At 35.6% G+C, this 72,089-nt stretch overlaps 4 protein-coding genes across 4 annotated transcripts; 2 read left to right on the forward strand and 2 right to left on the reverse strand.

Annotated features, from left to right (window-relative positions):
• Positions 1-35,834: 35,834 nt before the first annotated feature.
• LOC128244343 (uncharacterized) lies at positions 35,835-37,148 on the reverse strand. The gene has a single exon (XM_052962358.1). It carries the CDS (start codon positions 37,146-37,148, stop codon positions 35,835-35,837), a length of 1,314 nt encoding a protein of 437 aa, XP_052818318.1.
• Positions 37,149-37,462: 314 nt separating this feature from the next.
• Positions 37,463-42,124, reverse strand: LOC128244701 (uncharacterized). Its single transcript, XM_052962743.1, has 2 exons — positions 41,964-42,124; positions 37,463-41,710 (listed from the first exon to the last, which is right to left on the reverse strand). Exon 2 carries the CDS (start codon positions 40,895-40,897, stop codon positions 37,484-37,486), a length of 3,414 nt encoding a protein of 1,137 aa, XP_052818703.1. The 5' UTR covers positions 40,898-41,710; positions 41,964-42,124; the 3' UTR covers positions 37,463-37,483.
• A 423-nt stretch (positions 42,125-42,547) lies between these two features.
• On the forward strand, positions 42,548-46,712 carry LOC128242621 (uncharacterized). The gene is made up of 3 exons (XM_052959839.1): positions 42,548-42,922; positions 45,386-45,681; positions 46,044-46,712. The coding sequence occupies exons 1-3, from the start codon at positions 42,716-42,718 to the stop codon at positions 46,522-46,524; spliced, it is 984 nt and encodes a 327-aa protein (XP_052815799.1). The 5' UTR covers positions 42,548-42,715; the 3' UTR covers positions 46,525-46,712.
• Positions 46,713-50,978: 4,266 nt separating this feature from the next.
• Positions 50,979-54,443, forward strand: LOC128244344 (chymotrypsin-1-like). Its single transcript, XM_052962359.1, has 6 exons — positions 50,979-51,018; positions 52,002-52,209; positions 52,443-52,536; positions 53,083-53,248; positions 53,548-53,696; positions 54,279-54,443. The coding sequence occupies exons 1-6, from the start codon at positions 50,979-50,981 to the stop codon at positions 54,441-54,443; spliced, it is 822 nt and encodes a 273-aa protein (XP_052818319.1).
• The last annotated feature ends 17,646 nt before the right edge of the window (positions 54,444-72,089 follow it).

A 72,089-nucleotide genomic window follows, 5' to 3' on the forward strand; every position in this document is an offset into this window, starting at 1 on the left:
GAATGCGACCCGTTTCTGTGAATAATTACATATTCGCCTATTTGCATATTGAATACAGTCTTTTTAAATACAAAAATAACATTTAACTCTTTATGAGACTTATGTTAGAAGAACTATATCAACATTAGTTTAGCTCAAGATCTTAGGTTCTTTTATAAGTCTAACATGTGTACCATTCATTTATTCAGCAAATAAAACCATGATGCAAAAAATTAAAGGGCACCGTGAAATATCCTAATTTGAAAAAAATGTATAAATAGGCCACGGATGCCTCAATATGCTGTTTTTGTCACAACGGCTTGGGCTATTAGTTGATTCAATCTCCATAAGTATGCTTTCAAACAACTTTGGATCATCAAATACCTTGAAGTTCTTGACATTTGATACAAGCGTATACACCTAAACACTTTTTTGTATAGGAATACACCTTCGCATCAGTCCACTATTGTGCACCATAAAACTATTATTTAACCGTACACCTGAACACAAGTCCACTAATGAAGAACCATACACATCAACACTAATTCACTGTCATTTAAACATGCACCTCAACTTTACATGACGATTGTATTAAAACACACCTCAGCAGAAGTCCACTATTGTATAACAAAACACCTCAACACCAGTCCACTATTGTATAACTATACACCTCAACACCACCAGTTCATTATTGTATTACTATACACCTCAACACCAGTTCACTTTTGTATAACAAAACACCTTAACACCAGTCGACTATTTTAAAACTATTCACCTCAACACTAGTCAACTCGTGTATACACATATACCTCAACACTATTTTGTTATAAAATTCACATCAGCACAAGTGAGCTATTGTTTATTAATACATCAACACAATATGTATATATGATAAACTAAAACAGGTCCAGTAGTCGAACGTTTAATCAAAATACCCGTTGAATGGCTCAGGGTCAACGCTTATTACATGTATCACAAAACAATCAATCACAAACAAGAAACACAAAACTTCACAAACAACACTGTAAATATATAATATATAAAACTAGGGATGTTTATCAAAGATTATTAGGTACCGCCTTTGAGCGGTTAGTAAACCGTAACTTCCATGGGGGTTTAAACTAGTATGTGTGCGCAACCAAACCCTTATCGCAACAATCCCGAATAAAGTAAAAACATGAATGTTAAATCTCATCAAAGTATGCATTAACTTGAAGAAACTTAAGAACACACCAAATCATTTTACTAGTGTATGTGCACAAACCTCACTCTTATCCCAACAATCCTTGATAAAGATAAAACGCAAAAGGTAAATCTTATCAAAGTATGCATTAACTTGAGGAAACTTATCAATAAAACAAATGATAATAATCTAATAGGTAAACCTCAAGTACGTCTATGCTTAGAGATCCCAAATCTATCTGCAAACGGAGGGATACAATTCAGAGCACCTAATGCAAAACCTTTCAAAGATACGATGCAGTCATTGTTTGAAACTATAAACATCCCACACAGTCTGCCTTATAAAATAAGATTTAAAATTGTGTGATCATATAGTTTTATAGTAAAAAGCATTATTGTACTAAAACTGGGAACAAATAAGGAAGACATTAATAAAAATAAAAGCGACATGTACTCGCTAATCTTTCTTTCCAAATGATTTGAAAATGAAAAATATTTGAAGAAAATGAAGTGACATGCCAAAACACTCCGAGTCAGCCAAAAACGTGTTCGCCAAATAAGGTTTTAAATATACATGTATCATAAATTAGCAAAATCTTCATAAAAAATCAAAGGACTGATAGGTTAGTTATGAAAGGATGCTATATTCAACCCTATATTTTGTTTCAGCTATTTATCTTTAAAAACTAGAAGGCAAGTGATTTTCAAAATATTGCCTTTATATCCACGGTTTAAATAAATTCCAATTAATTCATTAAGTCTATCTGCCCAACTTCCTGCTGGAAACATTTTAATTTTACGAATTTTCTTTAAAACATCACCATATAAATCGGGATGAGCAATACTCCTAGCAATCAGCGATTTAAGATTACTATTGTACTTTGATATGAGATTATAATGACCATTAACAAATTTTGAGAAAGTCTTCCTTAATTTATAATATCTGAAACCCTGAAGTTTTTGCGTCATAAGTTTACTGCGAAAGCTGATTGTTTTACTGTACATATTCTAGCAAATCATATCATCTGTGCAATAAAAACACCATATGATGGTGAACTAGGAACATCACCATCTAAAGAAGGGTAATGGAAATTTATTTTAAAATTAAAATCATCACGTTTATCATAAAGAATGATTTTTCAATATATCTTCCTTTACTTCGAGTTGCAGATCTAAATAGGATGCTTTTAAAACGGATGCATTAGATTTATTAAGTTGCAATTGTGAAGGGTATATCGATTGAATGTTATCTGTAAACACAGGATTATCTAAACTTAGAATATCATCAATAAATCTAAAAGTGCCATTGAATTTATCAACAAGAGCTCTCATCTCTATTATCAAGGTTACACTTGGAGGTCAATGTTGCACAATTTCTATGCGCATAAGCATTTGGTATAAATCTTTTTTTCGTGATATACAGTTATTTTAACTTTGACTCGATTTTTCCAGGTTTTGTTAACACTCTCGGCCATGAACGATACTTATACTCTAAAATGTGATGTATTTGGCGTGTTTAATGCCTTGTGCTGGCATAATCTACTTTTCTGCCGATAACAGTTCCCGCATTCAGCGCACTGATATGATTTCTCGCCAGTGCGGCCGTCCCTATCAGGTCTATTTTCTCCTTCATTGAAATTCCACAGATGTCACACGTGTAACGTGTCGTGCCTTCTCCTCGCTAATACCTGATAAGGTCCGTCTGTGTGGTGAACTCCTGCATGCATTTCGGGCACGGAAACTGCTTATCGGATCCATGTGTGGTACACTTGTATAAATACATATATTCCATTAAAAAGTATATTTATTTGTATTTAAATTAAAAATACTTGTATTTGCAATCTTTTGTTAACCTTAAACGAAAACACCTAAGCTTGTGACTGGTAGATAGTTGCTTAATTATAGACAAATACTATAATTATATAAAACAAATTTAACAATGTTATTATAGAGTACACTTTCATTTGTCGCGTCATGCTCTTCGTAGTGTAAATCTGTTTTTGACAGCATGTAAATGTTCCTACACCGTCATGTCCTCGCTCATGCAATTTCATCCCCGATGCCGTTTTCCTTTAAATGCAGGTCATAGATACACATTTGACTTCTCAGTTATATATGCAGAGAGAAATAACTCCTTAAAGGGCTTTAATTTCTCAAGAAACAATAAGACCCTTATATCAGGATTGTGTTTTAATTTCCTTTTCGAAAGTCGATCTTAGTCTAAAGGAAGTTATTTTTAAGATAATCACAATAACCAATATTTCGCCTTGTTTAATCAAGCTTATGTCAAGAGTTGACCTTATTGAAATATAATGATACTAAAGGGTTATCATTATAAATCCAGACGATTGGGTAAACTTTTCACTTGCCGGTTATAATGTAAAGAGAAATAACTCCATGATTACAATGCCTTAATTTCAGAACTAATCTTAAGTCCCTTTTAAAAGGATTATGTAATATTCAGATATTAATGATACTTTTAAAACGAGTATTTCTTTTATTCATCACAATATTTTTTGTTTGGTTTTGTTTAATCCCTTTAAAATTATTGATGCCTCTAACTGAAGTTTTTTCTTTAAATGATCACAACAATCTTTATCTTTTTTTTGAAAATTCAAGTTTGTGTAAAAACTTTGGCTGTTTGAAATATAATGATATTTATACCTCGGTCACATTTGTCATGGTGGTCTGAAATATCTACGGCCTTAAGCAACAAAACGGCCGCCCTAGCATTCCTATCTTCACATACTGTAACAGCCACAAATGCAAGGCGTAATTTTTGGGGACAGAAAACATGCGGCTGCCGTACGGCAATTGAAGTGCTGCAGAACAGTCGCTTTCGGGCGTCCTTGCAGCGGCCGTTGAATTTTGACAAATACCAAGGCCTACGCAAGGTAGCCACAAGGCGCCCGCAAGGCGGCCGTAGGGAGGACAATACGGCGGCGACCGTGCGACCTTGCAACTGCTCTACGGTATGGCTTATTTGATCCATGCAATAATTATACGACGACTGTGACTGATATATTAAGCGTTATTGTTTCAAATCAAGACAATTCGGAATTTTTTTGACTTGCCATTTATATTTATAAAGAGAAATAACTCCATGATAGCCATGCCCTTATTTTTCAAATAAGCTTAATTCCCTTATAAAATATTATATAAAGAGCTTGTTGGTACTTTAAAGAAAGTACTTTTTAAGATCATCACAATTACTTTGGTTTTGATTCGTTAAATCAAGGTTAATGTCAAACATTTGGTTGATTGAATTATTAAGACATTTTAGCATGTTTTTTTTTTAAATCTAGCGATCTAAATAAATTGAACAGCCTTTTATGCACATATATTATATAAAGATAACTGCATGGTACCCAGGCCCTAAGTTTTTCCCTGTTTCTGATTGTGTAATATTGTCCGTTTTGATATCTTAAAGGAATGCATTTTTTAAACAATCCCTATAACGTCGTTTTCGATTTGTTAAATCAAGGTAATGTAAAAACTTTGGCTGGGAATTGAAGATTCTTAGGCTTGATTTTATAATACAGAGGAGCGGATAGCCATGCGCCAATTCAAGCGATCGTCACTGTTGATTTTGAAATAATATAGTGATTAAAATCATATGCCTAGACGAGCTTAAAGACAATATCGTACCCCTTATTTGAAGACCTCTTTTCTCCTTCCCTACACTTGTATGATCATGATGGCCTCGGCTCATGATGTACGGCATGAACTCGGAGTTCGTGAATGGCTGAAAACAGTTTGGTTTATACTAAAAACGATTGCAGCAAATTGTCGATCGTCTTATTTAATAAGTCCTTCCTTGAGGTATGGACGCTCGACCCAATTCGCTCCTACAACGACGAGGATATTTCTCTGGAAATGAGGATTACGAGTCAGCTCTTCGTACAAGGCAAAATCCGCCTACTCCCAGTCTAGTATATATAAATAATAGAACTGCCATAAATAAGTGAGACATTGTTTCAGTCAGAAATATACGATATTATCGATTCACCGATACATTGCGATACGGAACTGAAGTAAAACATTTTATACGAAGGAGCAAAATCAATACATTTTCATGTCATATTTTGCCATTTTTACTTGGTTGTTTCCCTCTCCAATGTATTTCAATTATTCTTGTTAGCTAAATCCATTGACGTTTACATTATAATGAACAGATCTTCATCTTGTATAAAATAGGTGATTTCAGTACATTGTTTTTTAGTAAATATACTCGTTGTTAAGTCATTATTACAAACACTAAAAAGCTGCAAAGCAAGAGCTATCACTGGATGTGATAAGGATCCCCACCACACCTTCTTCATGTAATGAGAGGTATTAATGGAATTGACGTGTGCTGCTTTAATGCCCTATGTCAGAGATAAATTATCAATTAAGTTAATGGTATTAAATATATGTAAAGACTTTATTAACGTATTTGAAATAAGGCATGACCTTTTCTTTTTAGTTTCAAACGCATAGAACAGATTGTTATTGAGTTGACTGTTAGGTTAACCGTTACTGTATTAATCAATACCTCAAAAACATATATAGATAAGAAGAGAAGTAAATCAAAATATTGTAAAAATAAGGAAAAGGGAAAAAGTTTAAACATAAACCCGGTTTAATGTCACTCGGTAAACGCCAAACACATAGAACATAAAATCACAAACAAGAAACATACCTCAAAAGCATATTGAGTTACAGAGAGAAGTAAAACAATAAGAGCAACACATAATACTATTTGACTTTTCTTCACCACAATCAATACGTATATGAAGTTTGAAGTTAATACCACAAACACATATAAAGTTATGTAGAGATGTAAGAAAATAAAATTGAAAAAATAAAAGGGCTATTAAACAAACAATACCTTACAAAGACGGGCATGAGGAATGGTAGGAACATTCCAAAAAACTACCAACTATGTTGCACGATTTTAACCCAAGCTTAACTGATATATCCTGGTCGGAGCGTACGAAAGCTTTTCAGTTCAGTTCCAGGTTCTTGGACGGTATCAGACTAACTCTGTTAACTCGTCTCCCGTTTTATGAGCCTCAAAGTTGAATATACAACATGTGATTAGATTTAACAAATACAATCCGAACAAATACCCGTCACAATACCCGTTACAATCAATGCGCTCTCTTTCCTGTTCATCCGTTTATTTTCTGGTAAAGCTCGTCTGAAAATCCGTATTACAGATGCAACTTAATAGTGATTTTAATATCTTCATCGTAAGTTGTTTTTGTTCAAATATTAACAAACACACTAAATATCTAAATATCATTTGATTTTTTATGAAACTTTTTTACTTCAAAGTATCGTTACTATTTTAACAAAAAGAAAAATAATAATTAAGGAAATAAGTGCTTCTGTAGTATGGCCCCTGATTTGATTAAATCAAAATTGCTGATAAAGTTTGTGCTTCCAAAGGAATTCACTTACGGAATGCGTTTGTTGACGGCGGACATGATGCACATGGTAAACATGCGGGTGCCGTAACCGTAACGCTATAGATTTTAATTGACCATGCTTATTATCACAGTATTTTACTTCTTCTTACAGACAACTGAATTTTATAAGATTGCAAATCGCGGCTTGTATCTGTTAATTTGAAACTACAAATTGTACTCAAAGTATAGTTTGAATTATTTTGTTCAATACACGTCCTTTGTGCACGGGATAAATACTGTTAAATACAGTTTAGACAGACATGACGGTACACTACGCACTACGTCTTTTTCAAACAGACACAAAACAGTATAAATTTAAATCTGTAACTGACCTATGACCATCACTTAGGGTAACGGTTTACATTTACAACTGTTACTGAACTGTAACACCTAACGATTACGTTATACATTTATATCTGTTACTGAACTGTGACATCTAACGATTACATTATACATTTACAACTGATACTGGCCTGTGACCAGATTTAAAGAATACAGTTTACATTTACAACTGTTACTGACTTGTGGCTAGACTTAATGAGTACAGTTTACATTTTACAACTGTTACTGGCCAGTGACTAGACTCAAGGAGTACAGTTTACATTTACCACTGTTACTGACTTTTGACTAGACTTAAGGACAACAACAGTGCACAAAAACAACTGTTACTGACCTGTGACTAGACTTAAGGAGTACAGTTCAAATCAACAACTTTTACTGACAAATAACAACTGTTACTGACTTATGACTAGACTTAAGGGTTACAGTGCACAATATTGTATATATTGTATATGTATTTTAGAATAGATTTAAAACAATTGTTCAACAATCCACAACCTTGTATCGCGGCCCAAATAAGGGACGAGCTCATTCTTTTCTGCCTTTGATTTCGTCCTCCTCGGATCTATGCCGGTACATCATTAGAAGTAGTTCGCATAGTTTAAAGCAAAAGTATTTAAGTTTTTAAGTGTTTTAATGTGTAGTTTGTATAACTAAGCTAAAATTGATTTCCTTGAAGTGTGTAATTGCATAACTAAAAATGTTTCCTAAGAATAAAGACATTAAATTTTACTGCTCAATTGAAATTACTACGCGATTTACTTGCAGCGAAATTGCAGATTTCTGACATTGTAAACCGTCCGTATACATCCGAGGTTGTTTTTGTTGGAGACTGAACGAGGAGTTCCGCATGTTATTTCGTTCACTCGAATGCTACAATATTTAAATTAGCACATACATTCGTCCTATACATCGGAAATCTACCTTTGACTTACTTGGTTTAACAAATGTTCCGCCACGTCATCATGAGACTTTGCAAGTATATTATATAAGTATATAATTAATATGTTTTAAAGGCAAGTTCATCGTTCATATGTTGAATGGTCAAATTCGTTTAAAATGAATCGTTAAAATCTAATAGTAAATTGTTAAATAGTATGATACCTTAGCCATTGAACTGCAGCCGAGATATCAAATTAATGAAAGAATGCAACCGTAAACACATGGACAAGAAATATTCGACTGATAAAGCAAATACATGTAGTATGTCTCAATAATTGAAATTCAATCATTGGCAGTTGTAATTGTTTGCAACTGTTTACTGAAAGATTGGTATCATTTGTATTGTTACTGAATTACTTGTATCCAAGACCGACTGCATTTTATCCATTAAATCTGCATGAAAATGCGCTTTCAATTTGCATAATAACCATATTAATGACGATGTGCTCGAGAGATAACGACGGAAATCAAGTTATAATTTTCCGTTTAGTTGTTCCGTCTAAATTCAATATCACAGAACAATATAACATTCATGAAATATATATCTGTATTTGCCGACAAAGTCTATTGTGTCTGACGGCATACATTATTTATGATGTTATTTTGTCGCTAAAGGAGACTTCTATAGTTTGAAAATATACATTATAACCGATGAATTGTTTTATTGGTTGTGTTCTTTCAAAATGGATTCTAAAGTCCTACAATGAAAGGATCCAATTTGTTTTTGAGCACAGCATATGCATTATTTAGGATGAAACAATATTTCAAGCAAAGTTATGAAGTGAAATTAACAAATGTGAGTGTTTAGTTCAATGAAATTTCGGTTAAATGATAGCAGAATCCTGTTAAAAACATTGTTTTCAACGAAATGTACCTTGGAAAAAGGTGTGTATTTGTTATCTGTAATAGGTCCCTTTTTTAATGTTATAAAATAATGTGTTGCGAATAGTTTGCTTCCAATGAACTCGGTCACTTTCTACCTGAAAGACCTCAGTCACTTGCTAAATGACTAACCTCGATCACTATTAACATGATGGACATCAGTCACTTTTTATCTAAAGGACTTCGGTTCAAGCTTTCAGACCGCCAACATTCAGTAAAATTACCATAAACTTTAACTTTTTCAGACAGACGCCCACTTAGCATTTAATCATTCCGGAATTGAAGCACTTGCCTTTTAGGGTATAACCAAAATCGGTTTGTACTCCGCGGCGAACTGGAGAATGCCTATAGATATACCACTGATGGTATATGTTTTTGATGTGCATAGTAGTATTTTTGTACTTTTAGTGCCATAGTCAGCAGAATTGGATACTAAAGGTCAATTCAAATGAAGTGTGAAGTTGGTGAGACAGCCGAACAGCCGGACATGTATTACTAAAGTATGAAGTTAGCCAAAACGCCCGGACAAGTTTGAAGTGAAGCATATATTATGTTGCTTGATGATTTGCGGACAACCGTGCAGCCGAACTAGCCGTAGCATAGGCATAGTGTGAATTTGGCTGAATAGCCGAGTAGCTGGACAAGCATTTGATAAAGTATAAAGTTAGCCGGACAGTAGAATACCCGGACAGGTAGTCCGAACGGACCATATATTATATTGCGTGATGTTGGGTAACAACCAAGCAGCCAGACAAGTATTCCGATCGGAGCATAAGTAAAATTTGACAGTAGCCGGAAAGGAAGCGCCCGGACAAGTATTCCAGTCGGAGCATATATTATATTATGTGATGTTGGCGGAAAACACCGAGCAACCGGAGAAGTATTCCGGTCGGAATATTTCTATGAGTGTGTAAATGGTATGAAGATGTCCGGTCAGTTGAGGAGCATATTGGTGACCAAGCTGGATATTACATACCAGGTGTGGTAGGTGACACTTCCACCTCCCGGTACATTTAAGTCACCACGTGGGATATGACAAACCAGCTGTGGAAGAGGACGAATCTTCCTCCTGTCAAATATAAGTCATCAAGGTTGCAAATCTCGTTTCATTATTTAATGATTCCGATTTACAAAAAAAAATGGTATTCAGATACCTCAAAATTAAGGAGTCTGAGTCACAAAAAGCATTTTTTTATATCCTCAGTAAATTATCTATAACAAATAAGCTATTTCACTGACACCCTTATTAAGGAATCGTTCCAAGAAATAAGCTTGATTACGGATTTTTACCCACAGAAATACCTCCATTGAGGAATTTGACCCAAAGTATATCTCCACTACGGAATCTGAATCACAAATATTCCATTGTATAAGTAATGTGACCATAAAATGTACCCCTATCACGGAAAAGACCAAGAAATATTCCTCAATTGTGAGATATGACCAACAAATTTACCTCCATTTAGAAATCCCTCCAACAAATATACCTCCTTTAAGGTATCTTACCCAGCAAATATACATTCATAAAAGGATCTAACCAACAGATATTCCTCCATTCCAGAATCTGACCCACAAATATTCCTCCATTAAAGTATATGAATCACAAGTAAAACTAATACACGTCCATTAAGGAACGTGATTCACAAACATACCTCAATCAAGGAATCTAACCCACAATAATATCTCCATTACGGAACCAGAACCACAAATACACTTTCATTCCAGAATCAGATCCACAAACATTCCTCCATTATGGGATATTACTCACAAATAAACGTCTGTTAAGGATCGTGATTCACAAATATACCTCAATCAAGGAATCTAACCCACAATAATATCTCCATTACGGAACCAGAACCATAAATATACCTTCATTCCAGAATCAGATCCACAAATATTCCTCCATAATGGGATATTTCTAACAAAAAAAAACGTCAATTAAGGATCGTGATTCACAATTATACCTCTATCAAGGAATCTTAACCACAATGATATCTCCATTACGAACCTTGAACCACAAATATACATCCATTACGGAATTAGACCTACAAATAAACATCCATTTAGGTATCTAACCAGAAAATGTACCTTCATTAAGGAATTTAACCATCAAATAAGCCTCCATTACGGAACCAGCACCACAAATATACCTTTATTCCAGAATCAGATCCACAAACATTCCTCCATTATGGGATATGACTCACAAATGAACGTCCATTAAGGAACGCGATTCACAAATATACCTCAATCAAGGAATCTAACCCACAATAATATCTCCATTACGGAACCAGAACCACAAATATACCTTCATTCCAGAATCAGATCCACAAACATTCCTCCATTATGGGATATTACTCACAAATAAACGTCTATTAAGGAACGTGATTCACAAATATACCTTAATCAAGGAATCTAACTCACAATAATATCTCCATTACGGAACCAGAACCATAAATATACCTTCATTCCAGAATCAGATCCACAAATATTCCTCCATAATGCGATATTTCTAACAAAAAAAACGTCAATTAAGGATCGTGATTCACAATTATACCTCTATCAAGGAATCTTAATCACAATGATATCTCCATTACGGACCTTGAACCACAAATATACCTCCATTACGGAATTATACCTACAAATAAACATCCATTTAGGTATCTAACCAGAAAATGTACCTTCATTAAGGAATTTAACCATCAAATAAGCCTCCATTACGGAACCAGAACCACAAATATACATTTATTCCAGAATCAGATCCACAAACATTCCTCCATTATGTGATATTACTCACAAATAAACGTCCATTAAGGAACGTGATTCACAAATATACCTCAATCAAGGAATCTAACCCACAATAATATCTGCATTACGGAACCAGAACCCTAAATATACCTTCATTCCAGAATCAGATCCACAAATTTTCCTCCATTATGGGATATTACTCACAAAAAAACGTCCATTTAGGATCGTGATTCACAATTATACCTCTATCAAGGAATCTTAACCACAAATATACCTCCATTACGGAATTAGACTTACAAATAAACATCCATTTAGGAATCTAACCCGAAAATATACCTTCATTAAGGAATTTAACCATTAAATAAGCCTCCATTACGGAATCTGACCAACAAATATACATTCATGAAGGAATCTGACCCTCAAGTATATACCTATTTAGGAATAACACCAAAAAATATTTGTCTCTTAAGTTATCCGACCCACATATATACATCCATTGAATTGTTCGACACTCAAATATTCCTTCTCTTTATAATTTGACACTGAAATAAATTTCAATTTAAGAAATCACCAACAAAAATACCTCCATTTAAAAATTCGACACTTAAATATATTTCCATTTAGGAATTCGAGACTGAAATATACCTCCTTTTAGTATTGGACCCACAAATATACCTCTATTGATGAATTCGACACTCAAATAATTTGCATTTTAGAATTCGAATTTGAAATATATACCTCCATTTAAGAATTCGAACCTTAAATGTACCTCCATTTAAAAATTCGACCCACAAGTATATATCTACATTAAGAATTCCACACTCAAATCTATATCCATTTCAAAATTTGACACTCACGTATTCCTTATTTAAGAATTTGACACTCAGATATATTTCCATTTAATAATATAAATAAAAAATCTACCACCTTTAGGAATTTGACCCACAAAGTTATAATACGACCCAAAAAATGATTATACCACCATTTCAGAATTCGACACTCAAATATATATCCATTTCAGAATTCGTCACCCAAATATATTTCCATTACATCTGAACTCAACATATGCTAGTTATCGGATATCTCTATCAAAGAATCTGACCTACACATATGCAATTTGTCGATAACCTCTATCAAAAATCTGACCTACACAAATGCTAGTTGTCGGAAACCTCTATCAAAGCATCTGACCTACACATATGCTAGTTTTCGGAAACCTCTATTAAAGAATCTGACCTACACACATGCTAGTTGTCGGAAACCTCTATCAAAGAATCTGACCTACACATATGCTAGCTGTCGGAAACCTCTATCAAAGAATCTGACCTACACATATGCTAGCTGTCGGAAACCTCTATCAAAGAATCAGACCTACCCATAATCTAGTTGTCGGAAACCTCTATCAAAGAATCTGACCTACAGATAAGCTAGTTGTCGGAAACCTCTATCAAAGAATCTGACCTACACATATGATATTTGTCGGAAACCTCTATCAAAGAATCTGAACTACACATATGCTAGTTGTTGGAAACCTTTATCAAAGAATCTGACCTATTCATAAGCTAGTTATCGGATACCTCTTTCAAAGAATCTGACCTACACATAAGCTAGTTGTCAGATACTTTCATTAAGGAATCCGACCCACAAATATATATGTCCATGGAGAAATATGAATAACAATATACCTTCATTTAGGTTACTGACAAACAATTATGCATCCGTTCAGGATTTTTTCCACAAATACACATCCATTAAAGAATCTGACCGCCGAATATACGCCCATCAAATATCTTACCCTCGAATATACCCCCATTAAGTAATCTGACCCTCAAATATATGCCTCCAGTTTGAAATCCGGCCCTCTAATATTCCTCCATTAAGGAATCTGATAAACGTATATACCCCTGTTAAAGAACCTGATCCACTTATATACCTTAAATTACGAATCTGACCCTGAAATATACCTCCATCAAGATATTTTACAAAAAAGAATACTTCCATTAAGGAATTTTAACCTCCAAAATACCTCAATTTCGGAATCTTACCCTCCAATTTACCTCCGTCTAGGAATCCGACCCTTAAATGTACCTCCATTAAGCAATATGATTCTCTAATATACCTCCACTAAGGAGTCTGACACTCGAATATACCTCCATTAAAATATTCGCATTTTTTCTTGGGTGAGAGCCACATAACACCGGTTCCATATTATATATATTTTTGTGTGGCTCCTCCTGGTAAGAATATTTACCTTTTGACACCCAACATCATACCTACGAACAATTACTACTTACATTAATTGTTTAGTAAACAAGTAATGAACAAGAACAACTACTTGTTAATGGGCAAGTTTTGAACAACACATTCGTTGCATTAAAAGTATAAACATCCGTGCTCGAAATATTAGATTAACTATTCGTTACTCTAGTGCAAACATTTAATAACTGCATATAGAAAAGATTATCCGTTATTGAGTTATTTTAATTATTGAGTGCTCTGTCTTCGTGGTCAGTAATTATACATAATGGAATGAATTTAATAAAAAAATGAAAAAATGAACACATTTAATTTATTTCAGTAACATTATGGCTATACAGCTTTTGATGTTACGAGACCTGATTATACGGTCCATACTAGAACATGCACTGGGACGGGACCTGGTTATCTCGCCCAAACTAGGACATGCACCGTGACGAGACCTGGTTATACCGCCCTAACTAGAACATGCACCCTGAAGAGACTTGGTTATACTGCTCAAACTAGAACTTGCACCGTGACGTGACCATGTTATACCGCCCAAACAAGCACATGCACCGCGACGAGACCTGGTTATACTGCCCTAACTAAAACATGTACCTTGACGAGACTTGGTAATACTGCCAAAACTAGAACATGCACCGCGACGAGATGGCATTCGCAGTTTTGAATGCTTATTGCCGTCAATCATGTTAATGACACGATCACTGTAGTTTCAGCGCATTCCGGCAGTTTGAAATTATTGGTTTTTTGCAGAAACATTGTTTAGAAGGCAATCGTGGATTTAGGGCGGAGTTAAAAGTCGACACTGTGCAATACTTATATACCTCTTTGTGTCTGATGATTTCTGTGGGCCAATGACAATTGAGGATTTGTTTTAATATTTCTGTTCATTATTTAAAGAGTGCATCGGCCGAGGTACGCCGTACTATTTTCTGTAGACCGGCAAATGAGAACTTTAACATCCACGTAATGTAAATTTCATTTTCAAACTGTAATTAAAACATGATGAATTAGGAATTTTAATCGAGATTTCCAGAAATAATCCATATCACTCTGACGTGCTTAAAAGTAAAGTATCGACATGTCTTTTAAACTAACTGTATCATTTCTATGCCTTCTAATAGCAACAAAAGTTGAGGCAAATGAGAAATTCCGAGCAAAAGTGTATGCAGGGAAAGAAGTTACAACAGTGACTTCAAGTAGTTTGGGTGTTTCGCTTATACAATGCCAAACCATGTGCGTCTTGGCTAGAAGAAAGTGCACAAGCATGATTTGTGGATATGACAAAGTGTCCAAAACATGTTCTTATAGTTTGGACAGCGAGGATGACCTCATTACTACTAATGGAATCACAAAGGTCGTGCTTATACCAGTTGATGGTAAGTAAATACATGTTGTAGGTTGTGACGTACACTACTAATGGAATCACAAAGGTCATGCTTATACCAGTTGATGGTAAGTAAATACATGTTGAAGGTTGTGACGTAGATTGATATCTTTTCGTAAAAAAAAAAACATAAACGCGCGTACACGCACATGCATCGAACACACGCACGCGCACACGCACGCACGCACGCACGCACGCACGCACAAACACACACACACACACACTTATATATCGTTTACAGTACAGATATAAAAGCGATTGATACATAAATCTTCGTGTTTTACTTGTAACCCGAATAGATGGCCCAAGACATAGACATAACATATGAAATGAATGTTTAAAAAATAAAATGAGAGGTTGAATATAAACATTAAATTGTGCAACAGAGCCAACTTTCATCAACGTTTTGAAGTCAAACCATAGGGCATAAATCGCCCTTGCCTATGCAAGAGCATACATGGACCCATGGCAACATGAATACCAAGTTTTATTGGATACTGGATTGTTGACCATTGGTTTATAATACAAACGACGAAAACAATTACATCAACAATATCGCAATATCTTTAAATCCCTTAAAACAACAGACACGCACCAAAGCTACCGCAAAACCATGTCTTCATTCTTTGAACAACAGACAGCGGACTACATCAAAGCTATTGAAATACCCGGAGGTTACGTTAGGGCATAAGTGCTAGACTGGCGTAGGTGCTAACGCAAAAAATGTGTTAGTTGAACCGTGCTGGTGGGGCGTAGGTGTAAATAGGACGCAGGTGCTAGTGGGGCGGAAAAAAGAACGACGTAGCTAGTGGGGCGGAGGTGCTAGTGAAGCATAGGCGCATGTTGTCTATAGGTGCTGATGGGGCTGAGCTGGTAGATCGAAGCAATTGGGCACTATTAGGGCTTAGGTGATAGTAGTACTTGATCTTAAGTAGGATGCAGGAACTAGTGCGTAGGTGCTCAAAGTGCTGAGATGCTAGTGTTGCGTTGATATTTGGGCGAAGGTGCCAATTGTAATGCGCTTGCTAAGTAAAAGTAGTTTAGCGAAGTAGATACGGGGAATACGTGCTTTGTGATGGCGGAGCAAACATGCTAGTGGGTTGTAGGTGCTAGTAAGGGGTAGGTACTAGTAAAGTTAAGGTGCTAGCAGGACTTAAGTAATACAAGTGCCAATGATGCTCAATGAGCGAATGTGCTTCTTTGGGACCTAAAACCTTATACTTGGTTCGCGAGTTTGTCCTTTCTAGGGGATGAATCCTATTGATTTTTGTGATTAGTAGATCAAAGGTCATGATCGCGGTTACCTTGGCATGACATATCGATATTACTAAAATATGACTTCTTTTAATTTTCAAATCAGATGGTTTAAAGTCAAGATGACCTTAAGATGAAAAACGGTTTCCGCGTTATCACTTAAGAACGCATACACCCAGGAACTTCATTTTAGATATTGGTCATGACTGATAAACGACCGATATGTATTTTGAGGCAGAAGGTCAAAGGTCATGTTCGCGACCTTGAAATAAAAAAGGATTTCGCTTCATTACTAATGAGCACTTTATAGTTGGTATGCTAATTCGTCATAAGTCCATACGTCACTCTATTTTAGGCACAGTAGCTATTGCACCCTTGGACCTAGGAAATGCATTCTTGATATACAGGATGGTCATGACCAGAAGGTGAGTCTTTGTCGGTTAGTCCCCAGTCCAAAAGTACGAATGACATGTCCGTCATTGGTTATTATTTCTCAGCTACGACCAAACAATAGGGGAGATAATCGCTTTTAAAAAAATGTTAAGTTTCCGATTATTTTCGGCAATAAACTTTCACTTTTGTAAGTGATATTCCTTATAGATTAAATAAATTTGTTGGCCAATTGAGAAGAAATTGATTCTGCAATAATTATTTTAAGTTTTCCTGTGTTTACGTCATGTATTTTGTTTGAACAGATGCCTGTCAGACTTCAGAGTACCTTGTGAACGGAGCAGAGCCTGTGTCAGACGCCCAGATAACCGCCTCGACTTCTTACAGTTTGATTTGTGATACAAGAGGTGCCAGACTCAATACCATAGCGACTGATACGCATGAGGGCGCATGGTGTGCAAAGATCCTTGACAAAAATCAGTACATACAGGTATACATGTGCATACGTTATAATAGTTATTTTTTTCGTAAATGATCGAATTTCATTGAGGTAGACAATAAACTTATATGTGCTTAAAATATACTTCCCGGTGAATTATTTAGATTTATCAGTAAAATTACACTTAATATTTTGAACTATAATGCAATCTTAGCTCGTTGTACTATCAAAATCAAACATCTGTGTGCACAGGTCTCGGACACAATATCAACGACGTCATTTACGTTTCGTGCGCATAGAGTTTGGCGCATGTTGATTTTTAAGTCAATTAAATGTCTTTTAATAACACTTTGATGCATATAATAAAAAGAAAAATAGTTCGTTTCAGTGTAAACATGCAATACAGTCCATATCGTGAGTACCAAAAGTTGATATATATGTTGGTGCTCAGTCGGTGAAATATTTTGCGAAATCACTATGAAACGAACAGATATATTTTATAAACAACCAGTCAGCAGTTCAATTACTAATGGATAATCCATGGTTCATTGTCAGAATCTTTCAAATTGTGCACTTGGTCAAGGTCAGTAATTTATGGTGCGGTTCCAAAAACCTACGATGACTTATGCAATATGGAAACAATAACTGCCCAACGTCGGTCATTTATCGTCAGAAATACGGATCAATAAATAAATCTACACTAGCAAATACATTATCTCGCTCTAAATTTCTTCAAAACTATACTTCAATCGGGTCTATGAGACTATGATTGCATATATTATATAAATATGGTTTATGGCTATGCCTGATTTATGAGATGGTATTCAATATTAGTGTGAAACTGGGTCGAAGAACGATGCAGCCAATCGGATTGCGTGAAAATATCGGACCTATAAAGTGAATGAAGTCCAATGTATGACGATTATATTGACTATATTAGCATAATGAAAACCACTCATGGTTTATGGCATAGTAGATTTAAGGTTATCAGCATCCTTCTAAACCATTTAATGTTAGACCTACCCATTGGCTAAGGTATGAGCCTGTGTATGTTTTTATGACGTTATATTTTATTTATTTTTTATTACAATATTATGAATAAGGTATTATATAAGACTCAATGTTCGATTCCAAAAGCGTTAACTTTTTATATTACTTCATGCGCAAAACATACTCGATAGCGCCACCACTACTCGACAGCGCCACCACTCGGGCAACAGCGCCACCACTTTTAAAAATATGTGCATTTTTCCTTTTTAAGAAGTGCTTATCAGTTTTGTTGTTTTTCGGCATAGGTACTATACATAACAGTTATGTTTGCATACGTGAGAATGAGAATGTACGGGGTGTGTAAGCACTGAAATGTACTTGCTATGCAATCAGATCTCAAAATATGCACAAGTCTGATTCGGGAGAAAAGCTCCTAGCACCACAGTTTGCACAATATTGAAACGAAATAGTAACCAGCCTACAGTAGAAGTGTTCTTACACGGTACCGCATTCTTCGATTTTCGAAATATAACCGTTAAATGAAATTATCAAATAAAATATAAATCATACTCACGTTTGTCCATGTATACATAGGGCACAGCTCCATCACGGAAGTGTCGACAGCTCTTTTTCTTTGCACCACCGTAAAGTGGTGGAGCTGGCGTTTACAGGCCGTGATTCAGGACTATATGATGTTTACGATATATAGTCTGTTTTCTCCCTCTTGTTTTATATCTGAGATCAGCAACATTAAAATATCAATAATGCCCTTAATTTGTGGCGAAATTGATATGTTTAATATATATGGCCGATTTTCCGACATAATATTGTTCAGATGTGCTTTAAATGCGCAAATCCGTATAAGAGATATATTTTTTATTTAACAAGTGTCATGGTGACTGCTTCCAAAGCTCGATTAATACGTCTTACGCAAATAAATTATCACGCTATCCTTTAACGCTTATATAAGCGTGCACTGATCTCACATCAAACATATCCCCGGTTTTAAAGGAAATAGTTAAATAACGTTCATAACGTTGGAAATAAAATGAGTTGTGAAATTGAAGCTCAGAGCAATGGTCGCAACAATATCTCAATAGTCCTACACACGCTCGATAAGTGTTTAAAGTCGTTTACAAACTTACCACAATTTGCGCCTAAACTCGGCCTATAGTTTGAAAGCATCGGATTGAGCAACCCTTTCCGAGTTATGGTTATACCGGTTGCAAAGAAATATTCCTAACACATTAGTTACAATGAATAACATATATGTTTTTGTTTTATTTATTTAAAAAAAGTGTTATTTACAACGAAAGACATATGTCTTTTTTTCTTATAAAAGATATTACATCGGTTCCAACTCAAAAATAATTTATATCACCGATGTAACCAAATTAGATAACACTGTTTTAACTAATTTGCACTGTTGTAAACTTTAGATTGCTTTCACATCCAATTCAAACATCAGCGTGCACAGGGCTAGGACATACTGACGTCTGTTTAAGGTTTTCGTAGGTGTTCAACATTTAAATTGATCACTTGTCGTGATATTGTACGCAACTTTATTCAACTCATCCAGTAATGTGTCAGTAAGCTCGCCAGACAATTGGGTTTCTTCCTAGTACTCCATTTTCGACAAAAACACAGGGCAATTTTATAAAATTTTGATCTAAAGACGATGTTTTCTCAGCACAAGGCCTTTATATTTCGTAGTCCAAATCAAATACGATTATTTGTGTAAACACGACACCTGACAGTTCAGTAAATATTGTTTTTCTGCCTTAAATGACTGTTGATATTTATAAATATTGCAATTTACAAGAGCTCAATAATATAATTCGCCATTTTGACAAGTACGGTTTAGTGTTTAAAACCTGGCTATATCATTCCACATATTAAAGCTGCACTCTCACAGATATACCTTTTTTACAACTTTTTTATTTTTTGTCTTGGAAAGAGCAAATATTTACGTAAACATCTGCAAACCAATGATATAAGATTGCTGACAAAAATCAGATCATAGATTTTCATATTTCCGTTCGAAAATTAATGTTTTATGGCTTAAATCGTTACTAACGGTTTAAGAGAAATGCATAAAACATCATTTTTTGAACTTAAATATAAATGTCTGCGATCTAACTTTTTGTCAGCAGTCTTATATAACTGGTTTCTATATTTTTTCGCAAAAATTGGCTCGTTCCAAGACAAAATATAAAAAAGTTGTCAAAATGTTCAATCTGTGAGAGTGCAGCTTTAAGATGACTATTAAAATGATAGGATTTGATACGCCCTAAATCGAAAAAATGTGAACGATATAATTCACGGGTAATGATTGGAGAATAACGGAATTTGTCAGTCGTGGAATAGCGACGATGACATTAGAAATCGAGTATCCGAGGGTTGAAAGGTATATGTCCGATATCAATAAGCTGTATGATAAATGTTAGTTCCTGCTTGGGCAAGTACTAATGAATAATTATATATTGCATCATGTTTAGTATATCTTAATTCATTTACATAATGTTTAATATATCTTATCTCAATATTTTACCAGGTGCAGTTCAATTGTCTGAACCACGTTTTAGGGGTGGCCTTGCAAGGAAAACATCCTTTAAATCAATATGTGACCGCGTACAAAGTACTCTACAGCTGTGACTGTGTCAGCTTTCGTACGATCATGGACACGAATGGGTCTGATAAGGTAAGTGTAATTAAAAAACACACACTTAAATTCAGTGTGTTTTCGGGTAAGAATGTAAACCTTTTGTGATAGCTTTTGATTCGTCGTCTGTGGTTATATGACTAGCAGCTTATAAGAATGCATTTACATTCAAACAGAAAATACCTGATTTAAGCATATCAATGTGTCTTTCAATAGAAATAAGCAAGACGATCTAAATAATACTTGATATATAAAGTATAAATGTTGATAATTAAGTTTTGTGCAAAAAATTATGTTATTTAACTTACATACATGCGCATATCTACTGTATAGCTCAATGTGTTATACAAACATACATACGCACATGCATACGCACATGCATACGTACACGCACACACGCACACGCACACGCACACACGCACACGCACACACAAACACACACACACGCACGAACGCACGCACACGCGCACACGCGCACACACACACAAGCACACGCAGACACATAAACGCACATATGCACATACTCATACACATGCACATATCTGCTGTATAGCTGAAAGCTCAATATTTCATACATATATACACATATCTTCTGTATAGCACAATATTTTATGCATACATACACATATCTGCTGTATAGCTCAAGATGTTATACTTTTATATGCACAAATCTGCTGTAGCTCAATATGTCATACATACATACATATATACACATATCTGCTGTATAGCTCAACTCTCATTCATTCATACGGTCATACGTTCATACATACGTACATATGCTGAAGAGCTCAATATTTCACAGCTCATCGCATATCATGGTTAATCATAGTAAAATGGTGTTATTGTATACGCTTGTCTTTATTTGCAGTTTCAAACATACAAAATCTTTAGATAGTTGAGGAAAACACTTAAACATGGAAACACGATACGTTTGTTACATCTATGTTGCGAAGCGAGTCACATTGATAAACTTGTTTTCCTTTAACGTGTATTTTAAACTTTACAACTCTTATCGACCTTAGTTGCAGTAACAAAGTAATTCAATTCATGGAAAGCTGTGTTAAAGCCTTTTTCTTTAAATGTAGGAGACTGTGTAAATCTGCCAATTTGTGAACATCTGTCGATTAACTCGACCCTGCCTATTTGTGAGCTCAACATACATGTTAGCATGTAACGCTAATCCACAGATTATACAAACCAACGCACATCGTAATGTGGTGTTCGACAGTAGTTATTAATATTAGATTTTGTGCCAGCATATATTGTAACCGCTTCCTAAAGCTGCACTTTCTTTTGTATGAAAAATAAACAAACGCAAATATAACACATTGTAATACATTATTCAATTGTATCCATAGATATTTGATGGAAACACAGACCCGGATACGGTTGTTACATCGATGTTGCCAAGTCAGGTGACCGCTCTCTGTGTCAGAATCAACCCAGTCACGTGGATTACGCATATAAGTTTGAGGTTCGATATTCTCGGATGTCCTGTGAATGTGCAGCACTGAATTAACACATAAGTTATGCTATTTGCTGGCAAACCATTTGATTGAACTTTTATTAAATATGTCCGTGTCTCTCGAAACCATTTCATCGATAGAAACCAGTACTAGTAGTCATTGTGAGGGTTCATTAGTAGTGAGGCGAGACCTACATCAATAGATTCCCTCCCTCGTAATAACATTTTGCCATTTTAGATAAGCTATATAAAATATATTTCGCATAAATGAGGAATTGATTTGTAATGTAACTTCTCGCAAGAAACCAGACAGTGGATGCTTTTGACGTTCAATTCAACGTGTGTGTTCGGGTGATATCTACGGTTGTATGTGTATGCAACTCATCTATGAGGTTGTGGTTTCGTTTTCCACAAGGGTGAGAGTAGTCAAGTGGTTTAATTGGCCGCATCGCACCCAAAGAGAGTGTGGGTTGTATCCCCACCACGTATACATTCTAGTGGCCTCTCAAAAAAGAAACTAGTACTTGTTCCTACCCACAAAATGGACACAAGAGTGAATAATATTTTAATATGACTTTACGATCGAGCTAACTAAATTAGTATGACCTATTAAGACTGCAGCTTGTTTCGATCCAGAGTATTTGTTTCAAAATCGATGCTTGCTATTATTTTGCTGAGATAATGTACAAATTTTAACACAATAAGTAAGTAAAACAGTCAACTGTTTAGAATCATCTTTGTGACTTTCACTTACACCGCATGCGTCCTTATTCTTTTATTATATTATAAAGGAAATATGATCTGACCCTTCTGACATTTTTGCATTATAAAAGAGCTTTGCGAGCTGATCTTTTGTCAGCAATCTTTTGGTCACAAAACACAAGGTGTACGTGCACTTGTCTACAGGTACACATTATGGTTGCAGTTAAGTTAAAATGTTGTTCGAGAAAATTCCCTTTTAACTTGTAGACTTATTGATACCGCATTAATGATATTCTGTAATTCTTTGATTATGCCATTTTCAACTTGCTACGAAGCGCACAAAACGTAACACACATGTACACGTATTCGTACCGTCAAAGTATCACTATACACTCAACAACAAATATATAACGCGGGAATTTGGTTTTCGGTTCTTGCTTTCCAATGGGTATCCATATTAGATATAAATGATACATATTTTCTCTAATTTAAATTAAGTTGATGTTTTGACAGCAATTTGAAGTTTTTGTGACACTAATAAGTATGGTAGAAAATAGTTTAGAAACTAAACATCGAAATATCATTATTCCTAAAGGTGTTCCTGTAAAGCATATCATAAAGTACCAGTAAAGTTATAAGCTTTCATATAGATATCAGTATCCGATGGACGCAACATCTCCGGATAGGTTCGGATCGTGAGTCATCGCATAAAAGTATACATTCATAATTTATCTTGTTATTGTTTATATAGTGACAGCAAACCCCGAAAAACTTAAATCAACATGTTAAAAAGTGTAAATGTATGATAGTTTCAATGTAATGTTGTCATTAGTGATTCAATTTTACCATTAAAAGTGATTTGAAGTGATGGATATTTTACCACGTTATTCTGACGTCATTTGCGAACACAGGTTCCGGTTACGGTCGGGCCGTTCTATTTACATAACGAGTGAGACAGAATTACTGTATTTTTTAATGAGAAGTACTTTTAAACAATTTTTGAGTGAAATGAAATATTGGTGTAAATATAAGTAATGAATTGCGGGATTGACGTCAATATCGTGGATATGAACGCAATAGGGCTAGTTAAAGAACCAATGGTTCTTCGGACTCTACCCACTTTTACCAGCTCAATTGCGTTAATGTCCCGATAATGACTTCAATCCCACAATTCATTCCTTAACTAGGCTGTGTGCCACATTAAACTACATTGCGTGTTTTCGTGTTATTATTAACATATGTTTTTGTTTCTCTATTTGCTGTTTGGCATTGTGAACCTTCTTAAATAATGAATAATGAGGTCTTGTCGTTTTTTCCTTCCAGACAATTATACTGAGATTTGTTTTCATGTTGATATACCTTAGTGTAATGATTTTAGTTTGCCTGATATGCGTGATATGACCAAATTGACAAAATACAGTGAATACGCTGTAACACTTGTATGACCGATGTGGTCAAACATTATGATCTTTTTTATAGCTATATATGTACGTTCAAATATATCGCATTTGTTATTAAACACGTTTATTTTAATTTAGATTTTAATTTAAGTTTTTGAGATATCTGAGTTGAAAATTGTTGCCTAAGGGATTTTTGCTGAGTGTGAACAATAACATTTTGGAATTGTAATGTTTTGTACTATGCATAGGAATTTAATGTTTTTATACTTAATATAGGCTCTGTCTCATTGTGCTGTTTTGCGGGTTTTCATTTGATTATACATCCTCTTTTTGATGTTTGGCTTTTAAACCTCTAAAAGGATTTATAATTAGGTCTTGTCATATTTCCTAACAGGCAATCATACCGAAATTCGTTTGAATTGAGTACAATGGAGCCACAATACGGTCGATTGTTTAAAAAGTCGGGCGGGCGGTTTGGTGGCAAATGTTTTTTTTAGCAAACTATTCCCACATTTGGAGAGGTATATCAATCTGATACTTTGTACAAATAGCCACCATGATGAATAGACGATCCTTTTCCATCGTAGTTTTTTGATGTTTCCTATTCGAGTAATGAGTTCTTGGATATATCTTTCGTAATCTGACCTCTGTCGAACTCGTCTTCAATTAATTAGCCCTGAAACATCATTTTACACGTTGATGAATGTCCAGTGTGACGTACTTCTGTGATAGCCCTTTATTGTTGTTGTTGTAAACGTTGTTGTTGTTATTTTATTTTTGTAGTCGTTGGTGTTATTGATGATTGACCATAATTGTTGTTATCCAAACATTTGACGTCATAAACCTGATCAGAAGGTGCAGAAGAAGAAAGTAGTTCAGGATACGAATGAAGCTTAAAGTAGCAATGCACATTTTGAAAGAAAAGCAATAACAACGACAATTATAGTTTTATTTAATGTGATTTTTTTTTATGAAAACTTGCGAAAAGAAGACTTTCTGATCGGAATTGTATCATCATTTGCTTTCAAAGTAATTAACCCCCTCTCAAATACTTCTAAACATTTACGAAATGGTTAAAGAAATTATATGCATATATGTTTAAACAGATTTTTAGTCATGCTTGTTTGCTGAATAAAATTTATGTTGTTGCATTTGTTGTTTTTGATGATCATGATACTGAACATGTGACGTCTAAAAATGCACGTCAAGTTTAAAACTAACAATATGGACTAATACGATTAAAACTGTTCATTGGTAGTAATAGTAAGCGTAACACTGTACACATTCCCACTCCAGCACATAATTAGGACATAATTATCTAATTATTCTGTCAAACAAGAAATAACATAACGCATCCGCACATGAAAAAGACAAAAAAACGAAAAAGACGCGAGAATATTTGGTATGAGCAATGATAGGCTTATGAGATAATAGTCAACAATTTATTTCGTATTTTGGCATCATAATAATGAAGTAATACGCGGCCGTAGACTTAAAAAAAAGAGTATTTGTAAACCAATATTCATCCTGATCGGACTATACATCCCTTGGATAAATAAGCCGGTACTATAACTTCAAGAAATATTTAGTCGTTGGTAAAGATCCCAATAAAACAAAAAATAAACGACTTTGTGAACAAGAAATCAGAAGTGATTTTCACACACCACGTTTGACAATGTTCTATATAACAACATTCATCATGAGTTTGCAAAAGTTAATTATAGGATTTATATCAATGCTGTTCATTATATATTCAATAAATGATTTGTCAAATGCATGATTCGATTACAATGACTATTTAAATTGATGAGAGAGAATTAATATATATTATGATACTTAAAGAAATTAAACAGTTGACGGGATAATAAAGGAACTGAACAAACATGCGAGTAACACCTGAGCAAGACACAATCGACTGATAAAACTGATATAATGAATGCATTTGCTACGGAACGTTTGTTATTCTAATTGAATCTAAGGTCGATATCCGTAATAAATACTAACGTAAGGGACGAATATACATAGGCTTAGTTAAGATATTGTAGTCTCCACGTTGTCGGATTCAACGCTAGAACATATGCATAGTGGTGTATTCGGTACTTACTGACATCAAAAGATACTTGATTGAAATATTATCCAGACACTACTAAATTCTGTCACCCATGAAGTCAGTCCCTTAACCGCGACACAAGATTGTGGATGTTCTAAATCAATTGTTTTAAATCAAATTCAATTAACATAATAATCGTTTTTCATGCAAACTAAGTCAACGGCTGATTTTCGAAGTATATGAAGAATATACACCACATTAAACAAGATATATATGTTTTCCTAGTTTTAGTTTAAATATTGAAGCTCCGTTTATGTTTACACCTGTCCAGTCATTGCGCGAGACAGAATTGTCGATGTTCCTAAACAATTGTTATAAATCAATATTAATGTAAATAAATAGCATATTTAAAAACAAATCAGGAATAAATCTCGAAAGGTTAAATGTGAACTCTCACAGATTGAACAATTTTACAACTTTTTAAAGTTTTGTCTTGGAACGAGCCATTTTTTGCAAAAATCCATGGATACAAATGATATAAGACCGCTGACAAAAAAATAAATCGCAGATTTTTATATTGCAGTTCAAAAATTATTGTTTTATGCAGTTTTCTTAAACCGTTCATAACGGTTTAAGCCATTAAACATTAGTTTTCGAACGGAAATATGCAAACTTGCGACCTGATCTTTTGTCAGCAATCTTTTATCATTGGTTTGCATATATTTACGCAAAAAAAATGCTTTTTCCAAGACAAAATATAAAAAAGTTGTAAAAACGGTAAATCTGTGAGAGTGCAGCTTTAAGCAGATATCAGTACATTAACAAAGTAAATGAGCAAATTATAAAAAATTGATAGACTGACGTAAAAATATAAGTTATTATTTCAGACAACTGTCATATTAGTATATTAGTATTAGTATATATTATTATACAGTGTAGGGTTTCAATACCCTCGTAGGTAAATTTTCTGTTCAGGGACATTCTAAATTTTGAAGCTTATTTTGCCTTACAATCAATACAGATCATCATCATATCATTCAAGACGGTTTCAATCAAACCCGGGAAAGGACGCACAATAGCCTCAAAGTAAAAGCACTTCAAACCAAACAAACAGACTCACGTCAGTGTCTGCAATTCAACGTCTTAACATGCAAGCTAGATTGAATGTCTATTTCATCAATAGCAAGTGAACAATGCTCATTTAGTTTGGATGTATCAGACGACCAGTATATATTATACACGTGCTAGACGCTCACTTCTAGCACAAATGACGCTTTGTCGCCTCCTCCGTTGGTGGAGGTATTTGTGCATTTTGACCAAAAAAAGGTTAGTTGTGGTCTGTTTGTTATCATGCTCATACATTCAACTTAAAGGCCAAATGTCAGAGCTCGTAATGGTATTTTAAATTGAAAAATAAATAAATTTCAAAACAAGTTTGATGTGTATACATGAACCTCGTTTAAAGTTGAAAAGTTGAAAAGCTTTAAATACGTCTAACATTTGAAAATTATCACTATTTAGTGATAACTAGTTCTAACGATCGACAAAACACTAGCTTTGAATCGATCCACATACCTCTAATCCAGACTCTAATAAACTAGCCACTCTGTCCTCAAAAATGATATTTGATATCCACATTGGATGTAAGAACATCAACATATTCATCTATGTCGTGGCAAATGTACGATTAACCGCAGAAGCATAAACTCATTTACTTTACAAATAAATTACACAATTACACAATTAAGTCACGGCCTAAATTCATTAAGCGCGAATAAGTAACCCTCTAGCTAAGCTCCGAACTAGTAGCCACATCAGCAGTAGTATTGACTAAAGATGCAACATCTTGTCGACACGGATGTGGACTTCTTGTCCGGGACTGATAGTCCTCTCGACCACTAGAGATGGACTCCACCCTAGATACAGGGGCGAAATCATACTTTACTATGCAGTAGGAATGCGGGCGTATATTATTCCCACACGTTTCCCGGGTATTCGGGAGACTACCCCTTTATGCATGTGTGTTTGGAAAACAGCCGATATGTGCTTATAAGCCTATACTGCCCGTTTCCGTAATAGTCAACCCCACAAACCTATCCAACAAACAACCAAAAGTCTCTTAAAAATACACCTTTGTGCTACTAACAGTAGCAGTGAACTTGGCTGCTTTCAAGAATATTATCAGGAAAATCTGATGCCGGGCATGTTTGTCAGATAATTTACTTGCGTTTTTGCACATATTTTTTTTTTAGTTTGGAATACAATCCAACTAGAGGTACCGTAAAACCTCATCACAAAAGGCATCAGGGCCATATTATACATACAATCTAACTTCGGAACTTTTCCCTCTTTCAAGGGTTATTCCTTTTGCCTCTCAGAAACGGCACCGTGCTGGTTTCTATCCAAGTACTGTAATTGAACGTTTAACATCGGTTTTCCTCTGTCTACAAAATGAAGCCAAATAAACTGGTATGAGCCAATTGTACTGTTTTCAATAATGGAAGGTATTGAAGAACCCTGTGTTAATGCCGGACGTCATATTTATTGCCGCGCCAAGTGGTTAAGTTCTCATGGTGATGTATGAGGGGTCGCATAAAAGTGGTCAGAAAAGGGGTAAGATACGATTAACCTCATGCTATCAACGATTCTTTTTCAAGTTCAGTCACTATATTATTTTAAAAATCAACAGCTAAGAGTGCTTGAACTGGAGAAACTTCACTTTTCTTTCGTATGGTTTATTCAATAATCACGCCTAACTAATCTCATTATGTCACTTAATCGCAATATTTTTAAAATGCTTCAAAATTCTGTCTTTAAATTGTTTGAGAAATTTTGGTCTGGTCATTATCGAGTAAGTCATGGAGTAAATATTTGATCCCAATTGTCTGGATTTTCAAAAATACACTTTAAGGGACTAGACACCAGATGATACAATTGCAACTAAAATGGAAAATTGTCAAAAACTGATATCGTTGTGTAAAACGGATTGAATCGTACTAACTAGTGTAGCACATCGCTAACGACACATTTATCTTTCGCAGTTTTTGCTTTTTTTCAGTTCAATATCTAGTAGGTTTGTCTACCCATTAAGTTTAAAAATAACGTCGGTTTATTGATCGACACTTATTATGTGACCTTCAAATACTAAAAATACACACAACATGTCTTCTCCCAAAAATCTGCTGCAAAACATCAAGCTCGATAGAAAACTCTTGAAAGAAATTACCACTGCTGAAAATGATAGCACGTTGGCTAAAACGTTCATTGATAGGTAAGTGTGTTAAACGATCAGGTGTCTTACATGATCTCGGGAAACATTCCCACTTTTTTAAACGGGGAATCTCAGCTAAGACAGCGTGTGAGACAATATGATTGTAATGTATATTCTTAAGATCATGTAACCTGAAATAGAGCAGCCACACTCTAGCATGTTTTGACATTTCTAGGCTTGTTGTGAGGAAAAACTGTTTTTGACAATTTTGGCGTCTGGTCCCTTTAAGTAAATTATATTTCAATTATCCTTTTTTTAAATTTAGATTTAAAAAAGCAAAAACTAGGTTATTATGGTTATTATAAAACCTACTTCCTTATAAGTACCACAAATATATAAATGAAATTATTATGCAATCCTATTCGAAGGGACGCAATGTTGTTTAAGACTTTGGTGCATTGACAACATGAGTTATTTATCTTTACATTTATAGCTGGCAAGTCAAACGTGATTCAGTGAGTGCAGTGGTTCGCGTACTTGTCTCTCGTGAAGGCTTTCTGGCCTCAATTTAAAGCCTCGGCGCTGTTTTGCCATGTTCACAAAACAAGACTAAATTTCGATATTTCGATTTTAACCCGTGGCCCTGACCCGTGACCTGTAACCTTTTTGACAAATCCACTGTTATGGAATGCTTAAGAAACCAATTGTGTCAATTTAGTGTTACCATTTCAGAGTAACATCCCTTATAAAAGCTTCTTATCAAAATGATTTATGCATTAGGTACTAGGGTATAACATATAGTGCAGTATGTAACGTGTAGGGCTGTAATGCTAAAGGTTGCGAGAACAAATCCGGGGGTAATTTGTTTGTTATTTATAAATTCAATTAAGTTCATAACCAGTATAATTTATTCAAAACTTTTATCCCTATTTTTTTATTGCTATCTATTTCATTTTTGTGCTTATCCATACATAGAACAATGTGAATCAAAGATATTTAAACTAATGATTTATAATAAATTATTTAATAATACATGTATTAATTTTAAATAACAAATCAGTTGTCGCCCTCGCTGGCTGTGTTTGCCGGAACCTTCGGTTTTCTCTTAACAGACGTCCGGCTGATAATTACAGGATCGAGTGACTAGTACTGGCGCTCAACAGACTACATATGGTCTTAACATTTCGGACCAATATAAAACTTTTATGGCAGGAAGACCTTCCTCTATTTGTTATTTAATCTTTGCCAGTCTGAACGTCAAGCTTTTCCTCAAAATGAAGCCTTAAATATAGCAAATAGTACGACATAGTCAACAAGTTTGTAACAAAAAATAAGTTTTTTGCTTGAAAAACAATCGTCACGCTCACAAAAATAATACCTTTTAGGTTTCCCCAAATGTTTAAAGGTTTAGTTCAACGTGGTTTGGCGGAAGTCGAATTGCCTTGTGTCCGAAAGAAACAAGAAAAACGTCAACAACAAATAGTGTTTGTTGTTTTATGATGGTTTCGTCGTGATGGATGTTGTTCTTCCTGAGCCACGTTGGTCATATATAGACCTGGACCTTGTGGTTGGCAGCATCGTCGAGCACAACCACTGAATATGTAGATAGGCTAGGAATCAGCATTCCTTGAAGCTAATCAATGAGATTTGCGTGATTTATTTCTGAGTGTTAATTTCCAGGCAAGTCTCAATTTAAAAACAAAAGGCCGCACCCGGGATAAACACCTGTCTGCTCCAAGCAAGTACAATCATTCGTTCGCCAGAAAAAAAAACAAAAAAAAAACACATTTGATTGAAATGCGTAACCGTTGATACAAAACATGACTATTTTATTTTTGTGTCGTACTGCTGCATGTTTGTACCTTACGACAATGGAATTTTAGTTCAATATCTGTATTCTTCCAACACGTGGGTACGATATATACATCACAATTGATTGCTGACTGTCTTCACTGAATATAAGGTGAATTATCAAGCATACCTGACCAATCTGTTTTTTATTGCGACTTTAGTAACAATCTATAGACACTATTGTACAGATAACGATATAACACCCCAACAAAGTGCGATATAATTAAAGGGAGTAAAATTCTACACCTAGCAATTGCAATCTAATTGTAAGCAAAGAAACTTAGTGCACGAGAAACACAATCAAAAACTGCTTGTATTTATGATAACCTCTTGAAGCGTATTGGAGCGAATTTAATGGAAAGGGAACCAATAGAAGGTGACCCGAATTCAACGAACAACAATTTTGAAAAGTATATTAATTTACTCTTGGTCTCTGTCGTACTAAACGGTAATGCATGAGAGTGTGATCCTGTATTGTGGGAGAACTGGTGTACCCGGAGAAATCGTAATGGTCTGACTAGGTGACCACAAATCAAACATACATTGGTCCATGGTAGAAATCGAACCCGGGACATATTGGTGAGAATAGAGTATTTTTACAGGATAACCGATAAAAGTGTCAATGTTTCACACATATTTAATAATCTATTACTGAAGGTAATTTCCTAACATTCTTAAAGGGCCAGTAGCTGTAGTTTTTTTCAAAATCATATGTAAATATAACAGAATATATTTAGAGAAAAAACATGTGATAAGTTTAAGCATAAATATGAAAATATTACCAAATTCAAAATTAAAACAAATGTTACACCGGTATCAAGCATTGGACCTGTGTACTTTGGGTCAGCAGGCGTTGACCGTTTCAGGGAATCCAGGTTGACGGATAATTGCCGAAGGTTTTATGAAACTTAACAGCACAACTTATCATTTTGGCAGATTTTTTTTCATTATTGCATTGATATTTGTAAACATTCTAACGTTTATGTTCGACTTAAAGACTTAAATATTTGAGATATGGCAGTTCTTAACACATTAAATGTTAAGAATTGGTCGGCGTGTGTGTGTTTCAGAAAATAATTCAAAATTAGTAATGAATTTGCTGCATTGCTCAGGATCAGTTAAATATCGATGATACAAATGTGTTTCATTTGTTGTTTCATTTGTTGTTTTGTTGGTTTGTAAATGTATCGTCATAGCCATGCAAAATGTTGGCTCAAAGTCTAAAACTTGTGCAGATATTCAGATAAACACAGTTTACCGGTGACAGTTATCCACGTGTGTAGCTAGACTTATATCTTTGGATATAGTTGTGATACAGCTGGGAAAACTATTGGTTTCCATATACCTCACAGAAAGTACATGATCATATTATATACAGATGCTGTACACTGAAATCACTTGTTAGTCGGACTAAAAACTGTAAACATGTTATCAAAACTTTGTGCCTTTGTACACCTCATTACGCTCCAAATGGATACAGCACCTTCCTTCATCGAAATCTAAAATCATAAAAAAGGTCACTTAAATTAGCCGAACTACATATATATAGTTCGAATAACTGCGATAGCGTATGATTAACTGAATATTTGAAATATGATTGAACTTAACGAAACAAAATATTTCCAATTATAAGTGTGTTAGACTGGCACAATATAGCACTAATTATTGGAAATTTCCTATAATGCTTGAATTGCTAATACTGGCCCACACCTGCAACGCCGAGTTAAATTACGGACTCCGATTTTTTGGAACTTAATGTAGAATTTATGAAAAATAATTATAAATACCAAAACGCATTATAACCTTCCTGAAAGCAATTTATGAGAAATAATTATTAATACCGAAACGCATTCAAACCTTCCTGAAAGGTCACATCTGAATTTAACCGCAGCACCTGCAGTGCTTGAGATAAGCGTCAATAGAGTATGAACATGCAACGTAGATAGTAAACGAATATGCAATTACAGCTAAGGCCACACCAAATTAAAATTTTGTTCCTCGGTTTTTTGCCAAAAAAAATTGGAGCGAGCGAGCGAAAAAAAAAAATAAAAAAAAATTGTCAGTTTTCATAAAAACCGCAGCGAGCGAAGAGCGAAAAATATATTTTTCCTTATATTCAATATAAATAAGAAAGATTGTTCAAAATAATTGCCCTTAAACCCATTTTAATGCCATCTTGAACTGAACCTCTAATGGACATCGGGAAAATGTCGGAATACATACTATTTATTCATCCGTGTTTAGTACAAACATTATATGGATAAATCTAATTCCTTATATTATTAAAACGTACTTTAATATGACGATCATTTATTATAATAAATAACCGTGTTTTTAGTAAAAAGTTTGAAACGACTTATATAAATCTACCTGAATCAGTTCAACATCATATGCAACTGTATTTAGACATTGATTTTGGATTTGTAAAAAATGATCACTTACACAGGCATCATCATCATCAAACATCAGACTCCATATAACAGACTAAATTTTGTTTTTATTATCACATAAATGCAATGACATGTGCTTATTAAAACAAAATGAACAAGGGTATTTTTCAGAGTACTTTTTTTGGTTATTTAGATGTTTTTATGCACCAGCAAATTGTATATGACCCCCCCCCCCCCCTAAGTCCGGAATAGCGGGGACTTTAACTTCCGGTCTAAAAATCCCGGGTAAAATACCCGACATGCAGGGACACACTACTGGTAAAATCCCTGCCAAATGGCCCCGCAACCCCGAATACCTATGTGAGGCCCATTCCCGACTATTTTCAATATGAAGACAAAACCACATTCACTAGGCACTGCGGGGCCACCTGAAAGGTAAAAACACAGCCAATTGCCTCTGCTGTCCCCGGTATACCCCTGTAACAAGGGCAAGTGGCGGGCGGGGCAGTGGTTACAATTGACATGTGCATTACAATCCCGGATTATGCTGCAAATAAAAACAAAATATAAGGTGATAAACTTAGGCTTACTTATGTTGAGGTATATCCAGACCAGTCTTTATATCACTATTTGTGGAAAGATATTTGTTCAAAACTGTTGTTTTGTCAGAATTTGATCAAAAATGAACTTGATACATCAATTTGGACCAAACAATGACTCATGTTCCAGTTAAGTTGACCTGTCCATCTTCAGCATCGTCGTAACGAGGTAAATTTTTGTCTCTTGTATTATGACTTGAATAAAAAAGTACTAAGTTGATCATTCCGATGTCCATTCAAAACGAGTCACTAATTACGCAATATAATCGCTACCAGTCTCAGATACACATGCTTTATTGCATAATGATTGCTTTAAATAAAGATCCTTAAGTATAACTGCCTCAATGTTGTCTAATAAACAAATAACAGCCATGTAAACCATACCATCTTTATTGGTGTCAAATCGGTAAGAAGCTGAAAACAGACAATAGTTCTCATATACATAGTGTTCCTTACAATATGTACTTGAATATTTTAACAAAATCTAAGTTAACTTAAAGAATTGCCATAAAAACACATTTGGTACGAACAGGTCATAGTCCGAAAGCGTACAAAAATTAATCGAGGAATTTCCATATAAAAACGAATTATTACAAACTGACACTTTGCTGAATTGTAAACTATACATTTATCTATCAAAATACACCAAAAATATGATAAAACTTACACTGTGCGGACTCTAAATGGACATTCAACATAAAAATCTTCTTTAACATGTGCGAAAACGTTTTTCTTACGAATGAAAAATGAAACCAAAGATAAGACAACTACCACAAAGTGAAATTACCGGCAAGACAAAACAGTTTGCATAAAATGCGAATATACAGTTCCATGACACTCCCCGTCTGATATTATACATCACTATTAACCAAAATACAATTGCAATGATTGATCTACCTTGAAAATATATATGGATGTGCCACCTTAATTCACACTTTCAGGGATCAAATACCTTAACATGAAATCAAAGATGTCTAAACAAGAGTAATTAAAAGAAAAAATCTAAATCAATTTGCCAATAATTATTCTTAAGTTTCAGAACAAAATGTAAGAAAATAATGTTACTGATTACATAAGACTCATACAAAATTCACAAATTTGAAAATTGCTGAACATAACTAGAAAATAATGTAATCTTACACTTGGTCAACAATTATTGTTACAAACATGACAAATTAACACATCTTCAATTATGAAGTTTCACTGATACACTGTCTTAAATGTCTAAACAGTTTATACGGTTACTGAACTGTTTCTAATCAGTTAATCACTTTCAACGAGCAATATAAGTTCACTTATTGGCCTTGTTAAAACAGTCAATTTTCCTTCGTTGTACATTCTCACACACAACTTTCGAACCTTTCCATCATCATTGGGAAACACCTTCTCAACTATACCGTATGGCCATCTATTTCTCGGGACATTGCAGTCTTTCACTAAAACGATATCATCTGGTTTAATGTTACAATGTTCGCGTTGCCACTTAGATCTCGTTTGGAGTGTTTGGAGATATTCAGACCTCCAGCGTTGCCAAAACTGGTTTGCGAGCACCTGGACACGTCTCCATTCGGATTTGTATATGTCCTTCAAAGTTAAATGCTCAAACTCTTTGGTCACGAAATCCACCTTCTGAGTCAGAATTGAGGATGGACTCAGTATTTCAGGAACACTACTGTCTGTAGCCACTGGAACTATGGGTCTAGCGTTGACTATAGAACACACTTCTACCATTAAAGTAATGAGTACATCGTGAGTGAGGTCTCTAATAGACGTTTCACAAAGCATTGAATTAAGTATGCGCTTCACTGGCCCAATCATGCGCTCCCAGACACCACCCATATGAGGTGCATGGGGCGGGTTAAATACCCACACAACACCATTACTTTTCAGCAGTCTATGAATTTCACCGTCCTCAACATTCACAGCATCAATACCTAACTCATTCACTGAACCTACAAAGTTTGTTCCTCTATCAGACCGGAACAACTTCACATTTCCATATCGAGCTATGAATCTTCGCAATGCGTTAGTGAAGGCTGAAGATGACATTTCTGGCACAACTTCAATATGGATAGCACGGATGGTGAGACAAGTAAATAAAATTGCCCACCGCTTACTACTAGCTTGACCGCCACGAGTCTTGCGGGTCACCACATTCCATGGGCCGAAGGTATCAACGCCAACATATGTGAATGGTGGAGCTGGTTCAACACGATCCTTGGGCAGGTCAGCCATGATCTGCTCTGCATGCCGTCCTCGAAGCTTTCTACACTGGACACAGTTGTGAATCACAGATGAGATGAGTCGTTTCGCCCCAACGATCCAGTACCCCTGAGCTCGAATAGCACCTTCTGTGAAGTGTCTGCCTTGATGTTGGACATTCTTATGGTAATGTCGTATAAGTAGAGATGCTACATGACATTTTCTTGAAATGATAGCGGGGTGCATCTCACGATTAGTCAGTATAGATTTCTGTAGCCTGCCCCCAACACGTAGAATGCCATCATGATCTACAAAAGGGTTCAAACTTGCTATAGGGCTACCTTTGGACACAGGTTTCCCATTGCACAAAGACATGTACTCATCTGCATAAGCTTCTTTCTGGACAGTTTTCAAAATGAATGCTTCAGCTTTCTGGTAATCAGTCTCAAAGCAAATATGCCAGCCATTACATTTCTTGGTGTGGTAAGATTCCGCAATGTGTTGTAAACAAGCAATCGCACGTTTTAGCCGTAACCAATCTGAGAACCTGCTGAAGCGTTTAGAGTCAAAAGATTTTTTCGCTTCGATGTTGGTGGCTAAGGTTTGCACTCTGATTTCTGGATCCTGGTCTGGATCAAGCAACTCAAAGCTCGAGTGTTGCTTACAGTGTCCCTCCGAGACGGTTGGCCCTTTCAGCCAGGCGCTTTTTGCTAGGTCTGTTGCTGAAACTCCTCTGGTGCCAATGTCTGCAGGAGGTGTGTTGGTACGTAGTACCACTGCTCTGGCGATGAGTGAGACAGAATCTTCTGTACCCGGTTAGAAACATACGTGTAAAAGCGTCTTGTTTTGTTGCCTATATAGCCTAGCACAACCTTGCTGTCCGAATAATATTTGATTTGAGTGAAATCTATGTCAATGTTTGTCAGTACCGTGCAAGCAACTTCGATACCTAACACAGCGGCACATAATTCTAATCTAGGAATGGTGTGACCACTGCGGGGTGCCACCTTTGTCTTGCCCAAAACAAAACTGGTCTGGTGCTGGGAACTATCGTGGGATGAGATAATGTAAGCTACGGCGGCTATCACCCTTTCTGACGCATCGTTGTACACATGTAGTTCCTTGGTAGCCTCACTTGACGACTGTGTGCAGTGACGAGGGATTTCTAACATATTCAAACTACTAAGAGAGGAGCACCAGTCTTGCCATACAGTGATTTTATCTTCTGGTAGGGAATCATCCCATTCCTGGTTTACAGACACTAAATCTTGCAAGAGTAACTTCCCTGTAATCACAACAGGCGCCACAAAACCCACAGGGTCATAAACACTATTTATTGTAGACAAAATGCCACGGCGTGTGAACGGTTTCACATCTTTGGATACTTGAAATGTGAAAGTGTCATTCTTTATATTCCAGCAGAGTCCTAGGCTGTGTTGTAATGGAATCTCACTGCAGGAAAGGTCTATATCTGTTAGATTTCTGGCTAAATCTTCACGGGGTAAAGCATTCAACACATTCATACTGTTCGAGGCAATCTTGTGAAGGCGCAAATTACCATTTTTCATCAAAGCTGACTGTGTGCCAACAATCAAGGTGACTGCCTGTTCTTCTGTAGGAACAGATGTGAGGCCATCATCTACGTAGAAATTGTTCATGATGAAGTCTGTCACGTCCAAGCCGAACTCGCCAGAACTAATCAAAGCTGTCTTGCGCAAACCATATGCTGCAACCGCGGGTGATGGACGGTTTCCGAAGACATGTACTTTCATCCTATACTCGATCAATTTCTTGTTTGTATCATTGTCCTGATACCATAAGAATCTGAGGAAGTTTCTATGTTCTTCATTCACATGAAAACAGTAGAACATCTGTTGGATATCAGCTGTCACTGCTATTGGTTCCTTCCGAAATCGTAACAACACACCAAGAAGGTTGTTTGTGAGATCTGGTCCAGACATAAGGACATCATTCAATGACAAATCTTGAAAGTTTGCCGAGGAATCAAACACGACGCGGATCTGGTCAACTTTTTTCGGATGATACACACCGAATATAGGTAAATACCAACATTCTTCGTTGGGTTTCAGTTCTGGTGCTACTTCGGCATGTCCATTTTCAAGGATTTTGCTCATAAATTCAACGAAATGTTGTTTCTTTGCTGGGTTCTTTTTCAGGCTCACATGCAATAATTTGGCGCGCCGTTCTGCCAAAACCTTGTTGTTGGGTAAACGCGGCCTATTAGACTTGAATGGTAACGGAGCTGTCCAGTTGCCAGCTGGACCACGAACGAAGTTTTCATTCATCAAGCTGATGAATTCTCTATCTTCCACTGAGAGACCTGGCTTATCATCGTCTTTTGTTTTCCTGAAGATTTCACAATCCTGGCTAAGTGGATTATATTCTTCTTTACAAAGGAAACTGTTTGTACAGGGAGATAACACAGTGTTTCTACCTTCACTAGAGATGCACGTTTTGTTCACAGTTAATGTGAGATTGTCTACCTGAATGTTTCTACTTCCTAAGCACGCTTCACCCACAATTACCCAGCCTAGTGCTAATTTCTGAGCATAATGTGTGTCTTTAGGTCCTATTCTCTGGTCGTGAACTACATGAGCTTCTATCAAGTCCCTACCAATTAAGATCTGAATGTCAATATCATTGTTGACCTGCGGTATTTCGCGTTCAATGTTATTCAAATGATCATAGCATGCGGCTATTTCTGGCGTAGGGATTTCATTTCTGTTGTTTGGTATATTCTTACATTCTAACACTGACGGGAGTTCAAATTCTTTGTCGCCAAGAAGGTTTGATATCATAAGGCTAGAAACTTTTCGACCACATGTCACTTTGGTGCCACTACAAGAATTCACAGAATACTCAATTATTTCACTATCTTCTAGATTCAAAGTGTCTAATAAGCTTGGACTAACTAATGTACGATTGGACTGGTCGTCTATTATTGCGTAAGCATTTACTTTGTTGTCTTTGTTTCCTTTATCATAAATGAAAACTGGCACAATTTTAGCGCACGACTTTCCAGGAAATTTCGTAGATCCACATACTTGAGTGCATGAGTTGTTCACTGTTTCAGTTGGCACCGTTCTCTCCCCGCCATGACGGCTTTCGATATGCATGGCGGTATTATGTGACTTTCCACATTCTTCACACTTAATGTTCTCTTTACAATCTTTTGACTGATGGCTATTCCCAAAACACTTAAAACAAAGGCCTCCTTTCTTCAGTAGTGTCCGTTTGTCTGTGAACGATTTTGCCTTAAATTGTCTACATTGGCCGAGCGAATGTGACTTTCCCGGATGGAGGGCACAATTTGCATTTTCTGAAGACTTTTCAACATCTGTTTTTCTAGCGTGAACTACAGATCTTATTGGTTCCATTTTTCCACTTATTTTTGTCACAAATTGTTTTGATTCAGCTGGGAGCTGGAAACTTGGATCATTTCGAATCCTTGACTGTTTCTGAATGAATTCAACCAACAACGAGAATGGTGGATGAGCAAGACCATGTGATTCCTTGTAGTTGCTTGCAATATTCACCCACTTTTCTAGCATGAAATTTGGCATTTTGCCCAATATTGGTGTGATTCCAACACTTGAATCAAAGTACGAAAGAGCGACTTCATATTTTTCATTTCCCTTGAGTGTTTGTATTTCCATCAAAATGTCACCGAGTTCATATAGCTTACTATAGTCTCTTTGTGTAATTTTCGGGAATGCTTGTAATTTTGCTGTTAGAGCCGAGAATACGCTTTCTACTGTTCCGTATCTTTCGTGTAGACGTTGCCATAATAGTTTAACGGCTTTTGCTGCATTGTCCACACATGATGATTTAAGACTAATGGCATGTTTCCTAGATTCAGTGCCAAGCCATTTAAAAAGCAAGTTTAATGTTTCTGAAGCAGACAAGTCCATTTCTTTCACTACATTAGTAAAAGTACCCTTCCAAGCTTGGTAATTTTCTGATTTGTCACTAAACTGAATTAATCTTGATAAAGTCAAGTCCTTCTTTAACAAAAACTTTGTGATGTCCTGCATTTGGTTCACATTATCACTAATTGTTAGTTTTGCATGTTGGGTGTGATCGTTATGCTTCTCCGCAGACATGTTCACAAATTCAAACACTCTTTGGGCTTTTTGTTCAACTGGCACATGTAATGACTGTGAATTTCTTTCATCATCACTGTTTTCTAAGGCATCCACCTCTGCCTGTAACTCTGCAGCAATTTGTTCCTCTTTCAAAAGGTTCAATTGAATTTCAATGTCTTATTTCTCTCTTGCAGCAGCGGCTTCTGCGACAAGTCTTTTTTCTTCTAATATTGAATGTTCTTTCATGAGCTCCGCTTCCTTTACCGCATACTGTAAGCGAGCTTTAGCAGCGGCCGCTTTAGCCCTACTAGATGTACTGGTGCGACTTTTACGTGAGTGACACTGTAGCGGTGAAAATACTCCACTGGTTGATTGGAGCTTCTTTATGAGTGAGTCTCTGAATGTTTGTATTTCAGTCTCTCTTGATTTACTGATTGATTTTTCCTCTTCAAGTTTCTGAATGGAAAGGTCACTTCTTGTTTCTCTCAAAAAGTCCAAATACTTCTGAAGTACAAGGCGATATGAATTAACTTTTGAATTAAGTACTGTTTCAATAGCTAGAAGTGATTCATACGAACATTCCTCAATACTTGCACTTATAGTGTCCTTCACTGCTTCCCACTCAGTTTTCAATGAAGATGCGTATTTCTGATTCACTTGCTAGAATTCCTCCATTGCTTTGAAGGTAAGTGATCGGATCCTCAGTTGAGTCCTGTCTGAATGGTCCATGTTAGTCTAGTCTTCTTACTATAACTGCCTCAATGTTGTCTAATAAACAAATAACAGCCATGTAAACCATACCATCTTTATTGGTGTCAAATCGGTAAGAAGCTGAAAACAGACAATAGTTCTCATATACATAGTGTTCCTTACAATATGTACTTGAATATTTTAACAAAATCTAAGTTAACTTAAAGAATTGCCATAAAAACACATTTGGTACGAACAGGTCATAGTCCGAAAGCGTACAAAAATTAATCGAGGAATTTCCATATAAAAACGAATTATTACAAACTGACACTTTGCTGAATTGTAAACTATACATTTATCTATCAAAATACACCAAAAATATGATAAAACTTACACTGTGCGGACTCTAAATGGACATTCAACATAAAAATCTTCTTTAACATGTGCGAAAACGTTTTTCTTACGAATGAAAAATGAAACCAAAGATAAGACAACTACCACAAAGTGAAATTACCGGCAAGACAAAACAGTTCGCATAAAATGCGAATATACAGTTCCATGACATTAAGTGCATGAGACGATCAACAATGACTTCAAGCATGCTTAAAACATATTTATTGTCAAAAATAAGATTTAATTTCCAAACTTCGAGCCACATTGTTTATACCGGAAGCCGCCATTTTGATTGAATTTATTGAAACCCATGCTAAACCGATCGATATACAGTATAAAAAACACTACGCATCGGTAACTTCCCTTTACAAAAACACGAAAACTAGCGTAAAAAAATTATACTTGATTATTTTTAGCCTTTAAATAAATTACTACCTGAGAAAAATCTGCTTGGCGATCAAAATGGAGATGCGGGCGCACAAAAAAAATAAAAATATATTTTTTACATTTTCAAAAAAAAAAAAAAGCGGTAAATCCGCGGAACGAAATATCAATTTGGTGTGGCCTTATCTCTGAAAACATGTTGCAATCTGAAACAGAATTATTCAGCAATCGGAGTTAAAATCTACGAATATTAAGACTTATAGGAAAGGCTGTCGAATATATTCGACAAAACATATTAGTGTGAACCTTCTTCAAACATTATATTAATTTTGAATTAAGTACAACTGAATTTATTTGTGAAAAATAAAGATGCGATATCTAATTCCATGTGTTTTGTGTGTGCAAGCTTTTTTCTGTGTACAAACATCGGGCATCACTGATTCAATGTATCACATTTTGTCATCGAAGATTGATACGATGAATTTGGAAATGGTTCTAATGAGGGACGAACAATTGCAAACTAAACAAGAACTACGTCAAGCGAAAGCTGAGATTGAAAAACTAAAAGAACACCAGGTGCGTATTTCTTGTGTGCATATAACATGACTATTTTTCTTTATGTCTGATCATTTTTAGTGTACAGTTGTTAATATAGATGATATATTATTTGATTTCTCCAACAATGGAGAGCATTTCATATCTATAACATATAATACAGGAGAATACAGTTGATTTATAATCATAACATAGAAAAGAATAGGGAAATGATATGCATGACATCAATTTCAAGGTACATTACAATACAAAAGATGGGAAATAAATGTCCCTACACTAAACATGGTCCTGCATTTTAGATAGAATTATGACAATGATAAAGGAGTGATATTTATAAGTAAAGTAAACACAGTGAAATAAGAGGGTATGTTTACACACATTGTACATGCAATTACATATGCGGTACAAAAATGAGACAGTGGCTTGCTCAGAAAATGTAAATATCGTAGTACCGTCTTGAAAATATGTACTCGACTGTGGTCGCTGAGCGTAAAAGATCGGAAACCGGACATCATTTCTAATACTTTTTCTGAATAATGCATTTGACGAAATTCGTCATACTTTTTGGCTGTGAACAATAAACTTAATTTTCACCAAAGGCACTGCCTAATAGTATCGTTCGAACGACAAAATAACAAAATATGTTCTGAAATGAAATAAGTTTGATCAGAACATAGTGTGCACTTAGTAACGTAGGGTCTGCTTAAAATTTTACTTAGAGTTAGAGCCACCGTCCTGCAATATTTGAGTTGCTCGCGATATTTTTGTCTAAGCCTTATTTAATGCATGGTGATATAGACAGAAAACCACGCAAATTGTCTTCACTCAATAGCCTTAATTAACATTCTGCGTTAGCAACTTCGTAAACAGATTTCTTAACTCTGTTTTTCCAAGTACACATTTCTGGAAACGTGCCATTTTCTAGATATTGGTTTACATAAACCAAAATATTGTATTTGCATAATATTTGGGAAAAATCCTATTATTTGACTTGAATTCTCAAGGAAATTCAAGAAGTCTGTATATAAATATTCGTTTAACGGTTTTCGCGGGCTCCAGTTTGCAAAGTTGTCCGAAGAATAAAAGTTTTTATTTTGTCTATTATATAGTTGCACTTTTGTAGAAAACATTTCAAAAACGAATAAAAGAAATTTGAAAGGGTAAAAAAGATGTGGAGAACTCTTTTCCTTTTAGGCCAGTCATGTATAGAACGTCAGGGCTCCCAAAGGAAATGAATTGCTCTTATAACTACCTCGAGTTTCGAACGCTATCCGCACATGGGTTGGGGTTGGACTAATGTTCAATTTCCAAATATTTCTTTATAATCTATAAATAAAATAAAATGAGAATAATGATTTGTTTCACTGAGTATATATTATCCTTTGCCTTAAGTACTACGAGCAATTCTTTCCAAAGATTTGAATTCGCAAACTTAAGTAAAATAATTATACTAATGATATATAACATTTTTATACCAACAACACGTTACTATACTATTCTAAAATTCCCTTGTGCATAATACTGCTTACCACTTTGATGTTTAGGACGTATACTGTTATTTTCCTTAATTTATACTCTTGAAAGAACTAACCATTTAACAGTGGTATGTAAACTAGCGAAACAGTGCGCGTGTGGACTTGCCGTACATCCGGGGAAACTAGTTGGTGGTATCATTGTATACAGTGCTCTAATCCACCTTACTTGTTTATAATTATCTGCATGATTATAATCAGAAACGGCTCTGTAAATATTTCACCAATATGTGACCTATTAAAACTATGTGTTTATACTTTCGGGTCACCTGTTCATATTAATGTTTGGTTTTGTTATGTATGTTTAAAATTCATGTCGGAAAATAACTCAATGAGCTAACGATCTTTGTTATCATATACCCGACTTTAAATAAAGATTATTGTATCTCTAATCTTGTATCTCTTAAACGGTAATGTAATTTATTACACTCTGAACACTACCAAAACACCGTGTATGTAAAATCAACGAAGTACAAACTCCAGTCGAACCCCGTTGACTCAAACTCACAGGGACGGGCAAAAATACATCGAATTTCGGAGCCAAACCGGAACTGTTACATTTAGTAGAAACAAATCGGTCATTTTCATTCATTTCGAGCCAACGTGGAAATCGGGCCAAGCGAGTTCAGGCCAACCGGATTCGACTGTATATAAAATAAAAACGTTATAAAATTTAATTGAAAGTAAATATTTACAAACGTCAGTATAAACAAAACAGTTAAAATGGCTAACATTTTTTTTAGAAAACATTTTGTCGAAAAAATGGTGTATATATTTGGTTGGTTTTATACATTGTGGCCAGAGTATGAATGTGTTTCCTTAATCAAAAGCCAAAATAATTTCAAATGATGCCCAATATACCAGGCGTCGACATTCAGCTTTACAATCCAAATATGACAAGCATATCTTTAAGATGAACATATTGCTTTAATCAATTTACATGTTTTCACAGAGCCAAGACGTGCCAAACACCACAGCTGGAGAAGGTCTGTCTGACGCACAGGTGAACGAAAGCAAAAGTCGTGTCATGAATTTCCTTCAAAAGGCATTCCAGAGTGAGAAAGCGCACACGAAACAAACTCTTGATCAAATGAAAACTGATGTAGCTCTAATAAGATCGCATTTAAACACCCTGGTGGCATCAGTGGAAACACTCAATGAAACACAAGTAAACCTTCTAAGTGAGGTTTTTAAAGTAGGGAGGGACGTTGAGCATGATATGAAGAAATTGAATGACGCATTGGTAAGGTCAGTAAAACAAGCGTTAGCATATTTTATGAATAGAGGAAATAAGGAACAAATTGCTTTCTGTTTCAGAAGAACAACTTGAAAAGGCGTGATATATTTTTGGCTTACTGGTAAAATTTCAAAAAGAAATAAACATTTCATAACACAATTCAATTCAGGATAAAGAAGAAATAGAGTTCTTCATGACTGAATATCATTGATAGAAAACGCAGTTATTCCTCAATTGTTGAGAATTTGTATCGTACGCAACCTCTTCAGAGTTTGCCAATAGATTACACGCGTATACTGATTTTCCTTCAATTTTTTTAAAGTTTCTTGTATTTGCTTCTATATTTATTTCACATTGTATCTTGTGTTTCCAGAATGCACCCAAGATTGGAATGGCTTGATACAAGCTTTTCTTCTCTTAATGTCACTCAGCGTCAGACTGTCAATCGCGTGATACTACTGGACAAGGAAGTGAACTTTCTAAAATCCAGCTTGGTCAACGTCAACACCGCACTTGAACAACAACTGACGAATTTAATAGAAACTGTCTCAGAAATGAACACTTCACTGAAGGAGAAATGTCAGTCTGGGGAATTTGGACCTCACCTATTTAATCCGGCCCCGTCTTACCCAGTGACTTTGACCATCAACTTCCTACCAGCCTTCAAGAGCAAGCCGGCTATCGTTTATGGACTAAAGGTCTTGGACTCTGCTCACAATACAAATGTCCGTGTAAGCGGGACAATTGCGGAGATGACCAATGCATATTTTAAGTTTACGATCTCGACATGGGCCAGTACTGTTATGTATGGCGCCAAATTCTCGTGGATGGCTTGTCCAAAAACAAACATATAACTTGATGAATGTGGTGTACACTTATCGGTTTGTATTTTTGACGGTGTTTGTACGCGTACATATACTTGTATATGAACTTCAATGTTTCGACAAATGAATAGCTGTATATACAGTTTTTGTTTAATTCATTGTTTGAGTTTATGATAATTATCTGTCTAATCAGATTTCAATTAAATTTGTGTATAGGACTACAGGCTTATTTCATGTGTTTCCGATGTGGATGGAAAACGCCGCCGACATCATAAACGGGAGCCGTAGACTATGCTTGCCTTCTTTTTCAAGTTTTAATTGCTCTGAACTTGGATCGTTCTTGGAACGTTAAAATAGACTGCATGACATTCAGCACTTCGAAAATAATAATAATAAAAAAAACTAGAATCGTATTTGGAACCAATGGAGAAGCTGACATTCCAAATAAAACATTTCTGTTAATTTTAGATAATACTTACTTATAACAGGCATTTCAACCTACCGTTTTACGACTCACATTCATTTAACGCGTGCGGTATTTTATATCCAATATGTCTTTAAAGCTGATGCATAGTCGGTTACACTCATGGTGAGGCAAATACCAAAACTAATTTCATCTTAATGTTTACACCAGGATTATATGCTAGAAGAATTTGAATATATAATGGGATCGATAGCATTACAAGTCGATATTTACGACCATTACTTATTTTGATTGTAGTATTGTGTAACCAGGGATGTCATGGTCAAAAACATTTTATAACCACTTTCTCTCTGCAAATCAAATGCAAATACTTCAGCAAATTCCGCACAATGTGTTTGCTTGTACTGAACTGATCATTTCAGCACGTGAATACCTTTACATAGGATAAGATTCGGTGTAAAAGTGAACGTCTCATGGACGTATTTGATGATTGATATTACTTATGTCTACTCATATTTTTTGTTAAAGTAATCTCGCATATGGGTCTCAAATTATTGGTAAATAAATCTTGATACCTCGACATTTTGATTTAACGAACTTATTGACGGTCCAATATTTTAGTGAATACGATGATGCTTTACCTAAGTTATATATCACTCTGAGTGGTATAGGGAATTTTTCCGACAACAATGGATTCATCGCCACCAACGGTGCATCCAGTGTGATTATTTTGAAAAAAAAACTAGGATGACATCGATTACGCTGCTAACGTCATTCCAATGCATCCGGCGTGCGCCGGGTCTGCGTTAGTGACCTTGTTCAGAGCACTGTAACTTTTGCGACATACGTACTATTTTCATGAAATTGTCAGTGTTTGTAGCGGATACTATCCGCATCTTGTTAATGTATATTTTGATGCATAAATATTAAACCATACTGGTTATGTGAGGACAATCCTGTTTATTTTGGATCATTCCTCGTACAGATGTGAATATCCTTTTTATAATTTGTATGTCAAAGGATTGCTTAATTTGCTTTTACCCTTTGTACATCAACTTTATAGTAATAAAAATAATACAACAAACACGGGCATAAGTAAATGCCATACTGGTTTGAAAGAAATAGGGATAAATTTGCTCCAAAAAAGTTATTAAAGAAATTGAAAATAACACATCTTACAAGAATTTGATCAAAATGTTAGGTGCCATAAACCACTGTACCAGCCTGTGACGTCGCCACAATAGGTCCAAAGACATTGATGAGAAAGAGTAGTTTCTTGTACAAAGTTACATGTACATTTATCAGTACACATCAGCGTCGAGTTAAGGATATCTTGATCCAAAATGGTATAGTAGATTAGAGAAGTCAACCAGAGCGTTGTTTTGAGTTTTGTCAAATTTTGAACAGGAATACAATAGGTTGGAAGATGAGTACCACCTGTCATGGTGGTGGTGGTGGTGGTGGTGATGCTGCCGTTGCTTCTGTTGCTGCTGCTTCTGTTGCTGCTGCTGCTGCTGCTGCTGCTGATGATGATGATGATGATGATGATGATGATGATGATGATGATGATGATGATGATGATGATGATAACACGAATCTTATCTTGTTAACCTGTTATTTTGTTTTTTATTGAGTGGTTTCGCAAACCATAACTACACAAACTGTTAGTGTTGTACTACATGAAAAGCTATAAGGTGGCGGTTCTGGGCACTTTCAAGCCTGTTTTTGGTCTAATGATCTAATCAAAAATGTTTTGCGAATATTAACTTGATAGCTAAATATTATCACAAAACTTATCTGGTAAACATGAACCATTTCGCGAACGTAATCATGTTTTCTTATGGCAGTAATATGCCACCATTGTTCTGCCATATTTAACCCTAATAACTAACTAACCACGTTTCCCCACTAGGTATCTACAATAATGCTATTAATGCTTTTACTCCGGAATAGTCGCCATTTACCCACCACCGTAAATTTATTGTTAAATGCATAGATATGTATGGTGTTTCCATTTGTATCTGTTTAACTGTAAAACGCGGTAAAATGAAAAAAAACGTATCGGACTTGATTTGAGTTGAGGAAAGAACACGTGCAAATTAAACAAAAAAAAAGTTAACCGAAAACAGTGATTTAAACATAATTACCAATACGCATTGATCTTTTAGGTGTATAAATTAACTCAAAAACACTATCGCCATAAACGATTGTTTGTAACAAGGTTCTTGAACTTTTCACTAACATTCATATTTTTCGGAGAAAATAGGTCATGACAAAAATGTTGGAAAACAACCAATATAAACATTTAAAATGTAAGTAGTTTGGACATTTTCACAAGGGTAATGTTTTAAAATTAAAGCAGTAACTGTTTGTAAGTATATCCATGATGACAACAAAATTTCAATAACAATAAAGTGTCTTAGACATCCTCTTACTGTTCATATAAATTTACATTTAAAGAATAATAGTTTCTTTGAGTGTTGAATATCTCATCCGGTTAGGATTCAAAATGGGTATGTTTCAGAGCCTTGAATTTTACATATGGGAAATACTTTGCGTGCTGTAAGATTTTTGCTGAAAAGTCAGCAATAAAAAAGGATTGATCTTTTTGGTAAATAAAAACACTTAAAAATGCAATGACATATTTTTCGTTACCATAAGAAATAATAATAATTTTAAACATGGCTCTCAATGGTGTGAAAGACGCATATATAGACTTTTGAAAAACGGGTGTCGACTTCTTACCTAATATTTTATCTAATTTAAATCTTAATAACTGTTATTTATTTTTAATGATTGACTCGTCATTTTAGAGCATAGTTTACAGACAGAAAAGATCCCTCTTAAGAGATACCCAGGTTCCTTAACGTACACCAGTATATAGCACCGTATCACGGGATATATTTAACGTCCCTCCAAGAATTACTACCTGTTGTTAAGATCTTTGTACTGATACTGTTATTGCTAACACGTGCGTTATTTGCGATAACTTTTTATAAAACCACACGCTCTTTTATGATTCAAAAGATTATTACAAAAACAAAAATCATACGAAAGTGCTGACTTTTTTTAACAAAAAAACATTACTTGCCAGGGGTTATTCTTTGCATCTCAAAAGCAATCCTTGGGTTTCAACAGCGAAACTAACTTTAAATATATACCATCCAGCAAAAGAATTCGGTGGCATATTTTTTCCGCCAAAAAACAATAGTCTTGTTAAAAATAGAGATGGAAATAAAGGACTGTGGCATTAGATTTTCTCCTAGGTGGCTTAGCGTCTATCAAAATTTAGACGGTTCGTTACTCCTTTAATGGAGTTGTGGACGTGTTGGCTCTTTGACTTGTATTCGTACTGTAGTGGTTTCTTGCCACTTCATGGGTGTCCTGACTTGGCCCTTTTTTATCGTGACCTTTTTCATCACTATTGCTTTATTACTTTTGTTAAAGTGACACTCTTATTTAAAATCAATACATACACATGTATAACAAACATTAATCTTGACTGATAAACCTTTAACTACTTACTAAATAATGTATTTATGGAAAATATTGTTTACTTATAACAATATTGTAAACGTGTATTTAATAGCAGAGACTGCAAAATAATGTATTAAATGATTGGCGAATGCTAAACGATTTACTGTGGTTTACTATAGTCTCATAAGGTAAAAATAGCGTGTTTTATGCCGATTTCTTTCAAATTAAACTCGTATCTTTCATAAGCACCATTGTTCTAGACATTTATTTATCCTTAAGTTTTGGGAAAATTGAAACAGTATTATTAATTGTGGTAAATCTTATTTTGGAGTAAGAAGCTACTTCAAACGTCTTACAAGTGCTTCAAAGAGGGATGATAAAACTGTAAATCGTCAAATAACTGTTTAAATTCCAACCACGGCCGTTCAAGGGCCTTATATCGGCCATATCCATGTCCACTCATGGCGCTTGATCACTGTCCAGCTGTCCAGTTTCCGACTGCCACTTGACACGCGGCCGCAACCTATAGGGTATAAAAACCCGGCTCGCAAGTCAGCACCATATCTTTGGACTTCTAGTGACCATGGCTGTTCTAAAACTGACTGTCTTCGCTGTACTGATTGGTGAGATTTTATTGTTTCATTTTAAATTTGAATTCAAATGTATATAAATATTTGATAAATCGGTTGTTTTATAGCGTGAACAGATGATAATTAAGAAATATTACACACCACTGAGGGTCATATGACATTATAAGGACTAGCCAGCCGAGGTCCATTCACCTTCGGGGGCTGACTGACCGGTCCTTATAATGCCATATGGCCCGAAGTGGTGTTTTATATTTCTTATATTATACCGAACATTTTTCATTACCATTTAATAGTTTTAAAGCGATTTAAATGTGTTTTATTGAACAAAGCTAATAATGTTTACTTGCGACAAGTTTTCACCGTTGTGAAAATAGCAAGCCGCACTAACCCGTTGTATGACGTCAGCAGTCCATATAACATTTTTTGCCGAGGTCCGGACCGGCCAAAAATATATTATGGACCGCTGACGTCATTAAACTGGATTTTCATCAAAATACAGTGATATAGCCCGCTCTCAGTTCCAAATCAAACGTCAGCGCGCATAGGGTCGGGACACAATATCAACGACGTAATTTCCGAAATGAAGTAAATTTCGAATACAGTTCGGCGCTTTTTAAAACAAAACTACAATAAACTGTCATTTCATACTATCTTAAGGCACATAAAAGGAAAAATGTTCATTCAGTGTCAATTCGCAATTTATTTCACCTCGTGACCACCAAAAGTAAATATTTCCCTCGTGGCTATTCCACTCATGAAATAAATCCTTTGGTGCTCACTCGGTGAAATATATTACGATCTTACACTGAAACAAACAATTTTACTCTATATATTTTACATTATCTGTATTTTTTGTATAAAGAGCAAATAGATCATATTGTTCGTTCATAATATACATTTCATTAGGCCAATGCTTTTTTTAATTCTTACAGAGAGAACTTATATGTATTTTGGGTAGCAATATAAATGCACTTTTACCAAAATAAATTATATCTTTCTTTGCCCACCTAATACAGGAGCGGCGCTGGGTTCCACTCTGTACGTGAGCCGCCCTCTCTCCAAAGACGGTCCGTCGGGCGGATCGCGGATAATCAATGGGGTGGACGCTACCCCGGGAGAGTTCCCACACCAGGTTACACTCCTGAATAACGGCTACCACTCGTGTGGTGGATCCGTCATCGCCAACGACTGGGTCCTCACCGCCGCCCACTGCGTCGACGGACAGTGAGTAGATACCACATACATCATCATTAAAGGAAGTGTCTCAATCATTCATGTTTAAAATAGTCACAGTAGTCTACAGTCATAATATGCACCAGTAAAAGACAGTTATATTACTTTGTTTCTTTATGAGAAATAAAGGCGTGGATATTTAGGGGGAGGGGAGGGGGTTGTAAACATGCGTGGGTGTGATGCCATATTGATTGGTAATATCTTATATCCGGTGTGTTTTACAGGACGCTGTCCTCTCTGGCCGTTGTGGTGGACCTCCACGACTTCAGCAACCCCGGCAGCAGCTACATCTGGTTCGATATCGCACAGATCATCATGGTAAGACATACGTGTCCTGGTGTCAATTAAAATGAAATTTAAACTTTCGAATCATGGAAGCTTATGATTGTTGTTTGAATTTTATGGCATGCAAAGCTATTGTTTTTTCCAACTTGGCAAAAACTCGTTCATTGTAGTATTGCCACTCTGGCTCTCTCATCGTAATGTTGGCACATCTTGTTCTCTCATCGTAGTATTTGAACGCTTTCTCATTGTTCTATTGGCACACTTTATTATAGCATCGTAGAATTGCAACTATTGTTCTCTCACCGCAGTATTTGAACGCTTTTCTCATTGTTCTATTGGCACACTTTATTATATCATCATAGTATTGCAACTATTGTTTTCTCATCGTAGTATTTACACATTTTATTCTCTCAGCGTATAAACTTTGTTCCGTCGTAGAGTCTTTGGATGCTTAAACATTACTGAATCTTCGTTTTTTTAATTTGATAATTTTAACGCTTGTGAAATGTATATATAGGAACATAAAATGCAATCGTAAGCATACACACAGAGATTATTTGAAACATTTTCTTCTTCTAGCATAACAATTACAACAAGGGGCCCGGTGGTTTCCCTAACGATGTGGCTCTGCTGCGTCTGTCCAGATCCACACAGCCGGATATCACGAAAAACATCATCGAGTTGGCACCGGAAGGGACGTCGTTCGCCGGCGATAGATGCACAATTTCCGGTTGGGGCACCACAGGTATCAACTCATGGATGCTTAGTAACGTCGGGCTTGAGAACGTTGATTTGTTTGTTACCATTCCCACAATGTTATTACAAACTCGCCAATTGCGCAGGGATTTCTGTATTATATTTGCCGTCTTCATTTGAAATGCGTTCTATCAAAAGCCTTGTTTTTGCTAAAACACATGGTATAAGAAATAATTTTATTCGGAGTAGTGATAGTAGTGTAAATGATTCATTCACTACATTGTATAATAAATTACAATTTCTATTCAAAATATTTGACTAAACGTGTTAGCTGTCCGTTCTCCACAGAGACCGGAAACGGCGCTGTCGTTCTGATGAAAGCTGACGTCGACGTCCTCACGAAGACGCAATGCGCGGTGTACTGGGGCTCCAGCATCCTCGACCAGCACGTGTGTATCTGGGGTCAGGACACCGCTCAAGGATCTGGCTCATGCAACGTAAGCTTTCCTTTAAATTCCACTTTCCCACCGGATTAAATAACATTGCCTTCGTCGTTCTTGTAGCAGCACTCTCTCAGACAATGTCATGAAACGGGTATTCAGAAGGGTTTTTCCCTTTTATATTGTATATAAATGGTTTTATCTTGGGCTTTGTTCGCGCTGGAGATTAAAATTAGCTGTCTAACTGATCAACCTTTCAATACTTCTTTTGCAGCAGTATCCAAATATTAAAATAATAATAAGTGTTTAAAACACTGTGTTTACAGCGTGTTTCATAGTCGGTAAGGGTGGTAAACCAATTTCCCTCACCATCGTATTATACCCATTCGGTGAGCACGTTCCGTTATACTATCATTTTTCTTCATTGACCATATTGTGGGTGCTTTGAACTTTAAGATATGTCGAATACGACACAATATATAATAATCTAGAGTTTTATGGTGATTTTTAAAATGTAATCTTAGGATTATATCACATACATTATTAAAAAGGAACAGCTTAAATAAATAAATGAATACAAACTCGTCTTTATTATGCTCTATACTCACTCTTGGTATGTAATGCTCTACTGTATTGTAGGGTGACAGCGGCGGCCCGCTCGTCTGCCGGGGTTTCCTGGCCGGTGTCACATCATGGGGACGCAGCGGGTGTCACGACAACGGTTTCGTCACATCCCCCAGCATCTACGCGAGCGTAAGCCACTTCCGGTCCTGGGTAAACAGCAACTGCGGCGGCTGCCTCTAGTTGAATTGTGTTCTTGTTATTTCGAATTTGAAATAAAAATCTACGCATTCACCTCAGTCTGTTATTTGGAACCCATAAACGAAGTGCAATAGTTACAGACTATATGTATCTTATTCGTCTTCCGAATACAGATGACAAACGCTTACATTGATTCATATAAGTAAAAGACGGTATTCTTGTACGGTTAACATGGTTACCTTGTACGGTTAACATGGTTATCTTGTATGGTTAACATGGTTATCATGTATGGTTAACATGGTTATCATGTATGGTTAACATGGTTATCTTGTATGGTTAACATGGTTATCTCGTATGGTTAACATGGTTATCTTGTATGGTTAACATTGTTGCGTTGTTGGTTTAGTTCTTACAACAACATGCGGAATGGGTTAGATTCATAAGATCTCAAATGGAGTTACATGTTTATTCATTCATCCCAAAGCATCAAATGAAATACAATACTACAGGCATGGCTTTATATGAAACATAGTACTCAGTATGAATAACTACAATAAAGAAATATGCTGTAGTATATCAAGAATTGTGTCCCTTCGATACATGTACATTAAGAATGCAACAAGCATGGTTATCTCGTATGGTTAACATGGTTATCTCGTATGGTTAACATGGTTATCTTGTATGATTAACATGGTTTTCTTGTATGATTAACATGGTTGGCTTGTGAGGTTAACATGGTTATCTTGTATTGTTAACATGGTTATCTTGCATGGTTAACATATGTATCTTGTATGGTTAACATATGTATCTTGTATGATTAACATGGGTATCTTGTATGGTTTACATGGTTATCTTTCATGGTTAACATATGAATCTTGTATGATTAACATCGGTATCTTGTATGGTAAACATGGTTATCTTGTATGGTAAACATGGTTATCTTGTGTGATTCACATGGGTATTTTGTATGGTTAACATGGTTATCTTTTATGATTAACATGGTTATCTTGTGTGGTTAACATGGTTATATTGTATGGTTAACATGGTTATCTTGTATGGGGTAAAAAATGGGGTAATATGTATGGCTTCCAAACACGTGCCATTGAGAATTGATACAAATCTCCATTCAAATCAACGCTTTCTGCCACTCATACATTTCAAGGTATTTTAACGTATGATCTTAGGGACAGAAATAAAGGGTAATTAAAATTTAACACTGTTTTATTCATGTCGTCATTTCAACCTGGGGCCGTTATTTGTCTAGACTCAGATTTAGGAAAAAAACACTTTTATTAGATTCTTAAAAGTCAATGAAATGAGGTCTGAACTTGTTCGTTTTGCACCAGTCAAATGTAACCACGACCCAAAGGTCTGGGGGTATACCGGGTATAGCGGGCAAAATGGGCCGTGTTTTTACCTTCCATGTGGCCGCGCAGTGTCGAGTGAATGCGGTGGTTTTGTTTTCGCGCCAAAACTATCGGGGAATGGGCCTTACCTCGGTATCCCGGGGTGCGGGGGTATTTGGCGGGGATTTTACCACAGTTTGTCCCCGAAGAGCGCTGATTTCACCCGTGATTGGCTAGACCGAAAGTCAAAGTGACCGCTATTCCCCGGACCTGGGGGTCCGTGGTTACAATTGACTGGTGCATGATCATAGCCCCAGGGTCCATAGTCACTAATGGTCTGTCTGAGTTTGAGACTCAAATATAGAAAATCTGAAAATATTGATGCTATTACAGGAGTAACTAGTGTAATTGTTGTTGTTTCTGTAAAAAAAAAACTATTCTACAATCAGGCATATATGAGTTATCAAAATTAGTTATATTGATTAAAGATCACATATATAGATGAGTGTAGGACAAAATAACCCCCTCTCCCCGGACAAAATCCCTCCCATTTTTTATAGGTGGACATCAATCCCCCCATCAATTTCCCCAAAGGCGAACATATTCCCTTCCATCAATTTTACCAGGCGGACATAATTTCCTTCATCAATAAATAATATATAACAGACATTTTGTGCATGTGGCATTTAGCATTTAGATATTTCGAAACATTAAAGAAATCAGTTTCTCGCCCTAGTCTCAAATTCAAACACAAGAAGTAAGTGAATACGTATCATGTTAAGTATTTATGTTGTATATTATTCGAGGATAAATCACAAATGCAAAAGTCGGCAAGTCTCCGGCATGATCTACTGTTGTGTCAATAGCAACCATTAAAGGGAGACTGACAACCCCCCCCCCCCCCACTCCCCAGGACACAATCCCTCCCATCATTTTTACAAGGCGGACATTATCCTCATTAAAGCCAAGAGTTGTGGGCCCTTGTACACATGTGCAGGGTTTCTCTGATTTTTATATCCGTATATCAAGGCGATTCCTTTAAAGTGGCACTCTTATTCAAAATCAATTCATACAAATGTAAGATAAAAATCAATTTTGACTGATAAAAATCTAACTACTTATTAAATAATGCATTTACGGACACTATTAATAACTGATAACAAGATTGTGTATTTAATAGCAGAAAGTGCAAAAATATTAAATGATTGGTGAATGCTAAATGATTTATTATGATCTACTATAGTTTCATAAGGTAGAAATGCCGTGTTTTATGCTCATTTTTTTTCAAATTCAACCCAGTATCCTTCATAAGAACCATTGTTTTCGACATTTGTTCATCCTTTTTGGAATATTAAAACAATATTATTAATTGTGGTAAATCTTATCTGGGAGTGAGAGCCCATCTTTAAGACATTGTCTGTGGTATAGTTAATCAACGAAAAATATAAACAATATAAAGTGTAAGACATTTAAAATATAAGTACAAAGAAAATGTCATATACAGAAAAAATGTATGGGATCTCATGACCAGTATGGGATCGTATGTCCAGGGTGTCAAACCAGAATGGGATGTTTTGTCCACGCTGTCAAAATGATGTGGGATGTTTTGTCCACCATGCCAAAATGATGGGAGATCTTATGTCCACCTAGTCAAACAGGGCAAGCGATGTTATGTCCACGGGGTATTTTGTCCGGCCCACGTCTCTGGAAACATGTGTACCAAGTTTCATCGGAATATCTTGTATGAAATAACGTTTTTTTTTAGTTTAATCATGTTTTATTTCGTGCTTTTTAAAAAAACAAAATCAAGATGTACAAATTAAAAATACACGTACAAACGTGTCACACTCAAAAGAACAAATTGTTGTTGTTGTTAGCTTTGTTATATCAAAATCAGTTTAGGCCCTTAACATCCCAGTTGTGTTGGAGGGGAGGCGGACAAAATCACCCCCCCCCCCCGGACAAAATCCCTCCCTTTCATTTTTGTATAGGTGGACATTAAACACCCCCCGCTCAATTTTTCAAGGCGAAATAATTGTCTTCTTCTAGAGACATATAAATTTGTTTTTTATTGTTGAAATTCCTAAATTACCTTTAAATATGTATAATCGATAAATTGATATCATATGAATGGTTTGATTTGACTTGACTTGCTAATTACATTTTTTACACATTAATTTCTTGATTGAGGGGCGTTTTGTAAATTTGACAAGGGGGTGGGGGGTGGGGGTATGTCCGCCTTGCAAAAATGATGGTAGGGATTATGTCCACCTATACAAAAATGAAAGGGAGGGATTTTGTTGGGGTGGGGGGGATTTGTTCTACACTTGCAATGGAGGGCGGTAATGATTTTATGAATTTATGCATTAAGATTACTGCAAGCATTTCTGATGAGACACGCTGTAACAAAACCACTTCTACCAAATTCTGCTTCGGCATACAATTTTCACTGCCAATATGGGAATATTTTTTTTATGGCATTTTAAAATATCAGTACTATAGTTGATAAATTTGACAAACATCTCATTTGACCATACGCTACTCACTTCCATAACAGCAAGCATGCCCGCACCCACCCCAGTCTATGCATAACATTGAGAGATGGGGGCGGGTGGTCCTGCTGCTGCTGCTGATTATGATGATAAAGAAGGAGGAGGGTACAAAATATAGAAGAATTACGATTTTTATTGTATAATTATAATATCATAATAATTCATAATATTATGCTTGTATCATTTAATTTGATACAAAAAAGTGTTAAAGAAAAGATAGCATTGCAACATTTAATGTCATTGTGCGTCATAACAGGATGAAAACCTGTGACTTTAAGGTGACACTTGCTGTAAAAACAATGGTGTGAGGGCCCATGAATGTCGGTTAAGGGCCAACCTGTGTCAGTTTAGGGGCCATCAGCCCCAGGTGTGAAAGGGCTATGTTGTGGATTAACTACCTGCCAATTAGGGCCAATGTCACACATTGCGCCACCAAGAAAGACACTCTCTATTCCGGATGATGGCCTTTGAATTTTTGTAAAGGAACATTTTCATTGGTTTAAAATGTAGAATGCAATTTTGCTTACTTTGGCCAGAGTTTTAAATTACCTTTAAATATTTTGTTTGATTCCTTCAATGACAGTTTGGAAGTGAACCTTATTGTGTTTCCAGTATCGGAATTATTTCATGAAGACAAAGTTAATTGTAAGTAATAATTATTATTGATATTGTAATTGTTATGTTACACCGTTGTTTACGGAAAATCTAAAATATTATCTATTTTCTTATCAGTGTCTAAAGACAAAGATACCCGTATGTAAAGTGAAATGATGGTTGTTTACTATATGACAAATGTCTGTGGCGATCATAAAAAAAGAAACTAAATACATGGTACGTACCAAGATGAAGTGTATACTTTAAATAGATAAAATAATATATACTATAATACACACGTGTCGGGTGACAGTATGAAATATTTACGGAAGTTAGATCACGATGATTTTTTTTTATAACAAACATATATCTGTTGTGTATTAAAACTGAAAGAAGAATAGAGTTGATGAGGTTCAGATGTTCAACACAAAGTTTATTGAAAGACGAATTTAGATACAGAAATGTTGAACGGGGAGATATGTTCAAAATGCAATACAGCTTGTGTTGAAAATAAATATAACTTAACGTTTAGTTCATTTTATCATTTTTTCAGAAAATTTCATTTGTCCTGTTATTAAGCCCTGTATGGCTTAATTCTAAACAAGTAATGAAACTAATTACCATAATTGCAAATTGCCTCTGTCAAAGACAAGGATGCTGCTATACTTGTCTATTTTAAAAGCTTACTACGCGGCAAGCGCCAACGTAAAGCTGCGAAATGAACATGGCCAATGATCATCTCAATTATTTAGCTTGCTGTTTTCGGGTTACATTTTACGAACTCATTTTAGATTGCATGAAATATATAGCACTTGTTACTAGCCCCCCCCCCCCATAAATTTCACAGACACCCCATTTTTCGGTAGTGGGCCAGTAATAGTCCAAATAACTGATTTATTTCATCGATCAGCTCTCATCAGCAAAAAGTTTTTGAAGGGAAAATTGAAGATTGTTGCATATTTTGAAAAAATATTAAAGCGTTTATATACTGGTTGAGAAGCAATTTCGACAGTTTTTATACGTTAATGAATTATTTTTACGTGTTTCAATACCTGCTAAAATTGTTCACATTTTAGATAAGTACAGCTCAAGCTGCTATTGTCGATATATTTCTCATATGTGTGATGTCACATATAGTGTATCTAATAGGGGCGCAAAGAGGGTACTTAAACTGTTCTAATTCGCTTGTGATGAGAAGCAGTTTCCGAATAATCGAATGCGGGGCAGATTTAAGGTGCCTATTGTGTGTTTTTATTATCCGTTTATTTAATATACTAAATATAAGACTGTAGTAAGATAAATAATTTTTAATTGTTCAGCATTTACGAAAAATTAAAACCTTAAAATTTACGACACTCAATTCATACTCGAAATCAGGCAGACACTGAATATCAATGATATTTTGATTCTTTTACGATAGAAACTTGTGTTTGTATACATTTAAGTAAATGTGCGTGCGAAACAAGAATGACACCAGTGTTCACAAATATTTACACAATGACCATCGTTTGTATAAGTCAATTTAGGAAAACCTTGTAGCTATTCATAGATATGCAAATTAGGTTTCCACGCATGCGCAATACGCTGCGCGTGCCGATCCCCCACGTGCAAGTTTGTGTACAAAATGAAAAATAAACATAAAACATTAAATAATAATAGAAGTTACTTACGTGTCTCGGTAGGAATTTCAACTTGTCTGGTAACAATATAGTTCAATAGCAGTACCTTCTTTATGAATATCTAAAGAAAGTACTCGAAAAAGCGAGTAGTCGGAAACTGCTTTCCGTCGGAAACTGCTCAACCAGTAACGTAAGTAGAACGAAGAAATAATGAAAGTGACAGCTACATAAAACACTAATAGATTTAAATAATATAGCCTGTTCCTTTGTATGAAAATAATGTGTTGATAATAGCAAAGATGAAAGTTAATTACATGTAGTATAAAGAACTACATAGAAAGCTATGGCAGAGCTAATAGGAGCGTTATTTCACGAACCTCTATGAGTCTTTTACAAGATCTGCTTCTTTTAAGAACCAAGAGATGTCCGATTAGCGCAGTGGTAAGCGCACTCGCTTCTCACCTAGGCGACCCGGGTTCGATTCTCGGCCAGGGCGCATGTGAGTTTGGTTTGTGGTAACCAAGCCGGAAAAGTGGGTTATCCCCGGGTACTCCGGTTTCCCCCACAACACAAGACCACACTCTCGCGTAACATCGTGCCAACGGGAGTGATTAATATAACTTTGTTATTGCTTGTTTTACAATCGTTGTAAAGTTTAGAAAGAACCAAGAGCTATTTTCAGAGCTATTATATGAGCAACGTAGAACGACTAGCACTAATATACTCTTGAAGACGGACATTAATGTTAGAATTTGACTTCTATGGAGGATATTACAAGAGCTACTAAATTCTACTTAAAAGATACGTTAAAATACTAAAAACTGTTCTAAGAGCTGCTTAGAAATACTAGCACTTATATATTTTTAAGGCAGGCTCCTTAACTCTCTAGTAATAGCCCTTCAATTGTTCCATTTGACCAATAACTTCATCAAAATATTGGCAAAATAAATCGGACAACTGTTTCAATATCTGATCACAGTGCCTTGATAGAACTGCTTTGGTGCTATATCACCTGTAAACAGTTTAATGGCATTCATATTTTCTCTTTAGATTTATCAATAGGGTCACTCCTACAAACGATCTAGCATAAAATAACTGTGAATTAATGCAGTCTAATATTATTCTCAGTTTCTCGAAAGACCTAAATAGCTTTCATTTTTACAGGCCAAAACAGGAGCTCATTTCTGTCAAGGAACGGTATCAGATAACAATTTAATAGTTCGTACAGGAGAATATAGTGCATTGAAAATAAATAGAAAAAACTAAAGGACTTCGTATTATTGCGAGTAAAAAATAGCTAAATTTATGATTTCTGATGAAATGTATTATGTGACAAATCTGACGTATTTTTCATTTATTTATCAAAGAACATTTGCATGATAATAGAGGTTGATATTTGGTGCACTATGATTTATTTTGCTTCTGAAATAGAGCTGTTATACGTATATCACATTGATGAGGTCCGTCGCGCGCTATTATACGCAATTAAAAGTACATAACATGATGAAATAAGTAAAGTTTTAAGGCTCAATCTCACAATTTAAAGACACAAGAAGTCTTAGCAATATAATATTATTATTTTTTGCGATTTAGTGAGCCATTTTCGTAGCTTGTCATACCAGATCATTTAACTTAAATTCACCCTCCCTGGGACTCGCTCATGTGTTTGTACCAATAGTTTCCCCTTTTATGCATATATTAATACAAATTTAATATGATATCAACATTGCAGAAAATATACAATTATAGGATAATTAAGTAGTTTGATTTTAGTGGGTAGCGAACCCATGCCGGTACAGTCATGAAAAAAGAAAACCGACGCCTTGACAATTAAGACCCAATGACAAAAGTCAGTGTGTGTATCCATTAAGACCCAATGACAAAAGTCAGTGTGTGTATCCATTAAGACCCAATGACAAAAGTCAGTGTGTGTATCCATTAAGACTCATTGACTTGAACAAAAGTCAGTGTGTGTATCCATTAAGACCCAATGACTTGAACAAAAGTCAGTGTGTGTATACAACGTGATCAATCGCGTCGTAAATGCTACGTCGAAAGTAATGTATCAACCAATCACGCAAAAACACACCGTTACTATTGCTAAAATGGTGGACGGTATTTCAGAACATATGCATAGTAAGGGTTCCAGCTTTTGGTACTCCTAATGATTTACCATACCTTATTTCGTAATAACAATAATGCCTTTTTCAAAACATGAGTGAGTCCCTTTAAATTTAACTTAGTTTACTTGGCAGTCCTTATGATTATGCCTTTATCGAGATCCGATATGAACACATAAATGTACGCAAATACGTAAAATAAACTTACATTCTAACGTTATGATATTGTCAATACTCATTTATTTCATTACATTTAATCACAACATAGTGGTTGTAAACTGTATCTCTTAGCAGTTCTTAAATGCTCTTGGTGACTCTTAGTGGCTCTTAGTAGTCCTCATTAGTTCTTTGTGGCTCTTGGTGGCTCTTAGTGGCTCTTAGTAGACCTCATTAGTTCTTTGTGGCTCTTGGTGGCTCTTAGTAGTCCTCATTAGTTCTTTGTGGCTCTTAGTGGCTCTTAGTATTCCTCATTAGTTCTTTGTGGCTCTTGGTGGCTCTTAGTAGTCCTCATTAGTTCTTTGTGGCTCTTGGTGGCTCTAAGTGGCGTTTAGCAGGACCGAATTAAAATGGGACAAATATAAGATTAGTATTTGATCAAAAACGTTTTGTATTCACTTTACGTGGGAGAATGATAAACATATGTGCCTAACTATACGCGGCACATGTCAGCTTATAATCATTACATGAATAGGATGTGGTTTATCAAATCGTTTTTGCGTGTTGCTTGTTGTGGTCTCGTCTTAAAACAGCCATCATTTTACGTGCCTTATTGTGCCATTACGACATGAAAAACTTGGCTAACATTTCTGTCAACATTTTAACTATGAACAGATTTTAAGGTAATTTATCCATCAATAATACAAAACAAAGTTTCTGGTAAAGGTTTACTTTAAATAAACACAATGTTAATGAATATTTTTAAAGACTCTCCGAGAGATTTTTATACAGACATAATGTTATTAAAGAAACAAATTGTAATATAATCAAATCATATCATATTAATATCATCTTATTAAAATTATTACGTCACAATAAAACTGAAAAAATGATCCCATAAAATACCTTTTAAACTTAAAATTGAACGCTAATGACAACAATACCTAAATACATCGTAAATTAACAATTTCTGATTTGTTAAAATAAGTGTTCGTGAAAGTTTATACAAACTTCAACGTCAATATCAATTTATATGTATATTAATATGTGATGATAATAACATATCCGAAGATTTTGCGTTCATCGGAAATTTAAAGCAATGCCCAAAAGGCAGTTCATTTAAAGAACGGAAGTTGAGGTGCAAATATTTGAAAATTTCATCCATGCACATGTAAAATAATGGTTATTCAATATAAAACAAGAAACATCTTTAAAATAGAGGAGGCCGTGGTAACCATGCGAAATGAGTAGTGTCCGAATGGTTTGGATGTGTACTAGCGATTTTTAAAAGGAATATCATAGCCATACATAGTTGTAATGTTTGATTAACACCATACAAAATACTGCATATGCTGTATAAATTGACTGTCGATATATATGCCCAATATGTATACAATTGCATTATAAAACTAATATTTAAAGTGACTCTCTTATTCAAAATCAATACATAAACATGTATAACAAACATCAATTTTGACTGATAAACCTTTAATTACTTACTGAATGCATTTATGGAAAATATTAATTACTAATAACAAGATTTTAACTACTCTCGTTTCACATTTTTTTCATTTCTCTTTAAGTTTGGCAATGGTCAATTATTTATCTAATTCTCTATCGTCCGCTAATGGTCAGAACATGAGCACGACTTAAAATGACGTTTTTAAGGCAGAGCCTTGTTTTTATCGTTTCAAAATCATTTCGATTAATATATTCGATACAAATATCTGAATGTGAATATCTGAATGTAAATATAATCAAATGCTTTTTGATACCGTTTAACGGAGAAAACAGCGTTGTGCGTCTGCTAATCTAATTTTACCTAGGGTCCAACGAAAATATTCAAAAAATATTATCCAGGAACATACAAAATAAAAAGCATTGCCCCTAGTTACGCAAAGGCCCACCATTTCTGAAGACAATAATCTCTGTTATTCTTTTTTTTTAATTTACTTGCATACCAGTATCATGGCAAAAACTAGATACTGCTTTGAGCTGTAACTGTGGATTGTTGGCGGCATCCGCTACGTCGTCAGCGTAAAAAAGGCAGAATATAACAGGGATATAAAGTATACTTTATATATGCAACTAAGTCACTGATGTAAAAAGCACATATTATCGGTGAATTTAAATCCCCCAGGCTGGTTTCTACGTTACATTTAGAATGTTTTATTTATTATTTTGTTTCCTTCAATTACTTTCATATACTTTCACGTCATATCTAGAATTCTTGGACGTCAGGACCGTTAACATTTTACCATTCATACATTTTTCTAAAAGATTGGAGAACAATTTAAAGCTGCATTCTCACAGATTTACCGTTTTTACAACTTTCTTATTTTTTGTCTTGTAAAGAGCAAATTTTTGCGTGCAAACCAATGATAAAAGATTGCAGACAAAAGATCAGAGCGCAGATTTTCATATTTCCGTTCGAAATTTAATGGGTTTTTTTGGATAAAACCGTTATTAAGACAAGTGCATAAAACATTATTTTTTTAACTTAAATATGAAATTCTTATATCACTGGTTTCCATGGATTTCTTGTTCCAAGACAAAAACTAAAAAAGTTGTCAAAACGTTCAATCTGTGAGAGTGCAGCTTTAAAGTGTACGTAAAGAAAATAGAAATGCACCAGTCAATTGCAACCACGCCCCCCAGGTCCGGGGAATAGCGGGGACTTTGACTTTCGGTCCAGCCAACCCCGGGTAAAATCTCCGCCCTGCGGGGACGAACTGATGGTCAAATCCCCGCCAAATGCCCCCGCACCCCCGGACCTGGGGGGGGGGGGCGGGGTTACAATTGACTGGTGCAAAACGGCCACCATTTTTTGTAATATATCTAAACCATACTCTGTGCAGGCATAATAAATTGTCGGCGACATAATAGCCCGATGTAAAATCTGCCCGGAACAAAAGCATGATAATCCGCCTATGCATTAATACTGTCAACGTTTATACCAGCGAAAGTCCTATACACTACATTGATTAATGAAATACCGGATCTTGTTTACAGCCTGATTTAAAGATGGGAACTATAAAACGTTCACACCAAGTGTCCGAGAAAACAGCCGTCTGTAGGATTCCATTTAATGACTTTAAAGCTGGGCTAATCATATGCTGAATGTTCTTATACAGTCAGCACTTAGCCCATCTTAACAGTGTTATTTATCTAATTTTGATTGGTTTTATGATGCATTTTTATGTAGGACGATTTAAACGGTCGTTATTAAACGTGGCGGTGTGCATAACATCAAAGTTCTATAGGTACTTGACTTTCCTTGTATAGTAAGGATTAAGAGTAGCTTATCCTTTGCAGAAATAGTGTAACACTACAGTGAATTGTTTTGAATTCTTATAGTCGCCAAAATGTTTTTGATTAGCTCAAGATTGCGTTTGTCTCGCCTATAATTAGTTTTTGCATTGTATGATACTCTAGATGCCTTATGAATAAGAAAATCTGCAAGTCATAAATTCTACGGCAGAAGGCTTAAAATGAAGACTTAAAACAAAGATAACTCTCCTTTAACTTCACCATTTAAATGAAACAAAGGGCAGTCTATGCCACTTAAAGAGCCACGCCTTCGTTTTATTACCGGAGTGTGATAAGGTGATTAGATTCATCAAACACTTCGACAAAATCGGAAAGTTATCTGAGTTTTCATCTTCATCCTGAGCAAAATATTGCCTACCGACGTGGCATTTATGACGCAAGTTATCACGTGGTACAAACACACTGATTATTATGCGTTTTCATTGTGCATACAATGGGAAGTGGCCAGAGACGTCAAAGCTTTCGACATTAAACTAGGAAGAACTTTACAATTCAGGAGAAACTATAAGCTTGTCGACAAAACTATGACCATCATTACCATTTCAATCATCGAACAATTTACCATATGCAAATTATGAGTACAACATTAATCGAATAAAGACATCTCAAAACGATTAACATCTTTAGTCCCACGTGGCAAATCAAATTCATTTTGGCCATAATGAACTTTTCTTTTTTGCATAAATAAATTGCATTATAAATTAAATTAAAATCGAGTAGGGTTTCCTGTGCCCCTTATATCCAACATCTGGTCAACTTCTAACCAGGTAACGTACAAATCACGTGTGAAACCTATAAACATTGATCAACATGCCAACACTATCTGGGAAATGTTTCAATAATTAATGTTTCATCGGATCCGGAATAAGACGCCATTTTAGTATGATATTAAGATTAGTGACCCAATATGGAACAATATATGTGGTCGCCTCATTCATGCTGGAGGCATTACATAATGTAATGTTTTAGCAAATATATGTGATGGCAAGGTACCTCACCTGAACGGTATTTGTACTACAATGACACCATACAAACGGTAAAAATAATAAAATAGTCGAGCATTAGGGAAGTTGTACCAACAAGTAGGAAATCGTCTTATACATGTATATACGTTACAAAATAAAGCATACTAAGTATAAAGATACTATAAATGGCCAATATCTTTAGAACATTTACTTATGACTCCAATTGATTCCACAATACTTATGTTTAAAACTCATTATATAATACGTATTAATTACTAATTCAATATGTTTGTTTAATTCATACCTTTTTTTAAATAAAAATATTTTTAAAAGATGAGGTGTTAGTAGCCATGACGTAATAGGTGTTTTATATTTTCAGGAGGCTGAGCCATCATGTCAAACAATGGGCGAAATATCTCGGTGGTCAAAGGACGCAATCGTCTCATCCTACCGAAATATTTTACTGCAGATTCCAATTTAAACCCCACAAATGAGGAGTCTGATTTGTTTCACCTTCCCAAGGAAGACCACTCCTCAATCTCTAAAGCAAGTGTATCAGACCTGAGAAAGTTCTGGGAGAACAAAACTGCTAAACCTCTGATACCTAGTAGTCCCACCTGGCAGAAATCTCCCTGTCTCAGAAAAGTATGTCTGAAAAGCCGCCAGTGTCGGTTCCAAGAGAATTTCACAGCGGAGTCTTTGACTCCACCCACACCCTTGACAGGACAGAAAAGGAAACATAGAACCCCTCGCCGGCTGATGTCCTTGTACCCTGAGAGATACAGCCAGTTGATGTCCCCTAGCACAACTGCAAGCCCTAATACACACACAGATTCGCTGCTAACTGACAGTTCTTGGGCAATTGAGGAAAGTGAAACAACAGCCTCTGAAAAGCTTGTGAGATTAAGCCTGACTGGAATAACCCCCTTTGTCGAGAAAGTGTCTCTAAATGACACACACGACAAGAGCCTTTCGTCAGAGGTGAAATGTACTGTGAAGGATGTCGTTAAAGGATTCATGAACATATCCGAAAGCACTGTCATAGAGCATGAGAAGGAAATTACACACACGGATACTGACGATGAAGTAAACTCTGAAAAAGAAAGTAAGGATGAGCATTTTAACCATCTAGTTGGAGGCACTGATGAGCATGACGAATCGTTCAATTTAAGCTTGCTGTCGGAGAGTGACATTGAAAATGATCAGAAAGAGTGTGATAACAGCGCAAATGACAGTGCCGAAAAGGATCGACCACATGACACTCGAAATGGTATTGATGGTACAAAGAGAAAGATGCCTAAGCATCTTGGCGTGTCATCTATTGCGACAAAGAACCTTGCTCTGAAGTGTGTCAGCACTCGGTCAAGCGAGTTAAATTCATGTTTCTCAACAGATTTGCATTGTTATGAGTCATCATTGAGCTCTGATGGGCCATGGTCACTCAAGGAAATGTTGTCACCCATCCTACCTGAATCACAACTGCTTAACCCAGGCAATGATAGTAAACTGAATGATACTGACGCTGCCTTAAGAAACGGGGGAAAACGTAGAAATCTGAAAAGACCGAAACGACTTGAGTTTGATGTAGATCTGAGCAAAGACAAAGATATTTATGTTCCAAGTCCTAAACAACCAAAGACACCTACGGCCGAAAGGCATTTCGAATTCTCAACAGCGACACCTATCAGTGGAACTGACAATAATGAAATTGAACTAAGTAAATGTACAGGTAGAGGGACAAGTGAATATGATGATTCATATGACATTGAAAATGAATGCCCTGCATCTGGTTATGACACTGTACTTTGTACTGATTATGACACTGATTTTCTAAATGAGGCACTGAGTGATGAGAGTACTGTTTCATCTGATATGGACATAGAAAGATTTTCCGACTGTACTAAACCAAAATCTCCGATTCACGACAATCCATTGACTGTAGACACTGAGCTCTTGCCAATGCTTGGAACAGAGCTCGAAGCCAATCAAACCTATTCATTGAGTCCTGGTTGCCACTTGGAACCCAATCAGACCAGCCCATTGAGTCTTCACAGCGATCTCAAAACCCATCAGATTTGTTCATTGAGTTTTGTTAGCATGAAAGAAACAAAACCGGCTCTGACCTCGACTCTTGAGTCTGAACCTATGCTCGGCATTGAGAGCCAGATCAGTGAGCCATTTGACAAGTCTGCCCTCCAGAGCTTTGTTGAAATTGAGCAGCCATTGAATCTAAGCAAAAATCATAAGCAAGTGTGTGACTCTCTTGTTCAACCTAGTACCAGTTTGGGATATGACTCTGAATATAACAATGTGTTTAAGAATAATTGTAGCAAGATTGTAACCAATGCAAAGGGTTATTCTAAATATGTGAATACTGGTGAAAGCAGTTGTGTCCTCAAACCAGTACAAACTGTGCAGGCCGATAGGCAATACTGCCAGCCTCAAGTTGCCGTTCTTGAGAGAAATACATCCTCTGTGTGGAAAGAATTTGGAATTGGCACTGTTTCCTATGGATACCAACCTAGCCATGATTCCACTAAGCATGCTTCTGAATGCTATAATGCGGCTGTCTTCAATTCCCCAGATGGACCTAATTACTTTGCGAAGCCTCTGGCAAAGTTCGAGCAAGTGCAACCTACTTGCAAATACATGAATGGGATTGTTTCTGTACATAAACCAGCCAATGCGTCAGTTGAGGTAAATGGTTCTGTTGTGCAATCCACTGAATGTGAAGAAATTCCAACTACTCTTAAAAATGACAGTCAAATGGACACTGATATTATTTCACACGTGGAATCGAATGTAAGACAAAGACTAGTGGCTAAGAGGCGGAAGATAAATGGATATAAGGACCAGCTCCCAGAGGTTCTCAAGGATGTTCACCCATACGTGATATCGGGATGGCTGTCCAGTACCTACCTTATGGCGATCGCGAAAAAAACGGACCTCATCAACGAAATGTTCAACGACCCTCTTGACTCGAATGGTGAAATACTAGGCTGGATCGTTGAAAACTGTCACATGTCATCTCCGTCCGTTTTCGCCACCGATCTACTGTTCCGTCTGTTCACTCTCGGCGAACTACAACAACATAGCCTTACCTTTCTTGGGCATTTGAGGCGCTACAAGGCCATCAAACAGTGTGTAGTCAAGCGCTTTTCGCTGAACTCTAACTCTTGGCGTAAGTGTGTGATTAAGATGAAGGCAGCTATTAACAGCCTATTCAAGTATCGCGTGCCTCAGGTGCAGGAGTTTCTGATGCTGCATTCCGCACATTATTAAGCGCTTGAGAACATTAACACTGCGAACACAAGTGCAAAGAAGAGTATTTATAGCATTATTTGTAAGTGAACAGTAATTTTTTCAACCGAGTGCTACATGCTTACTTTGAGTGGTGTTACTATATATAGCAAAGATGTTACTAATTTAATAGGCAAACACTCACAATATCTTTAATTCGTTTAAGATGACTGTTAACGTATTCGCAAGTCACAATAACAAGTTTATATGCGTGTTTTGTACAAAATTTAGAAATGAAACCTGTCATTTTGCATTAGAGTGCTGTTTATCTATTGTGACAGGTGGCATGATATGAAATCACGAAATGTCAAACCTGTTATAGCTTAATTTGAATGTATATGTTTGTTTATATTTTATAAATAACAGAGCTGGTCATTTGCTGGAAATGATTTCAAAAACGATTATTATATTAACTCAATTCTAAGCTGCATGTTTGATCGTGGCTTAAGAATATAATATTGAATCTGATATATGCTACGTATGTATGTTGATTGGACGCTTTAATATGCTTCATGATTAAAGTTCGATAATATACGTTTTATCTCTTAAATAATTTGCTTTCATAACAGATTTTTAGTTGTAAAACCATGGAAAAGTTACTGCCAAATAATGGAGTTTAAATTTCAATAATACGAAATGATTTTTTTATTTAAGACTGCATTGTCGCATTTAAAAAGATTTCTTTGGACGTTCTGAAGATTGTATTTGTGGACTTGAAATGTTTTAAAATATTTTTGATTAATAATTTTGAAAGTCAGTTGAATTTAACATGAATCCATGTCTCATTTTAAGATGTTATATCAGCATTGCGAATAATTGTTATTTCTGTTACTATTCTGAACGTTTTATTTATAAACGTATAGTTATGTACATGTATATATATATTTGAATTAATCTGGTATAAGGTTCACCTTCTTAGTACGAGTGTATTTGCTCATATTTAGACTATTGGTCACTACTGATAGCATTTAGACATTTGGTTTTATTAGGACAACTGAAGACATCCGGGCTACTGAAAAAAGCATTAGGACAATTGGTTTCATTAGGACAACTGAAAGCATTAGGACAATTGGTTTCATAAGAACTACTGATAGCATTAGGACAATTGTTTTCATTAGGACGACTGAAATCATTAGGTCAATTGGTTTCATTAGAACTACTGATAGCATTAGGACAATTGGACTCATTAGGACTACTGATATTATTAGGACAATTGGTTTCATTAGGATTACTGATAGCATTAGGACAATTGGACTCATTAGGACTACTGAAAGTATTAGGACAATTGGTTTTCATTAGGATTACTGAAAGTATTAGGACAATTGGTTTTCATTAGGACTACTGATAGCATTAGGACAATTGGACTTGGACTACTGAAAGTATTAGGACAATTGGTTTTCATTAGGATTACTGATAGCAATATGACAATTGGTTTTCATTGGGATTACTGAAAGTATTAGGACAATTGGGTTTCATTAGGACTACTGATAGCATTAATATTGTTCCCATAAGAACTATTGACCACCTTATGACCTACTTTCAGTATACATTCTTTTCAATATATTCCATAACTTCTTCACTCAGGTTTAGATGTGTTTGCAAAATGGTGATTTATCATGTCAGTGTATTGGAGCATTGGGTTGGACTTTGAACAAAATTTAAATCTCGTACATGTTATGCATAGCAGGCAGTTTATTTATGCAATT

The sequence above is a fragment of the Mya arenaria genome, chromosome 8 (assembly GCF_026914265.1).
Source record: "Mya arenaria isolate MELC-2E11 chromosome 8, ASM2691426v1".
In the NCBI taxonomy this organism is placed as follows: domain Eukaryota; kingdom Metazoa; phylum Mollusca; class Bivalvia; order Myida; family Myidae; genus Mya; species Mya arenaria.

Excerpts from the sequence above, each read along its gene's own strand:
- LOC128244343 (XM_052962358.1), bottom strand. The coding sequence starts at position 37,148 with ATGTCTTTGTGCAATGGGAAACCTGTGTCCAAAGGTAGCCCTATAGCA.
- LOC128244344 (XM_052962359.1), top strand. The coding sequence starts at position 50,979 with ATGGCTGTTCTAAAACTGACTGTCTTCGCTGTACTGATTG. Across the intron at positions 51,019-52,001 it reads TGTCTTCGCTGTACTGATTG|GAGCGGCGCTGGGTTCCACT; the intron begins GTGAGATTTTAT and ends CACCTAATACAG. Across the intron at positions 53,697-54,278 it reads AAGGATCTGGCTCATGCAAC|GGTGACAGCGGCGGCCCGCT; the intron begins GTAAGCTTTCCT and ends ACTGTATTGTAG.
- LOC128244701 (XM_052962743.1), bottom strand. The coding sequence starts at position 40,897 with ATGTCTGCGGAGAAGCATAACGATCACACCCAACATGCAAAACTAACA.
- LOC128242621 (XM_052959839.1), top strand. The coding sequence starts at position 42,716 with ATGCGATATCTAATTCCATGTGTTTTGTGTGTGCAAGCTTTTTTCTGT. Across the intron at positions 42,923-45,385 it reads AAAAACTAAAAGAACACCAG|AGCCAAGACGTGCCAAACAC; the intron begins GTGCGTATTTCT and ends ATGTTTTCACAG. Across the intron at positions 45,682-46,043 it reads TTGAATGACGCATTGGTAAG|AATGCACCCAAGATTGGAAT; the intron begins GTCAGTAAAACA and ends TTGTGTTTCCAG.